Source organism: Acinonyx jubatus, chromosome B2, assembly GCF_027475565.1.
Source record: "Acinonyx jubatus isolate Ajub_Pintada_27869175 chromosome B2, VMU_Ajub_asm_v1.0, whole genome shotgun sequence".
In the NCBI taxonomy this organism is placed as follows: domain Eukaryota; kingdom Metazoa; phylum Chordata; class Mammalia; order Carnivora; family Felidae; genus Acinonyx; species Acinonyx jubatus.
This window is the reverse complement of record NC_069385.1, coordinates 128,234,612-128,306,700: the sequence shown is the minus strand read 5'-3', so window position 1 is coordinate 128,306,700 and position 72,089 is coordinate 128,234,612. Positions and strand designations below refer to the sequence as shown.

Genomic DNA, 72,089 nt, shown 5'->3' with positions numbered 1-72,089 from the left:
GCCCATCAAACACTAATTCCTTGTTTCTCTTCCTTCCCCAGCCCCTGGTAACCACCAGGCCATTTTCTGCCTCTACAACTTTGACTATCGTAGAGACCTCATGTGAGTGGAATCACACAATGTCTGTCCTATTGTGGCCGGCTTATTTCACTGAACATAATGCATGCCCTCAAGGTTCATCCATGTTGTAGCCTGTGTCAGAAGTTCATTCCTTTTTTAGGCTGAATTGTATTCCTTCGTATGTAGGCATTGCATTTTGTTGTTCTGTTCATCAGCTGACAGACCCTCAGGTTGTTCCCACATTTGGCTGCCGTGGATATGGGTGCACACACATCTGCTCAAGCCCCCGCTTTCAACCTCTGTCTGCTTATTTTCATATCCTGTGGCATCATCAGCACTGAGAATTAATACTCTTTCCAGTTCTCTCAGAATAGCATTTCGGGGTCCTCTTTCAATACCTAATTGTAAAGCCCAGCAAAAAATGATTAGAAAAACGTTTCTGACAATAAACTTGCAGGAAAAGCTACTTCACTTCCTGGTTTGCATCTTGCTGTTAAATTGTCCACTTTTAATTCCGGGGCACATCAAGCCATCGATCATTCTGTTTACTTGCCAACATGTGGTTTGTAAGGCAGGCGGTGGAGGGTGGAGTGACTCCCTCCCATATGATGTGTGGGGCGCCTGGCTCTTCTGCTACTTTATGACATTCTGCACATGTTCCCGGAGACTGGCAGCTGTCCTGCTTCATCACTCTGTCACTTCCTTCCCTGTATTGCAGACTGAGCTTCTGAAGCCCTGAGCTTGGTTGAGAAGTCATTAAAAGAAAAAAAAAATAATACTTAAAGAATAAGCTCAGTTCTACCGAACTCACTCTAAAAAGCTCGGCCTCAATCAGGCCTTCACCATAATGCCTCACGAACCCTTCCAGCTGGGTATCTTGCTGCGTTTCAGTTCTCGCTGCCCCGCGGGCTCAGTTTGTAGGCATGGAGGAGGAGGGGTAGCCCTGCCTTGTGCTTCATCATAGTAGAGTTATTCTGGGTCTCAAAAGGCCTCGTAAATCTGCTCCCCAGATGGAAGTCTCCATAAAAGGCTCCTCTCTTTGTGTGAGTCTCAGATTTCCCTTCAATTAACATTCAACAAATGGATAATCAAATGGATGAGATAAATTGTAATACCAAGATACACATATCTTTAAATAAAAAAATGCATATATATATATACATATATATATATATTTTTTTTTTTTAATTGAGTGCTACTGTGAATTCCGACCTCCCTCCTCAGTTTCCGAGTAGCCATGTCTGTGGTAGGTTAACTGGGAGTCCTCCAACAAGTCAAAGATAAGCCGAAGGTCACTAACCAACACAGCTTTGACTAAACAAAATGTCACCAAGTCTCAACATATTAATGATTTCTTTTTCCAAAGGAATTACATAGCATGAATTTGAGTTTTTTAGGGTAGTTTGTAAGAGCCCAAGGTTTAATTTTTCCTTAAAATTTTTTTTATGTTTATTTATTTATTGTTTTTGAGAAAGAGAGAGAGAGAGACACAGAGAGAAATCCCAAGTGCTGAAAGCACAGAACCCCATGTGGGGCTTGAACTCACAAACTGTGAGATCATGACCTGAGCCGAAACCGAGAGTCAAAAGCTCAACTGACTGAGCCACCCTCGCTCCCCTAAGTTTTCTTTAAAGAAGTTAAGGGAAGTTAGAACAGGAGGTCAAAGGCATGGGCCTCACAGTGTGACCCTGGGAGTGAGGAAGTGACCTTATAGTGAAGAACAGGATCTCAAGTGCTGGTCCGAGGTCTCCCTCCCTGCCCTGCAGACCCAGGAGCTATTAGTGCGTTTGGGACTGGTGGCCTAGTGACCTGGTGGCTGGGTGCTGTGTAACACCACAGGGCACTGACTCATGACACCGTGCAGGATGGCAAGCTCCCGATCTGTAAGTCGGAAGCCTCACACCAGCCCAGTGGCTTTTAGTCTCTCTGTCTTTCCCCACACAAGACCTGGATCCACTACCCTCTGCTTGGTGCTGTTGCTCCACACCATCGGTATAAAAACCGTGCTGTCCTTCCTCTATCTGCCACATAATTCTCTCGACCTTTTATCATTTGCTTTTATTATTATAAGAGGACCACAAATTTTAAACTATACAGAGCAGCATAAAAAACTGAATCCTCTCCCTTCCTTTGGTTTTTCCCCCATCATCACTGAACTGGATGTGAATCCTTTTGATTTCTGATTCCATAGAAATGCAAATCATATGTCACATTGTTTTACATTAAAGGAGTGGAGTCATATTTTACCTATTATTTTTGCAATTTGTCTTTCACTTAGCAATATATCGTGGGTATCTTCCCAGGTCTACATTTTGAGACTTGAATAATATGAGTTGCATAATATGATATGCAGAAATTTGCTATGATTTATTTATTCCTATGGAGAGAGTTTCCAATTGTTTCTCATTTTTTACTAATATAGACAATAGTGCAGCCCAAATCCTATGTGTATAAATACTGAAGCTTTTATTTCTGCAGAATAAATGTCTTGTAGTGGGGTTGCTGTGTATGCCCAGTTTTAACCTTAACACAGCTGTGTATGCTGTGTAAGCCCAAAATTAAATTTAATTTTCCAAAAATGGAGAAATTCACACCGCTACCAGCAGCGATGTATAAGAGTGCTCATTTCTTCACATTCTCACAAGACTGATGCTGTTCCAACTTGTCAGAGATATCTCATTATTGTTTCCATTTCTAAGTCTCTGATTATTAGTGAGACTGAGCATTTTCCCCCCATAAACTATTGGTTATTTGCATTTCCTCTCGTGAATTGCATGCCTATATATTATTTTTCATATTTTTGGGTTGCTTCTATATTGTTAATTTATATGATTAAAAAGTATTAGTGAAATTAAACCTAAGGCTGTCATAATGATACAATTCTTTTATTTCTTTTTAATTAACTAATTAATTAATTTTGAGAAAGAGAGAGAGCGAGAGAGAGAGCGAGGGGGGAAGGGGCAGAGAGAGAGGGAGAGGGAATATCCCAAGCAGGATTCGAGCTGTCAGCACAGAACTTGATGTGGGGCTCAATCCCACAAACTGTGAGATCATGACCTGAGCCAAAATCAAGAGTCGGACGCTTAACCAACTGAACCACCCAGGTGTCCCACAAATATTTTCTTCTAGTCTCTGTTCATCTTTTGATTTTGTGATGTCTTCTGTCATTCAGACACCATGGCAAAATTTTTTTGTTGTTGGATCCCTCAATCTTTCTTTTTTGACTTTTGAGATTTTTGTTTTGCTTAAAACCTTCTCTGTTTCAAGCAAACTTTCTCCTAGTATTTGATTCTAAAATTTTATTACTTATTTTTGATGTTAAAATTCTTATTCCCTCTTGGAATCCATTTTTTGATATGGTATGGAGAAAGGGATGCCTAATGAAATTGTGTTCTAGATGCTTTCTGGTTATGCCAACATTATTTATGAAATAATCCATTTCCCCCCTTTGAACCAATAGACTTTCTTTATCATGTATTAAGTTCCCATATACTCTTGCCTCTGCTTCTGGGCTCTCAGTTCTCTTTCACTGATCTATTTGTCTGTTCCTGTGCCAATCCTACAGTGTTAGTAATGGCTTTAATCATTAGGGTTACTCTATGGAAGGGTATGCTCACTTACCATTTGTTTGAGACCATTTTTGGCAATTTTTGTACGTGGCAATTTTTCTTCCATGGAAATGTTAAGATTATCTTTGCTAGCATGTAAACATTTTCTTGGTGTTCTGATTGGTATTCTTAATAAATCATTTTACTAATTTTGTGAGATATATACTATCTAATTGTTTTCCTTTCCAGGATCATTTTGTTTCATGTCTTTTGATAAAATTCCATAGTTGACTTAGTTTAAGCTGTATATGTTTCTTGTTACATTTATTCAAAAATACCGTGTGTTTTTGCCTCTTTTATGAATAAGATGGTTTTTCCATTTCCTGAAGACTTTATTTATTTATTTATTTATTTATATTTATTTAAGAGCAGTTTTAGGTTTATGGCAAGATTGAGAGGAAGGTGCGGGGATGACCCATAGACCCCCACTGCCCCCCCACATGCACGGCTTCCTCCATTATCAACATCCCACACCAGAGTGGGACATTTGTTACAATGGATGAACCCGTAGACACATCATAATCACCCAAAGTCCATAGTTTTCATTAAGATTCACTCCTGGTGTTGTACATTCTATGGGTTTGGGCAAATGTAAAGTGACATGTATTCATCATTGTAGTATCATATAGAGTATTTTCACTGCCCTAAAAATCTTCTGTGCTCTGCCTATTCATCCCTGTCCTACCTGGCAACATTGCTCTTTTTTATTATCTCCACTACTACTCTTTCCAGTAATATCTTTCCAGAATATTATATAGTTGGAATCACATAGGATGTAGCCTTTTCAGATTGGCTTCTTTCATTTAGTAATATGCACCCAAGGCTTTTCTATGTCTTTTCACAGCTTGATAGCTCATTTCTTTTTACTGCTGAATAATATTCCATTGTCTGGATGTACCAGAGTTTATTTACCCATTCACCTACTGAAGGACATCTTGTTCGCTTCCAAGTTTTGACCATTATGAATAAAGGTGCTATAAACATCCATGGGAAGGTTTTTGTGTAGACAGAAATTCTCAACTCATTTGGGTAAGTAGCAAGGAGTGCAATTGCTGGATCATATGGTAAGAGTGTGTTTACTTCTGTAGGAAACTGCCAAAGTGTCTTCCAAAGTAGCCATATTATTTTGCATCCCTACCAGCTACATCTTCACCAGTATTTGGTGTTCTTAGTGTCCTGAATTTGACCAGTTTAGTAGGTCATTGTTCTGATTTTCTTTTCCCTAATAACCTGTGATGTAGAGAATGTTTTCATATGCTTATTTGCCATCTGGAGATCTTTTTCTGATGAAGTGTCTGTTAAGGTCCTTGACCCATATTGAAACCAAGTTATTTGTTTTCTTATTGTTGAATTTTAAGAGGTCTTTGGATATATATATATTTTAAATTTTTTTTTATTTTGAGAGAGAGAGAGAGAGAGAGAGAGAGAGCATGAGTAGGGGAGGGGGAGAGAGAGAAGGAAAGAGAGAATCCCAAGCAGGCTCTGTGCTATCAGTGCAGAGCCCTACGCAGGGCTCGATCTTATGAACCATGAGATCATGGCCTGAGCCAAAATCAGGAGTCTGATGCTTAACTGACTGAGTCACCCTGGTGCCCCTGTATATTTTGGATATGTCTTTTGCAAATATTTGCTCCCAACCTGTGGCTTGTTTTCTCATTCTTTTGACCCTGTCTTTAGCAGAGCAGAAAAATTTGAATTTTATAAAGTCTAGTATATCAATTCTTTCTTTCACGGATCATGCCTTTGGTGTTGTATCGAAAAAGTCATCTAACCATGTTCAAGGTCATCTAGTTTTCTCTTATGTAATCTTTAGTTTTTCAGTTTTGCATTTTATATTTATGTCTGCGATCCATTTTGAGTTTGTTTTGTGACAGATATAAGGTCTATGTCTAGATTTTTTTTTTTTTTTTTTTTTTTTTTTTTGCCTATAGATGTCCAGTTGGTCCAGAACCATTAATTGAAAAGACTATCATTGCTCCATTGTATTACCTTTGTTCCTTTATCACAAGTCAGGTGACTACTGGGTCAACTATTGGGTATTTGGGTCCATTTCTGGGCTGTGTAGTTTGTTGCATTGATCTGTCTATTCTTTTGTCAATGTCACATGATCTTGGTTACTGTAGATTTGTAGTAAGTCTTTAAAAAAATTTTTTTTTGTAATGTTTTATTTATTTTTGAGACAGAGAGAGACAGAACATGAACAGGGGAGGGTCAGAGAGAGAGGGAGACACAGAATCCGAAGCAGGCTCCAGGCTCTGGGCTGTCAGCACAGAGCCCGACATGGGGCTCGAACTCACTAACCATAAGATAATGACCTAAGCCGAAGTCAGACGCTTAACCGACTGAGACACCCAGGCGCCCCTGGAGTAAGTCTTAAAGTTGGAGGGTGTCAGTCATCCAATTTTCCTCTTTTTTTAATATTGTGTTTCCTATTCTGGGTGTTTTGCTTCTTCCTATAAAGTTTAGAATCTATTTTGTTATGCACAAAGTAATTTACTGGAATTTTGATTGGGATTGTATTGAATCTATAGATCAAATTGGGAAGAACTAATATCCTGACAATATTGAGTCTTCCCATTCATGAGCATGGAATATCTTTCCATTTATTTAGTTCTTCTTTGATTTTGCTCATCAGAATTTTGTAGGTTTCCTCATATAGATCTTGTATAGATTTTGTTAGACTTATACTTAAACCTTTCGTTTTTGGGGGGTGCTAATGTAAATGGTGTGTTTTTAATTTCAAATTGCACTTATTCATTGCTGGCTTATAGGAAAGGGATTCACTTTTGCATATTAATCTTATATCCTGAAACTCCACTTTCTTTTTAAACTGGTTATGGCTAGCATACTTAAGAGGTTTTGAATTTTGTACATTTATTATATGTAGCTACTTCATCAAATTCTAGTACTTACAATAGGTTTTAAAATTTAGCGCTTGGTTTTCTAGGTGTACAATCATTATATATATTCTTATTTCTTCTAATATTTATACTCTGTAGTTGACTTTCTTGTTTTATTGTGTTAGTGAGAATTTGGAAAAGTAAATTGAATAATTTTGGTGAGGGAAGCATGTATGTCTTAGTACAGATTTGAATGGATTAGCCTTGGTATTTCATTGTTTAGTATAATGTTTGTTGTTGGCTTTTGGCAAATAGGTTTTTATTACACTCAAAAAATTAGAATTAGCTCCTGAATTTTATCAACTACCTGTTTTTCTTTGATATTAGTATATTTTTGCCGTTCTCCAAAGAAATCTCTTTAAGAGCCCCATTTTATTTTACTTATTAATTTTTTTAATTTTTAATTTTAATTCCAGTTAGTGAACATAGTATTATATTAATTTCAGGTGTACAATATAATGATTCAACACTTACATTCATCACCCTGTCCTCATTATGACAAGTACACTCCTTAATCCCTATCACCTATTTAACCCTCACCCCCCCCCCCTCTGTTAACCATCAGATTGTTCTTTTAAGAGCTCCACTTTAAAAATTGTTGCTATCAGCTGGTAATGAAAACTCCAGAGTTCACAATGGGTGTCAAACTTGGATTTGGAGGCCTCTGGAGGCCCTGGAGGGTGTCAGCTTGGAGAAGTCATTTATACACCATGGGGCAGGGCACAGCAAGATGGAAACCAGGGCCTTACAATGAGGGGTGGAGGTGAGTGTGTCATTCCTGAAGAAGATGGGGGAGCATTCAGGTAGAGTCCAGGAAGTAAAAGCAGGGTAAGGCGAACTGATTACCAGCTGTCATCAATCAAAATACCAACTTGAGCCTGAGAGACAAGGGTGGGGTTGGGAGTGGAAGCCAGTAAAATCCCTCACCCAGCATTCGGTAGAAAACTCAAGAAACCTGTGGAGCAGATACCAGCATCTGGATATAAACTGCAGCTGAGGTCATGGGCCAGCCAGGTGAATGAGGTAGTAGGAAATCAAGCTTGAGAAGCAGAGGTGGGTGGCCCAGTGTAATCCCTTTGGCTTAGGGCACCTTGTTAAAAGCCCAAGAACCTGCTTCCTTGTCTTCTTTCAGTTTGTCTTGAAGACAGAGTTTGATAGGTATCTGTGATTAACACTCTGGGTGAAAATGATTGAACAAGACACACAACATTACTAGATGCTTTCATCCTTTATAAAGGAAGAATTATCTTAAGCCAAAAAAGTTAAAAACAGTCCTTTTCTTAAAAATAAAAACAAAATGTTGACAAAAAGTCTGATCTGGAAAATAAAGAAAAATGTAAAGGAAAAAAAAAAAGAACAACTAATGATTCCATCCCTTAAAGGTAACTCCAATCAACTTTTTAGTGTACTTCCTTCTAGTTTTTTCCCTATGATGCGAGATCATATGGAGATCTTGTGTCATTAGGGGATGTGATCAGGAACTCTGTGTTCACACCATCCCCAGCACAATGCCTGGCAGACACACACGAGGCATATTTGTTGGAAGACTGTTAATTAGGGCATTAAAAAGTCTTCGTGAACACAGCTTTAAAAAAATGTTAATTAATTAATTATTTGGGGGGGTAGGGGCAGAGAGAGGGGGGCAGAGAGAAAATCCCAAGCAGGCTTCACTTTGTCAGTGCAGAGCCCAACACCGGGCTCCAACTCACGAACCGTGAGATCATGACCTGAGCTAAAATCAAGAGTAGGATGCTCAACTGACTGAGTCCCCCCAGGCTCCCTGAACATAGCTTTTAATAGCTACATGAAGTTCTTCTTACAGACATGACCTAACCTACAGAAGCATTTGAGACTACCTTTCTCTTCCACTGCCTGTCTTCACACCCCTCCGCCACCCTTATTCTCTAGGAGGATCTGGAGTGCACCTGTCCTCCTTATTCTGTTTCGTACTCCGTGTCTCCTCTGCCCCCTACCCGTCTGCCTTGATAACTTGTCCTTGCCTCTTAGGGCCCAGCTTAACAGATACTTCTGGCCAGTCTGCCATGCTCCCCCCCTCTCCTAACTTCCCCAGTGGTTAGAACCCCTTTGTCAATGGTCCCACAGCACCCTGGCATATCCCTAGGCTCCTGTCAACAAATAGAAGGCACAGTCTAAACAGGTCATTGAGGGGAACTTACTGACAGACTGTTTACAAAGATGTAGGCAGGGTGACAAAAAACCAGCAGGAGACGGTGGGACACTCTGGGCTAGCACGAGGGAAACTACGACCAACTCTCAGTCTGAAGGAAATAGGAAAAGAAGGGGTTCCTGGGGTGCAGAGAAGACTCCTGACAGAAGCTCTGGTAGGGGAGCACATAAGTGGACACGCTGTGGCCTGGCTGGGAAGGTGTACTTCTTCTCATGCTCCCATCTCTCATTGGAGCCTCCTGTTCAGCAACACCATGGAAGCCAGGAGGCAAGCGTAGGATTCAGAAAGGCCAGCAGCCTGGGGCTCAGAGCATGGCAGAGAGGGGGAAGGGGATATCTGGGGGGCAGACAGAGTGTCCAGCACATGGCCCACCCCCGTCCGGCCCCTGTGCGACTGTATGACCCCGTACGTTTGCCTTCCACACTCTCAAGAAAGATCCTTGAAGTCACGAACCATGCCTGGTGTCTTTGGAAATATGGCCTCCCCATCCCTCCGGGAAATAACACGAGAAGGGGAAAGTCAGTATGTGCACAGTAATTCACAGCACCATTTACAATAGTGGGAGATTAGAAATGCCTCCAAATAGGGAAGCAGTAGCAAATAGCAAGCTGGCCAGGACATGTCATTATGCAGCCATGAAAGGATTCTTGGGTGGGCTCTGTTAACACATGTAAACGGGGTCACAGGATAACAAGTGACAAAAGCCAATCCTGCTGATTGTAAGTTTGTCACAATGTGTAGATGTGTCCTACATAGGGAGAGATCAAAGGCGTGTATGTTCACAATAGCTGAGAAGCACTGGTCAAGTGTCATATCGCCCAATTTAAGAGAAAATAGCAAAGTTCTCATTGAATTTGTCACAAATGTTAGTGCCAAGTAGCTAGAATAGTTAGGACTGGCACAATATAAAACAGAGGGATGGCAGCTTATTTTAGGAGGCTCTGTTGGGAAAAGCCACTTGGCTTTGGTCAGCTGTTCAACCCCCCTCCCCCCCAACACACACACACACACACACACACACACACACACACAAGCGTCCAATGTTGTAGTTGGTGATTGAAACTCCTTTTCCAATACCCCATGGTGGGCTTTGGAGGGAGTTTGTCAGCTAATACACAACAAAGTATTTTCAAAGTTTCTCAGACTTTCATGTGTATATGAATCACCTAGGGGATCCTACCTGGGAGATCTTGAGAAAATGCAGATTCTGCTAATCTAGGTCTGGGAGGGACCTGAGATTTCCCACTCTCAACAATGTCCCAGAAGATGGGGACACTGTTGGCCTTGACCACCCTCTGAATAGCCTGGCTTTAAATCAGTGGAATTTTGTTTGCTTTTTTTTTTTTAACCTTTTGAAACATACCTTCTGCCGACAAATGTGCAAATTACACGTTCTTTGTCATCACCCGCCTCCAGATTCTGATGTGCTTCTGACCGAGTGCTTGCCCTCTGTTTGAGAATCCTAGTGTCTTTGGGGCCTCCACCAGCCAAAAAGAACTTGCCGGAGTTTCCTTTTTGGAATAAGCATTCCAGAAACGATACCTTTAGTGTTTCTGATATAAATATTATCGTGTGGAAGAGAATTTCAAACCGCACATGATGCCCGGCCCTTTTCTTTCCAGTCATGGTTATTTTTTCTGATTATCATCTTGTAATTCTCACACTCTTTTCATGTGAGAAACTTAAAATTCTCCTTGAATACATCTGACTTCATGAATCCTCCACAAGGACCTGTGGAGGTGATGCAGGGCCTGGATGATGTAGAATTCCAAAGGATGTCTGGTGACCTGGTGTGATTCCACTACACCAGAGAGGGGACAGGTCCTCACCAAAGGACCTGTTTGCTTTTCGTTTCCGTGATTCTCGAAGCTTGAGTCAAGCACCACATCAGCCGAGTCTTGCTGTAGAAGGAATCTCCTGTAGCATCCATTCTTGTTCATGCCATCATACATCTTCCTTTTTCAGACATCATTTCGTTTCCACTGAAATGCCCATATTTTGCATATGTCAGCAAGAAAACATTTCTATATGGTTATAAGTCAAAGTGTTTTTGGTTTTCTTCTCTCTCCCTCACTTCCCATTAAAAAATCATCAGTAATGTAAATTAAATTCCTATTTGCACAAGTAGCCTTTGTTACTGATTATATTTTCTAATTTAAAAATGAACTTCCAGGGGCACATGGCTCAGTTGGTTAAGTGTCTGACTTGGACTCAGGTAATGGTCTCGTGTTTCATGAGTTCAAGCCCTGCATCAGGCTCTGTGCTGTCAGTGCAGAGCCTGTGTTGGATCTTCTGTCCCCCTCTGTCTCTGCCTCTCTCCCACTCTCTCTCTCTCAAAAATAAATAAACACTGAAAAATAAATAAATAAATAAATAAATAAGTAAATAACAATGAACTTCTAGGTCCAACAATCTGAGAGTCACCTGTTTCCTCTGCCTTATTTTGTTCTTCTCCTGGCCTTCTCTCTCTTTGTCCTGATTTGTTTTCTGAGTCCGATGTTGCTGTGGAGCTGTTCTAATGGACAGTTGGAAAGTTGGGTCCCCACCACGATCCCAGGCCCATGCCTGTGGGTGATCACCACCTCCTGTGAATGTGTGAACACATCCAAATACATGAGCTGGGGTGAGGGGTCAGAGGGAGGCGATTCTCTCCATGGTCCTTGACTCATTGTGTGACCTTGGGTACACCATTTAAGTCTGTTTGCTCTGAGTGATACCCATCCCTTGTAAATCTAGAAAGCCATTCTCAAAGAATTATTGCATCTTTGTCCTGATAGATGTTTAGTGAGGATGTGGGAAGAACTCTGTTAACAGATCTGTTCTCTGGCCCCCGTCCCTTATGTATGTCGTTTATTCAAACACATACCCCTCGCCTGAGAGAGGATCTCCTCTCTCAGCTCCTAAATCTGTGTATGTGTGCATGCAAAAGTATACACACAAACAGAGAGGAACACAGAAAAGCAATACTTTTGCCTGGAACTGCTTCTTTGTCATCATTCCCATCGCTGCAAAAATATTGCCTCTGGCCTCTGCCAGAAATTTAAGTCACTCATTAATAAATACCCCACATCTGTTCAATTTTCTTATTCCTCAGGCACTTACTTACTCTTTTGCATTCCCAAGCAATTAAATATGACTATATCAACATTTTGCCTTTCTTGCACTCCTTTTAAAATATAATACCCGCCCACCCCCCCCCCACCCCCCTTTAAGCCCTCTCAACCTCAGTCTTGCAACACAGACCAGGAAATAGCCTGGTTTGTAGACTGTGGAGGGCTGGGAACAAAGCTGTCTGCTGAGCCATCTGCTGTTTCTTAGCTATAGAAAAAGAGGATTTACAGGTTTGGGGGCAGATTATTTTTAAGGGTTTCCAGGCTACTAATATTCTCCTTGTTTGTGTAATTCCTCTCCCAGGTTGAGACTCCCACGAGTCACTGTGACCTCCACAGAGAATAAATAAATGTCCCTGACATACACTCTCATTTGGAAATCTAAAAATATGGAGTCTGGAGCTGCAGAACCTGTCCCAACCATATCCAGTTCTGTCTCATCACTTCTCTTCCAATTGATAGGACTCCCCATTTCTAGCAGAGGGAAGCACCTTATCTGTCTGCACGGAAGGCGGTCTAATCCAAGAGGGATGTGGAGGAAATGGAATAAAACAAAAGTGAAGTCACTTTGCATTCAGATGTTTGCATTAAATATTAATAGGGCTTGGGGGTGAGGGCAGTGTGTCTTTTATTCACATTCAGGTTGCCATGGCTGTCTGGGATTTGCAGGGCTGGCTCTGGGAGGAGGGGGAAAGGTAAAATGGAGGAAAAGGGCAGCCACCCCCTGTGAACAGCTCAGGGTTCAGGCCCTCATCCTGTGCCTTCACACTGTGGCCCAGACTGCCAAGAGCAAGACATGGAAGTTTCCAGCAATAACCAGAGAACATCTGGAGGCCTGTCTCTAGCCAGTGAAACACCCTCATACTTTCAAAGCAATGAGCCCGAGTGTGGGGTCAGAAGAGAGTATCAGGGGAGGGGCAGGAAAGTGAAGAGTGGTAGGGGTAGGGGAGCCCCGGGCACGGAGTGTGTCCCCTGGGAGGCAGGGGCCGGAGACTGTGTCCAGGCCTTTCCCCGGCGTGTGGGGCCTGCAGCCCCAGGGCTTTCTTGAACAAATCCACAAAGTCAGTACAGGAGGGTAGGGGGCAGGAAGGACAGGCAGCCCCTCTCTATCCTCCGGCTTTTGAAGGGAGGTCAGGGGGTTGTGTTATTGGCAAGCGTGGAGGAAAGTGTCGCTTTGAGGAAATGGTGGCTCTGAGCCCAAGGTAGGCTTCATGATGGGTCCAAGTCCTTCCGAAAGGAAGCCCCTGAAACCAAGCGTCCAGTTAGGAGACGTTTTTGTGTCTTCTTACGTTTGTCTTTTTTCTTTTTTCCCCCTGAGAATGCGGGCCTCCGAGTGCCTCCAAACTCACACCAGTTGAGTGACTGTTTACTTAGCCTTCCTGCAAGGCTGGCTCTCGTCACCCACGTCTGGGCCTGTCCCTGAGTTATCCTTCATGAGGGAAACTTGGAAATTTCCATCATTCCCCTCGAATCTGAATCTACCCTGCAGTGGCCTGACGGCTCGGGTGCTATAGTCTCGCAGCAGAGAATTGTCGTCAGTCCTGGCCGCATGTTAGCATCACCTGCAGGTCTTTGGAAAGTTTGGTTGCCCAGATGACACATGGCCCAGTACCAGCAGAATCTTCAGGGGTGGACCCCAGGCCCAGGAGTTTTTAAAACTTCCCAGGGTGACTCCAATGACTGCCAAGTTTGAGAGGTACTGGCATGGCGTTATGAGCACATCCAATGGCCTGGACTTGACTGTTGGCTCTGTTGCTGCTGGAAGTGGCCTTGGGAAAGTTATTTACAGCTCTCTGCCTCAGTCTCCTCCTCTGTACAGTGGGAATAACAATAGTATGATCAGTAGCACAGCACATAGCATTGGTGTGAGGATTACATGAGGTAATTCACACCAAGCGCTGGGACATTGGCTGGTGCATAGTTAGTGCTTTATAAGAGTTTGGCTTTTATTTTATTTTTAACGTTTATGTATTATTGAGAGGCAGAGAGAGACAGAGCATGAGCATGGGAGGGGCAAAGAGAGGGAGACACAGAATCTGAAGCAAGATCCAGGCTCTGAGCTGTCAGCACAGAGCCTGACGCAGGGCTTGAACCCACAAACTGCGAGATCATGACCTGAGCTGAAGTGGGAAGCTTAACCGACTGAGCCACCCAGGCGCCCCAGGGTTCACCTTTTATTATGCTGTGAAGCATAACTCACATGGATGGGCAGGATTGGCCGGAACCTGAGAAGAGGCATAAAGAATTGGAGCTATTTCTCCCCGAAAAGGAGGAGGCTTTGCTAGAGTGTGATGATTGTCTTCAGATTCCTATCAGATGGAAAAGGAATGTTTTGCATGACTGTGAAGGAGAGAACACACAGGAGCGGAAAGTTTCCAACAGAGCCACTTAGCAGCAAGATGAACCGTGTCATGGGGAGTGACTTCCCAGACTCTAGGGTATTCAAGCGGCAGTGGGACAGCCTTTGGTGGAAATGTTGTAAAAAGGAATCATAAAGGCACGAAATGACTCGCAGGGTTGGTGTGGCCATCATAGGTGGTGAGTCTTGAGTCTAAAGCCGTGTTGAAGAGACAGGACCGAGGTCAAACCAGGTGGAGTCAAACTTGTTTTCAAGTCAAAGAGGTGAAGCTGGGCCAGGCAGTGGAGGTTGGCCCAGGCAGGCCTGGAGCGAGAGTTGTTGAAGAAGCCAGCCACGGGACGGGTGGGTCTGGGATGCCTGCTGTGATTAGGGCTGGGCTGCCTCCAGGCTTTTTGGTTGAGCTCCGGACACCTGGCCAATGGGTGGTAGGTTGGCTTTGTTTGAGGCAGAGTGTCAGAGACCATGTAAGCAGGGGAAGGGCAGAGAGAGAGAGAGAGAGAGAGAGAGAGAAAAGGAGGGACAGAATCCCAAGCAGGCTGTCAGCTCTGACAGAGCCCGATGTGGGGCTTGAACTCATGAAACCATGAAATCATGACCTGAGCCCAAAACCAAGAGTGGGGCACTTAATCGACTGAGCCACCCAGGAGCCCCAGTAGATACCTTCTAAATCTGCAGCTCAGCTCTGCAGTTTCTCACCTTCAATGACCCCCATGGCGACTTTTCCCGGTGGATGAACCCCTTCCCTGCCTTCTCCCTTTGCGCTGTGTGGTTTCCTCTGGGATCTCTCTGCTTTGTGAGAAGTCCATGAAGCCTATTTTACCTGCCCTACCTTTTTTGGGGGCAGTCTGTGGAACAGCACTAGCTGTGACATTACCTCACTAGACATCAAACTGAACTTCCCTTTTGATAAGGCAACTCTTCTCTCACCCTTTTGAATAATATGCCTAGCACATATTTGGCCACCTCCCTTGCTGGGCATTAGGGAGATGGTGTCAGCACATGGCTCCTGGTTCTCCTCTTGTTTCATCCCCACCTCCTTGTCACCCGTGTCTCTCTGGTCAGTGCCCAGCCACACCCTGGACCTCATCACCTCTCAGGAGGCTCCCCCCTTAGAATTTCCATCTCCGAAAATGCCCTCTGTAGCCATGCCCCCATGTCCTTCCTGGGTCCCACTCACTCCTACTAACCCTCTTCTTGGCCTGCACTGGGGCCTGTGGAGCCCTCCCTCCTTGGGGACATCTCGGACCCATCCTGGAAGCATCTATTTCCTCCCTCCCTGTTGCTTTTAGATACTCTGGTGAGCAGTCTATGGGAAGCTCTTCAAAGGTACCCCATTCCCTTCCCCTCTTGACTTTCCAGTGTGCCTTCTGGTCTACTCCTCTTCCCGAACTCCTGCTTTCCGTTGAGGAGGTTCCCTGCACCCAAAGTAATCGGACCCCCGCGCCCCGTTGCTGCCTTCAGACTCTGTGCCCCCGGCCATCTTCCTTTCGCTCCATTTTTAGCTCCCTATCAGATTGCCACGACAGCTGCTCCAAATCTTTTCCACTCTGCTCAAGCCCGGACTGACCCTGCTCGCCTCCCCTCCCTGGGACAGACCTCTTCCTGGCTAAGAAATCCAGCCCTCTGTGCTGCTGGGACTTCTTTCTTCCCTTCGTCCTTTTCACAGAGATGATTTCTAACATTCTCCTTCCCTTTCCTCCCACTCTGGGGAAGAAGCAGTTTTTATTCCTCCCAAAGCTAAGCCTTCCACCTGCACCCCCAACTCTGTCATCTCTTTTTTCTCTGCCTTCTTTCTCCAGTATCATCTCTTCCAATCCCCCAACCTCCATTTCCTCTCAGTCCTGAGTCTTGCGACTCACTCTAATTTCTTTCACCCTAAGAAACAAGCAGTAACAAAGCCCTTACTTTGTCCTCCACCATGCCTCTTCCTTTCCCTTATTATTTTGCTTTTCATGCTGTCAAGTGGGGTTTTATTTTGCTCCCCTTGTCCCCATAAACCAACCACACTGAGCTAATGTCCCTGGAATATGCCTTGCTGTCACCTTCCTCCCTGGGAGGCAGCCTTCTGAGTTGGAAAAAGCATTGACATGGGAGTCAGCCACTCAGGAGTTTAAATCCTGGCTTTGCCCCATATTGTTATATAATCTTGACCCTCACTTGGCACACTATTAATCTTCCCAAGGAAAAGAAAATGGAAGCACCTAATTCCCTGGCTTGCTGTTGATACTAAATGCTTATGCTTGTGAAGTGCCCAACACATGGTGCAAAATAAAAAAATACCCCCTTCCATCCCTTGCTGATTCCTTCATGTGCAACACCTTTGCTGTCTTCCATCAGCCTTTTCAATTTCCATCCACCCATCAAGCCTGGTCTTACTCTTTCCTCTCTACCTGTGGGGCCCAAGTTCTTCCACTTTGTTTGCTCTTTGACCTTGTTCCTCTGTTATAGTGGGTACAGGGTCTACTCGGATATATCAGGCTCATTTGTACATATTTGTCTGACCTCTAATAAAATCAAGATCTTCTAGGTACAGGGATATTGAATTCACCTTTGGATCCCTTTAGACTACCTTTCAGAGCACCTTACATATAACAGCGACTCAGTAAATGTTAAGTTTAAAAAAAATTTTGGGAAGCCTGGGCAGCTCAGGTTAAGCGTCTGACTTCGGCTGAGGTCATGATCTCAGGTTTCCTGAGTTTGAACCCCACATCAGGCTCTGTGCAGACAGCTCAGAGCCTGGAGCCTGCTTCAGGTTCTGTGTCTCCCCCTCTTTCTGCCTGTCCCCCGCTCACACTCTGTCTCTCTCTCTTTTCCTCAAAAACAAATAAACATTAAAATTTTTTAATTTTAAAATATTTGCTTAATGCTAAATATATCTAGATCTGTCTATATGCTAGATATCTTTATAACATAAAAATATAAAAAAACTAAGCCAATCTTTTTCTCATCTATGAATATACTCTCTAACCTTGTAGAATTTATAAGACAGGGATTTACAGTGTAAAGAGACTTGGAAAAACCAAAAAACCAAAACAATAACAACAAAAACCCAAACCTGTACCAAAGACCATCAACAGGTCTAACCGGATTTTTTGTGGTCCTTATGCTAGCTCATGGACATCATTTGCCTTCAGGTTACTCATGTCCTACTTTGGCAAGTCATGAAGATGTTCCCTGCTTGGTGGAATCCATCAGATTTCTCAGGTGGAAGAGGAAATGGTCAGACTGGCCAATATCTAAGATTCTTCCCAGCTTGCCCAACTACAGATCAGTGATCACGCATTGTGAGCACCCCATAATTAAGACACTCATTTTTAAAGGTGACCGAGGATGCATCTCATGTTGGTCCTGTAATGAAACTTCTTTGAAGAGGGCTGTTTTCTGTAGGTGCATTAATTGATTAATTTATTTCTTCATGCAACGCATGTTTATTGAGTGCCGACTGTATGAGCTCAGTGTGGTGCTGGGTGCTGGGTGCTGGGAACACAGTGATGACTCAAGCCTGGTCTCAGCAGAGCTCTGGTTGACATTTGGCATGCTCTTCTTGGAAAGGGAGGACACACGGAGGTGGGCTTTGGGCTGGGCTGGGCCAGGTGGTGGCCTAGGCTTAGTGGCTCTCAGAGAGGACAGTCCAAGGGGACATCCCTCATCAGTAACAGCAGCACCTGCCCTTCCTGGCAGGACCCTCCACGCAGTTACTCTGAGCATGAGTCTCTGGGCTTGTCACATTATCCACAGGCAGCCTGAAATGCCTCCTGCTATACACACCAGCTTCCCTCAATTCATCTTTCAATCTGGAGGATTTACAAAGATTTATACCATTAAGAGCAAGATCTCAACAACAGGCTGTATGGGAAAAACATGTTTTTCTCCTGCCCGTATATGTATTAGTGTGTAAGCTCTTCTGGGCACGGACCCATTTTATGTGTCATGTTGTCTCTGTTAAGCTTCATTCTCTCCTAGGGTTGATGTTTCAGAAATTTGGGTCTATAACTTCATCCAGGATCAACATTTAGGAATTAACACCAATTCTTGGTGAATGGTGAGTCACCTACATTTTACAGTGGGCCACATGGGTCTGATTCCTATCTCATACGCCCTGAGAAAACAAAAGGAGGAGAGAATGCCAATATTACTTAGAGTCGAGCCTTCTTTTTGGATAAGGAGTGGTAGGGTAAGACTGAAACATGCTCATCTTCCCCATGGCCCAGAGACCACGGCTTGAGATTCTTCAGGGGTGCTGGGGGTTAACACAGGACAGATGAAAGAGCAGGTTGTCCATGCTGTGCACTCCCTATACCTGCCCATGTATCAGATGTGCATGCTGTGTTGGTAGACAGTTGCAAAGAATCCACACTGCCTGGAAAGACAGAGCCATCACAGTAAGGCCTGGTGAGGACTGTGGATGGGAGGGGATATGGAGAATCTCTCCCAATTCTGTTTTGATGACTATGAACCTCTTTTTTCTCTCCTACTGGCTCAATGGCTGACCACCTGTCAGACGTGTCTGTGGGAGGATACCCAGATTCACTACTCAGGTCTCGATGTAGAAAGGGATTACAAATCAGAGAGGAGGGGAAGTGGAGAACAGGGAAGGTCTGTGGTCTGGATGGTTCCTCTGTGTTGCTGGGAGAGGGCAGGGCAGAGTGCAGGGGGCAGAGAAGAGGGGACAGTGTCCTCAGTTATCTGGCACTGTACGCTTTCAAAGGCAGTTTTCTGGCTCTTGGGTATAGGCAGATCCCAAAGGAAGGGATCTCTAGGCCCCATCCTGTAATTGTTACTTTGCCTCTTCTAAAAAGGATCACATCCCCCAAGTAGATCTTTTCTATGTTTATAGCAAATTTGGCTTGAAAAGTCATCTGAAGCTTTACTGCATGTTTCAAGCCTAAATAATCCTATCATTTGGATGGGGTTGACAGTTTCTCAAGCCTGTTCTCATTTGCTCTCATTCTCATTAGATTTGATCCTTACCACACTTGCATGTAGGAGGCAGGGTAGGTATTACTCATCCTGGTTTATGGGTGATGAATTCAGGCTCAGGTCTATTTTCATGGTAGAATTCTACTAGAGTGCCACTAGTGTCAAAAATATCTTACTTTTGGGGCACCTGGGTGGCTCAGTCAGTTAAGCGTCCGACTCCTGATTTTGGCTCAGGTCATGCTCTCATGGTTAGTGAGTTCGAGCCCAGAGTTCGTTTCCATGCTCACAGCATAGAGCCTACTTGTGATTCTCTATCTCCTTCCCTCTCTCTGCCCCTTCTCGATTTGCACTTTCTCTCTCAAAGTAAATAGACTAAAAAAAAATATTTTACTTTTTTCGTTAAATGATGTATATGTGGTAGGGGGATACTTAGTGGGCATTATATATGTCACCATGGAGATTCCAACATCCAGTTTGACAGAACAGTGATGAGTTCAGGATTACATGGACACAGCCTGGGGGTGGGGTAGAGAAGCTGAGGGGCTGTTGAAGAGGTGGTGAACCTCACCCTGGCCAGAGGGTCTCACCCCACACTGTGGTCAGCCTAAGGTACTTCTTTCCTTCTCTCAGAGAGCAGCTGACTCAAGAGCCCTTCTCTCATCTCTGACAAGCCCACAGATTATTTCTTCTGGTGTATGGACACAGGGGATGCTGCTCAGCTAAATGAGTGCAAGTGCCCTTTATCTTTGGAATCTTTCTTAGCCCCACCCAGAAGACCAACAAGAACGCAAAGTGAACAGGACCCTGTATCATACCTGATATATTTCTTTTTTTACAAAAAATGTTTATTTATTTATTCTTAGAGAGAAAGAGCACAAGTGAAGGAAAGGCAGAGACAGAGAGGGAGAGAGAGAATCCCAAGCAGGTTTCACACTATCAGTGCAGAACCCAATGTGGGGCTCAAACCCACGAATCATGAGATTGTGACCTGAGCCGAAACCAAGAGTGAGACGTTTAACCAACTGAGCCACCCAGGCACCCCTCTTTTTTCTCTTTTTTAAGTAGGCTCTAAGCCTAGCATGGAGCCCAACTTAGGGCTTAAATTCATGACACTGAGAGATCAAGACTTGGATGCTTAACCAATTGAGCCATGCAGGCACCCCTCACCTGCTAAATTTCTGACCAGCCAAAGAAAACCAACTAGCAACTTACAGCCTATATGCGCAGCCATTATAAAAAATTCAGGGTGAACAGAATGGCCTGATTTGACCAATTGGGAACAGTTAGGGATTGAAATAAAATTGCATATTAGGTAGGAAACGTAAATCATCTTAGGTTACCGTTCTCTCTTTGGCCATCTTATCAGTGTAATTTGGTGTCGCCAATGTACACTCACTAAATATTTCCATGTGCTCACTCGAAATTTGAAGTCATATATGTTACAGTCATAGACATTTTCAATTTGTTTCAATTATTATGTTACATTTCCTATTTAATGTAATAGGAATTTGGGGATAGAAATGAAAATAATCATAGTCATAAACGTATTACTTGAGGACAGAAAAGAGATATTTCCTGTCATCTCTCTCATAAACTAGAAATGCAGCTAACACTTGTTCTGCCTGTCAGCAAAAACATCATGGACCATGGACTACATCATGGACCACTTAGCAAGAAAATCTGGGATGGCCCACAGCTGGCAAGTGGATTATATCGGTCTATTATCCATGGCCCCAGGTTGATAGCCATGGATCTTGATTGGAATAGATAGATGCTCATTCTAGATTTAGATCTGCATTTCCAGGAACTGAAGCAAACACCTCTAACACTGTAAGGGACTTAGAGCAGGAAGTTTTAAAATTTGGACCTACTTCTTATGTATCATTGTGAGAATCAAGGAATCTATATTACTATAAGTGCCTTATAATGTTGTGCTGTCAAGAGTCATGTGCAATGGACTTACACACTTACCACTCACAAAGCAGTGGACTGATTGATATTTAAATGGGCAATTGAAACACATTGCTTGCCAAATTGTAGGGGAGAGGGGGATGAGGGACTGGAGGGGGGGGTCACGAGAGAATGAATGAGTGTTAACACTTAAAAAAAGTACTAATTCAAGTTGAAGGAAAATATTAGTTGCTAGTACAACAGGATGCAGGATCTTTTAATGTCTTAGACAATTTAGAGATGAAAATTGGCACATTGCTGACTGATAAGATCTGCCTCAACATCCAGTTTCCCAAGTGAGATGCTTTCATGTGGTATAGAAATAGCTCCTGAAGTTGAAATTTGTTCACGATTCCAAAGCCTAGTTGGTGAGAGTAGAAGTGCTACCCTCAACATCTCAACAGAATCAGTCACTCAGGGAGAATGTAGCCAGAGTTGTCCCAGCAGAAGTAAATCAGAGAAAGTAGTCTTGGATGCTAGCATGCATAAAACTTGAAACAAAATATTTACTACTCAGTGTCTACTTCATCAGAAATGTGGGTTACTTGGAATGTGTACATATGCCACGTTTTATTTTTTATTTATTTTTAAAGTTTATTTGAGAGAGACAGAGACAGCATGAGTGGGGGAAGGGCAGAGAGAGAGAGAGAGAGAGAGAGGAAAAGAGAGAGAGAATCTCAACCAGGCTCCTCGCTGCCAGCACAGAGCCCAATGCGGGGCTCGAACTCACGAAACCATAAGATCATGACCTGAGCCAAAACAAAGAGTTGGACACCAAACCGACAGAGCTACCCAGGCATCCCAACATATGCTATGTTTTAGAAGATGAAGCAAATAATCACAAAACATTTGTTTTTAAAACAAAGAAAATGAACTAAGCAGCAGCTACCATCTGCTGACTGCCTGTTATGCTTCTGTGTTCTTTATTTTACAATAGCCACATGGTAGATATTGTGTCCATTTTATGTATGAGGGTGCTATGGCTGAGAGATTGAGTAACTTTTTGGGGGGAGTCATAGAGCTAGTAACAGCCAAGACTGACTTTAAAGCCCAAGTTTTGTTTTTTGTTTTTCTTGATTCTGCTCTATGAAGTGTTTATTCAGAAAACTCTCTTAAAGAGTCCATCCAGAGTCCATAAACATTTTAAGTGAATCCTGTATGGCTTTTACAGGTGTACCTATGTGTGTATATGCATACACACACATATCTATGTACATGCATGGCACAGAGTGTCAAGGAATGGATCTACTGTTTACTGTAGGCAGAACCTTGCTAGGGGCGTTCCCTTAATGGAGTCATCAAATTCTCAGGTTCTGAAAATGGACTATGTCAGTTAAATGTTATCTAAGGGACTGACTCATGCTGACCCAACTGACTGATAAAACAGGTATTGCTTTGGTAATTAAATGTGAGCAAAAGTGATAAAATTCACTAAGTTTCCTTCCCAGCATGGTGGTGACCGTGGAGGCATGGGTTAAGAAGGAGCCTCGGTCAGTCAGCTGGGTTCCTGGGTGATTGCCGAGATGACCTGAGCTAGGCAGCACTGGGAGAGGGAAATTAAGCTTGCCATTGAATCAACAGAGGTGATGGCGTTGGGTGTTAGGTATATAACCTCGCCCATCCTGACTGATAGAATAAATTGGTCACTCCTTCTTATATATAACAATGGATGAAATCTAGTCCAAGCATGTGAATAAGAGGGGTGCTTGAGGCCAAAGACGGTTTTTAATAAAACCTACATTAAAATCTCAATGACCTGTAACCCAACTAATCAAAATTCAGTTAATTTGTGCACTTACCATTCTCTTCAGTGTGCTGGTCCAAGGCACCTTCATCTCTGGATTATCGGAACTGTTTCTGCCTGCATCTACCTTCGTCACCCAGACTCTTTCCTTAATCCAGTCCTGGGGTGGACCTTTTCCAAAATTGTGTTTTTACTATCTTCCAAACTGATGTTTTAGTTAACAATGTATCAGGACTGTCTCTCTATGAAGTTAATGAAATTATTTTTCACTGAAGGAATGTGGCTTGAAAATCAGGGCCAGTCATTTGCCCAAGGCCCTTCCTCCCATGGGGGGCTGACCCTGGTGTGCTCTACCAAAGAGAAGGGCCGGTGGTGAGTTGATGTACGGAGAATTAGAACAAAAGGAATGAAGTCTCTGCAAGGACTACTTCTATCAGCAGTGGTGCCCCAACTGTCAGGCGTCCTGACCCCCAGCCCAGTCCTCTGTACATATAGTACATCTAAGGCTTGCTTAACCAGAAAGTGGAATCTGGTTAACTGAGAGCTCATGGTACACTCTATTTTGTAATAAGGTGATATCTGCATTCCTAAGAAGCCTCAGGTTATCAAAAACTGAATTAAAAAAGAATTGTTTTGACGGTTAAAAAAAGGTAGAAGCCTTCTTACCATATTTAAATGATTTTTCTTGCAGGATTTTCAATAATAAAGGTATTTTGAAGATATATTTTGTAATTGAAAACTTAAAACTCTGAACTATTTCATCAAAACTGACAAAAGCAATCCTATGTGGTATGTGGATTGAAGACACAGGAAAGCCTATATGATATATAAGATTGAAAATAAGATCTATGGATTTATAAACCAGGAAAAGGAACCCTAGCACAGCTCATGGCTACCAGGGCCTGGGCAGTGGGCCACTCAAACCAAATGTGCTTGTGACCCCCACTCAGATTCTTCTCCTCATATTCTGCCCGGTGGTGATCATGTGAAAACCAAGCACAATAGGTATAATACAAACTATGTTCTCATAGTTATTGCTTTTTTTTTTTTTTTAATTTTTTGATGTTCATTTTTTGAGACAGAGACAGACAGCATGCAAGCTGGGGAGGGGCAGAGAGAGAGGGAGACACAGAATCTGAAGCAGGCTCCAGGCTCTGAGCTGTCAGCAAAGAGCCCGACATGGGGCTCAAAACCATGGACTGTGAGATTATGGCCTGAGCCGAAGTCGGATGCTCAACTGAGCCACTTAGGCGTCCTTTTGCTTTCTTTCTTTCTTTTTTTTAAAGAAATTTTCTTTAATGTTTTTAATTATTTTTGAGAGAGAAAGGGAGAGAGAAAGAGAGAGAGAGAGAGAGAGAGAGAGAGAGAGAACGCGTGCAAGCGGGGGAGGGGCAGAGAGAATGGGAGACACAGAATCTGAAGCAGGCTCCAGGCTCTGAGCTGCCAGCACAGAGCTGGACACAGGGCTCAAACCCATGGACTGTGAGATCATGACCTGAGCCAAAGTCAGACGCTCAACCGACTGAGCCACCCCTGGCACCCCCAACTATTGCTTTATTTCTTATTCACATTAACAAAAACATGTATTAGAGTGGCTATACCTGTGCATATAGTCATTACCACTTATGTGAATCAACGGAGAAAACAAAACAAGGAAACAGACAAAAAGGACATGTTTTTCCTCTTTCTAATGTGGGCTGCCAGTCTTTGTTTCAAATAGTGGTCCCTCAAAGCACAGGCCACAGGGAAGGAGATGCTGTGGGTGTCACCATGTAATAGGACCCGTGGTTCTCACAGCTGAGTATATTGTCCAAATGGGAAAACTACCTGCCATTTGTTAGAATTGAATGCTTGCCAGAGTATGTCTTTTTCATTAGGAAGATACCTAAAAGGATACACACACTGTGTGATATCTGATGTTTTATCTGAAAGTAGATGAGGTCTGGGGGAAGGGGAGGGGCAGGGAAGGCAGAGAGAGAGACAGAGTGAGCAGAAACAAATGAAATAGTTGGAAACAATCTTCTTCCGTATCACCAATCTCCAACACTTGACGGAAACATTTCCAGAAAAGCTTTAGAAACGTCTTACCTTTAGGAATAACAGAATAGTGTAGAATCAAAAAACCACCAAGAGAAAAAAAGTGTATCTTCCTCAGGAGAGAGTGTTCTACAAAAAGTCATGGAATGCACAAGAAGAAGTTTATTTTTGACCAAAGTTGAAGGGATAAATTTGGTCTGTGGCAGGTCTTGGTATTTTAGAGGGTCCACTTGTCCTGAGGAGTTTTGAGAAAACTCTAGTCTTCTGTAGGCTCTGGGGCTTATCAGTTGCCACGGCAACCATTAATCTCACTGCTGAAGTTCTAAGTGATTGGAGATGAAGAATGTTCCCTTGAACACATTTTACCCCAGACCCTCTGCCTGCATACAACTGCCCTAGCAGCTGGGTGCCCCCCGCTGCTGTCACTGGGGCACGGTGCTGTGAACTTCTAGATAGTCCACAAATTAATGCAGGCAGTCTGGACTGTTGTTAGGGAACTCTAGCTGGCAAATAACCCAAACAGGTCTGGGACAAGTTGGTGTAAATGCTGGCACAGACGGGCTCACCTGTTGTGTGATTAAGTCATGAGGTTGCCGCTTGCGCTCTTTGGGACCAGGCCAGGCAGCATTTGTTCAAGGGAAAAATAAGGCTCTGTATGTGCGGTGTGACTGTAGCAACAGAAACAAATGGGCAAACAGATTCCGGTGGAGGAAAAGAATGAAAAAGTGGGCGGCGGGGACAATCCGGCAGCTGTGTTGAAAGGTGTCTTAGTCAGGATGGCTTGGTGGCAAGAAACAAAACCTACTCAGCTCGAGCAAAGGAGGGATTTGTTTGATGGTACAGGAACCCAACTGAAGGAAGTAGGGTTGACATCATGGCAGCTGGGGAATTGTCCCTGGCTCCTCATATTCCCTGCCCTCCCATCACATGGGTCTGATGTAGAGTTGGATTGCCATGGTGCCTAGGAGGGCTCCAGCTCAACTTAGTCTTACAGCTCAGGTGCCCATAGCTCTGTAACAGATATGATTCTATTGGGAATTCCTAAGGCAGGTATCTGATTGGTCCAGTTGCCTGTGGCCAGAGGGTGGGGTCAGAAGGCAGGCTTCCCTTGAGCAGGTGGGGGTAAGTCCTCTGAGAAAGAGGTAGACATGGGGGTAGAAGTGGTAGGTGGAGGAAATTATACACATTTGCAGAAGGCAGCTTGACATGGGCACTGACATATCAATGGCTCGGAATGGACTCTGGCCATGAACAACAGAATAGCTGGATCAGCCTTTCCAGCTGAATACTGTACTGGTCTGAGCAGTACAGGAAAAGTGCAGCATGGAGGACTGGCTATGGATTCCAGAGAGGATGAGGAGGCAGTGCAGCTAAAGGGGTTAAAAAGATTTCAAAAGTATAAAGGAACTGAGTAACTGAAAGTCCAGGTGAGAATAAAGACTGGGAGTTTGGAGACTCATGAGAACAAAGATGGCCTCCAGGGAGAGATGGCCTTAGAGGAGGAATGACTGGGGAAGGAGTGTGTGCTGAAGCAGCACTGGGTGAGGTCTGGGCTGTGGTCATGCTGGGAATGATGTACAAACCCTTTGAGAAATGTCATAGCCATGGATGATGTTATGGGCTGACTTGTGTCCCCCCAAATTCATAGGTTGAAGCCCTACCCCCTCAGAACCTCAAAATGTGACTGCATTTGGAGACAGGGTCTTTATAGAGTTAATTAATGTTAGATGAGGTCATAGGATTGAGCCCTAATCCAGCAGGACTACTGTCCTTATACGAAGAGGGGATCAGGACACAGACACACACAGAGGAAAGACCACGTGAGGACCCAGGGAGAAGATGGCATCTGCAGGCCAAGGAGTGAAGCAAGCCCTGCTGACATCTCCATCTTGGACTTCCAGCCCCCAGAACTGTGAGACACAAATGATGGTTAGCCCCCCAGCCTGTGGTAGTTTGTGATGGGCACCCTAGCAGACTAACACAGAGGCAGTGGGGAGAGGGTTATTATCGGCCTAGAGGCAGCGCTGGGATTCAAAGAGAAGGCCAACACCCACTTGTGCCAATGAAACTTAGGGCATGAGATAAGGCAGGAGAAGGGGGATGTATATCCCAGGGAGAGCAAGGAGTTCAAGGAAAGAGGTAGGAGAGGAGAGGTCTGTGTTATGGGGAGACAGCCCACAGCGCAGGGGATTAGGTGATGGGAGGCAGCTGGGAAGAGGCAACACAGAAACTGGGTGAAGTGGGCAAAGATGGGATGGTTGTTCAGGTTGGGCACAGGCAGCAGGGGTGGGAGAATAAGTGCCCCATCCCGTATCCAGGATGCAGAAATGTGATGTCACAGAAGCACTGGGTGGAGGTAGAACAGAGTCATGTTAGAGGCAGAAGGAATTGACATGGGAGTTTGGCAAGATCTTATAATTGATGGAGGAAGTGGAGTTCAGAGAATACACACACACACACAACACACACCTTGTTTTGTCTGAGGAGAACTCAGGGATTCTGGAACAAGAGGAATCTCAGGTCTTGTGTCACAGTGACCCCCTACCAGGGAGTCCAGAGCATGTCTATACTGAATATGAAGGGGTGGAATTCTTTGGGGTGCTTGGATGGGACTGGACAACTGGACACTTAAGGCTTATTATGGTAAAGTCTGTACCCCCAGCTGCCTTGTTTCTGACTTGTTTTTCTGTTTCTGCCAAATTATAAAGCATAGACTCTCTCCTGCTCTAATTCTGAAGCTTAGCTTTTTGAGGGCTGATCTTGCCCAGTGGTTTGCTTCGGCAGAGGAAGGATTGTGGGAGCTTTGTGTAAAATCTCCCAGAAGTGTAGTTGAAGGTCAGTAACTGATTTGTGCAGGGTTTGGAAATGGTTGTGGGCAGTCTTGACTCGTGGATGGTTAAAAAAGCATGAGAGTGAGTGTATATGTATCTTGGGGAATGTGTCCAGCATGAGCCAGGATGGTGCCCTGCAGTACAGCTAGGCCCTATGCTAGGGGTACAATGCATGGTGTCATCATGTAAGTAATGCCCTTACAAAACAGATGGCAATGTATTGATGGCTTAACATAAATAGACATGGCCAGTAACACTAGAATGCAAGCTGTATAGGAGGTAGGACCATTTCTGTTGTATTTCCCAGTGCCTAGATAACAGTGCCTAACACATACTGGTGTTGAGTAAGTACCTGCAGAATGAATGAGTCAATCATGGGGTTCAAATGCATGGAGTTCAAAAACTTAGGTACTTCACTCCCATCCTCTAGTTTCTTTTGTCCAAAAAACAAACAAAACTGAACAAAGGACACCTAGAGAAAAATCACATAAGGGGGGCAGAATGGCGAGAGTATGCTCAGCATCACTCAGAATCGAAGGAATATGATTAACATGATAATCATATGCTGTTTTAAAATGAGCTTACATGTTATTTTGAAATTAGCAAAGATTTTTAAATGCTACTATTGAATGCTGGCATGAATGCAGTGAGATATTCACTTATATTTCAGGTGGGAATGAAGGTGGGTATAACTTTTATAAAAAAGTCCATGTCTATTCAAAGTTGTAAAGGGTAAAAATATTGTAAAAATTATAAAAACATTCATATGAGTTGATGCAGTTCTGATTATAATTATATGGCTAAATCTTGGACCAAGTTTAATTCATTATACTGAGTTCCCCACTCCAGGAGGACATTTGCAAGGAAATGGCATTGTATTTTTTAAGGAAAAAATATTGGTAGTAGAAATAGTGAGATAGGAAGACAGAAATAGAAATGAGCAATTGAGAAAATGTTCCTGACCACATAACAAGATTGTGTGTGTGTGTGTGTGTGTGTGTGTGTGTGTGTATGTTTTGATGTAGAATAAAAGAGCCAAAGGTCCCCATGAGACCAATTATCAATTAAGCACTAATGTGCCCAGAGCTGAGACCAAATTATTCCCTACTATATTTTATAGTATTTTACCAACTTGCTTTTGTATGACTGAAGTTTATGACATTAGATTGTTTAACTTTAAAAACACTCTAGTAAGCATTTAGCTAACACTTAAAAAATTAACACATTAATAATTTATATTCAGTATAATATATTACAGGGCTTCAGTTACATTGTAATCTTTTGACTAAGGTACTTTAATAATCCTGTGGCTTTGGATGAATGCCTAGTGACACGGTATTTGCATTATTGCGTTTGTTATTTTAACACTCACAACCTATGTTTTATTGTATAGCAGTTTCAAAAAATAGTATATAGTGCATATAACAGTGATATGGGAATCTTTCTCAATTCAGAAACAGGGCTAAATGTAAAATGCAAATCCAGATGATCTTAATAACTATGATTATTATGTGTGTATATCTAAGACTTGTGGAATTCATTTGTTTTCAGATTTTATTTGATGGGCAAGTAGGAATGCTTTGGAGCTAAGCCGTCGTTAATAAACCCCTGAGTTGCAAATGTCACACACCTGTCAGCCATGAATGGCCCTTTCTTTTTTGAGCTGCTGTGATGTTAACTCTGCCTTATTTCCCTCCTAGCGAGGCTTCTCTTTCCAGGGTAGTCTCTGGCGATTAGTCATTTCAGCAGGACTTCCTCATCAACATCTGTTCCAAAAGCCAGTTATGTGTGAGAGAATGTGGCACTTTGAAATTTGCACAGGGTTATTATGCAGATGGCGGCAGGGAGGTCTTGGCTCCCCCACATAGGTGAAAAATGCCACCTCCACCCACCACACATGTACCTCCTCAAGCCTACGTTTGTTCGGTTTTTGGAAGCTTCCAGTATGAGCCTTCCAAGGGAGCTCACCTTCCTCATCTGCAATACCTTGTGACACATGGGTCAATATGAGACATATTCCTTGTCCTCAAGGAGGTCACCATCTGGGACACATGTCCCAGAACCACCTTGCCTCTGCTCTGTTCTTTTACCCAATGCAAACTGGCTTCTCTTCCCTTGGGAGGTTCCCCCTGACCCAGCAGTTGAAGCTTGGTGGCCTCCTTTTGGGCTGGTCCTGTTGGGTTCGTGTGAACAGGGGTCAAAACATTCCTCTCATCTTTATTCTCCTTTCAGTGACCAGGAGTCCTTCTTAAACCCAAGTGTGGCTTTAATATTCCTTGGCTCCAGAGCCTTCCCATGATTCTCTGTTGCTTATGGTATATTATCAATTTTATTTTTCGCATGGCACCCCCTTCCCTTCCTTCTGCTGGCTTCACTAACTCCATGTGTGCTTGCTGTCCTTGAAATGATAGACTTTTAGGCCCAGGACCTTACCCAATTGGTACATTTGGTCCATAAGGTCCTATCTCCCAATCACCCTCCCTTTTCATCCCTCTCCCCGAATGCTGCCACGAACATCTATTCATTCTTCAAAGTCCAATTGAAAACTCATACTCTGGCAGCTTCCCTGACCCCCATACAAAGTGAAGTTTTTGTGCCTAATATCCAATTATTCTAACTGTGCTGTACTGCTGATAATGCATTATGGTTATTTGCATATTGCCTTATCTTTTTCACTGAATTATGGGACTAATTAATTCATTCAACCTACTCCTTTTTTTGCCCAGCATTTAATAGATGCTTAATAAAAGTTTGTTAAATATAAATGAATCACTTAACTCCTCCACTTCCTCCAATTGAGTACAAGCTTTGGGGGCAGCCATTCTGTTTTTCCTCTTTGTTTATTCCATTGAACTTAGTTTGGTATCTGCCACATAGCAAATGCTCAATGAATGTTGAAAGTGGTAATATGTATCTATGTATCTGTATATGAAAGCCTGAATAAAGCCACATACAAAATTTGCCTGGTAGCATTCCAAGTTAGGGGGGAAGATGGGAGAAAGATGGTAACATTGCCTATTTTTTGGATGAGAAGCCTGAACAACAGGGAAGGTATATGGTGGGTACAACTCTGATTTCCTAGTGTACTACTTGCTTTGCTTCTCTGGATGCTTCTGAAAGTCTCATCTAAGGCAATGTCAAAGAATCGGGTAGACATCACAACCTTGAAGAAGTCTTAGGGTCTTGGGAAAGAGCTGAGGTCTTGTCTGCTGAGCACATCCACTATGTGAATGAACCCCCACACATCCAATGTCCCCTCCCACGGGAGATCAGGGGCTCTTTCTAGTTGCACAATTCTGTTTTTCTTCCACTGGAGATCCAAGGGGACTCAGGGTTCAGCCCAGCTTTCCCTTCAGGACTGTGGGCACTTATATGACAAACATTAAATCTCTATTAAAAAGCATTGGTTCAGAGTGTCTGGGTGGTTCAGTTGGTTAAGCGTCCAACTCTTGATTTGGGCTCAGGTCATGATCTCACGGCTTGTGGGTTCGAGGCTCACGTTGGGCTCTGAGCTGGCAGTGTGGACAGAGCCTGCTTTGGAGTCTCTCTTCTTCTCTGTCTGCCCCTCCTCTGCGTGTACTCTCTCTCAAAATAAATAAACATGAAAAAAAAAGCATTGGTTCATAATTTTGAATTTGTTTTTCTTTTTCTTTTTTTGGAACCAGATTCATTCACCCAGCCACATTTAACAGCTTCTGGGGCTGTGTGTCAGACAATCTGCTAGTTGCTGGCATAGAGTGATGGAGAAAGTAAACACAGTGCCTGGTCTCAGGGGCTCCCAGACCAGCAGAGCAGGCTGACAGATACACATTTGCTCACACCTGACTACTACGCAGGGGCAACATGCAGAGGCCCATGAAGGAGGCGTTGGGCTGGAGCTAGGGCTCCGGGCGTGACTTGGCCCCTGCCTTTTGTCCGGACTGGATGACTCAGGGCAGCCAGGCCGGAGAGGCAGAAGGAAGCAAGGAGACTGATGGAGGAAATGCTTCAGAGAAGAGGAAATATGCAGAATGTCCCTTTTTCATCCCACGTGGCTCAGGTAGCTTTCTCTCCTATTATTCTAAGCTCTGCCTTGCTCATTCTGTTCCCCTTCCCTGCAGAGTTTAACCCTGTCTCTATTTTCTGTACTCTCACACAGGCACAGAAACGTGCATGTGAACACACACACACATACACACACACACACACACACCCCACTATGGCCTCTGCTCCAGCTTTCGGAACGTCTGTTTCAGGGAGGGAGTGGGCTCACTTGCCTTCCTGATCTCAACTGTTGCTTTCACGGCAGCTGGCCTGCCTAGTGACGTTTTGTTCCTATTGAGACAGTAGAAACCAAATAAATAGAGGCAAGCAAAACATGGAGTTCAAGGAAACAGAAGGAAGGGAGAGAGCTAAGCTGTTTTGCCCTTGTAGATAGGAAACCAAGTGCTTTGCTAACGATTACCTGGGGTAGGGCGGGTCGGGGGGGTGGGGTGGGGTGGGGATCTGCCCTGCCTGATGGTTACGTTCTATTTTCAAACCGAACAAGTTGGTATAAAAAATGAAACTCTCATAAAAGTTAAAATGGCAAATGTCGATTTCCTTGTTTTCCGGATTTCACAACTCAGGCAGAAGAGGAGTTAAATTGTAGTAGTGCAAGGAAATAGCAGAGCAAAAGTCACTGTGCTGTTTCTTGGAACAATTTCTGCCCAACCAGTTATCATTTCTCAAGCCCTCTGAAAGCGTGCCAAAAGCTGTCTGCATAAGTAGCGACAGGCTGAGCAGCCAGCACTGGGTGTTCTAGTCTTTGGGCGTAATGCTCAGCAGCTTTTACAGTTATCTCTTTAATTGGCCTCTGATTTGCTTTTATTTTAAGCAGTGCCTTTTGGTGGAAAGTGCACTGAACTAGGAGTCAGAATATCTGGGGTCTAGTCTTACCAGGCCATAGCAAACGACTGCCTTTGGGAAGCATCGTAGTTTTTACCCATGAGAGGAGAAGCAATTAAAGCAGAGGTCTTTAAGGCTTCTTCCTACCTCCAAGAGCCTTTGTTCTAGGTCAGGGGTTGGCAAACGATAGCCCCACTGCCTGTTTGTGTTCTGTCCATAGGCTAAGAGTGGTTCTTCCATTTTTAATGGTTGAATGAAATCAAAAGAAGAATAATATTTTGTGATCTATCAAGATGATCTGACTTCTAATTCAATGTCCATAAATAAAGTCTTATTGGCAATGGGCCTCTTCACTTGTCTATTGTCTACGGCGGCTTTTTTATTGCGGTGGTAGAGCTGAGTGGTTGCAGAGACTGCATGGCCTAAGATGTTTGCTATCTGGTCCTTTACAGAAAAAGTTTGCTGATACCTGTTGACCACAGTGAAACATATATTCTTACTTTCTGCATTCGTGAAAACGATATACCTCAGTGAGTTACTGTAAGAAGTAAATGAGCTAGGGGCACCTGGGTGGCTCAGTTGGTTAAGCATCCGATTTCGACTCAGGTCATTATCTCACAGCTCATGAGTTCAAGCCCCACATCGGGCTCTGTGCTGACAGCTCAGAGCCTGGAGCCTGCTTCAGATTCTCTGTCTCTGTATCTCGCTGCCCCTCCCCGGCTCGTGCTCTGTCTCTCTCTCTCTCAAAAATAAATAAACATTAAAAAAAATAAAAGGAAGTAAATGAGCTAATGATGTGTATTGAAAAAGGATGTCATGTACATAAATACCTCAGCACCTGCGGGTTTCTGGATGGAGAAGGAAGAAACCCTCATTAGTAGTTTGTACAAAAACAAGCTATTTTCTCATTCAGCAGGGTTGAAAATGTATAGGATTGCAGTTGTGTGAAATTATGTGTACATCTGTAAGGGAAAATAACAAGAACTTACTTGCTAGGTTGGTATGATTCTAGACGAAGGGGTGTGTGTGTGTGTGTGTGTGCGCCTCAATTATTTAAACTACTGCTAAAACTGTTTTCAAATAAATACGAAAAGGGGGAAAGTATCCAGTCACCTTTACTTTGATATTAATGTTGAAAAAAAAGGGTTTTTTAAAAACATTTCCAGGTGAATGTTGAGCTTTAATGGAAGAGATTTAGTTATCTGTGTGTTCCATACTAAGTTGTCTGTAGGCGGCTCTCTCCTAAACAATTGAAAGATATGAAGAGTTAAATATTGGAAACAATATATTTTTTATTTTTATATGATTTTTTAAAGTTGATTTATTTTGAGAGAGAGAGAGAGAGAGAGAGCAGCATGAGCAAGGGAGGGGCAGAGAGAGGACAGAGAGAATCCAAAGCAGGCTCTGCACTGTCAGCACACAGAACCTAACATGGGGGCTTGATCTAACGATCCGTGAGACCATGACCTGAGCCAAAATCAGGAATCTGACACTTAACCAACTGACCCACCGAGGCTACCCAATACTATATGATTTTAGAAAAATTACAACAGCCATGATTTATGGGTTTTGTTATAATACTATTAGAATAACCCCTCACCTGTTAAATAGGTCATCTTTTACTTAAGTGTTTAGCAAGAAAAACAAAGTTCTACTTGTTTAAAATTTAACTAACTCAGAAAGCTGAGAGGAAAACTGAACATTTTCAATGGAGATTGGGTCAGTTTCAGGTTTGGCAAACTACACAAAGATCAAAGTCTTTCATGAGAGGTTCAGAGCTTGAGTGTGCCAAAGAATAACCTAGAGATAGTAGAACTTGGATTTCACATCCTATTTTCTAATAGTTACTGTCTAGGGAGCTTACAGATCCACTCAGTTAATTCATTTGTCATTGGTATATAAATAGCGATGTCCTTTTTCCACGAAAGTGACCAGCAGTTTGGTTGAACTGGTGGAGTTCTCTGTGGACACAGCCTTACAGTGAGCTGTGTGCAAGCTTCACACAGAAAGTGGGATTGCCCCTCTCTCTTTCCTGAGGTGCAGAATGAAATTTCAGGAGGCTGGGGCACCCAATTCCCTGGGCTGGCAATGCAGCTTCTCTTGGTAGTAGCAGTGGGACCTTGGGTAAGCCACCTAATCCCGCTGAACGATGACTTCTTCATCTTATTTTTTAAATTTTCATTTTAAGTGTATTTGTTTATTTTGAGAGAGAGAGTGAGCAAGCAAGCAGGGGAGGGCAGAGAGTGAGAATCCCAAGCATGAGCCTGCCATGGGGCTTGAACTCATGAACCATGAGATCATGACCCCAGCTGAAACCAGGAATCCAAGGCTTAACCGACTGAACCACCCAGGTGCCCCCACTTCTTCATCTTAAAAAAGGATGATAATAGAACTCACTTCATAGATTGGTGAATACTAAGAAAATTTGTGGAAAAGGGCTAACGTTCAATGAATGTTAGCCATCCTTATTATCATGGGTGGTCAGGGTAGCTAAAAAGCAAAAATGAATCAAATAGTTGCGGGGGGGAGGTTCAAGCAAATGCCTTTTCATTTTCTGCTAGCCCTGAGTCACGTGATAAATGTAGACTGTCCAGCTCACTGGTTTCTAAAGGATGGAAATGTCTGGCAGAATTTGTTATCAACTTTAAGTCTGTAGAATGCCTTAGGCAGAAGTTCTTTAGCTCTTGATGAGTGATTTTTTTTTTTTTTACATTAATATCCATCCAACAGAATGATGAAGTACATGCCGGCCATTGGATGTGTCAGGAATGGTCAATAAACAATGACAAAGGATCTTTCACATTCTCTCAATAAACACTGCTGCTCCTTCTCACCATCTTCCTTGATAAACACCAGCTGGAGTGAAGCTTTCACCCAAGAGGCAGCTCATTGCCATGATGGAGGATAAAGTCAGTGGCTTCCTGAATTTATCATTGCCCCCTTTTTTTTTTTAAAGGCATGGTAACTGGTGGGGGCTGCCTGGTTTTGGGCCCTGGATTCTAGTGGCTTCCTTCCTTACGTGGCAGACATCAAGTGTGATGACTTATTTATCTTTTTCTTTAATTCTGTCATCCCAGCTTCTTGCTGGGGTGGAGTAAGGAGGAAAGAGACTTCAGGGCAGTTGAGTGTGAGAGTGGCCAATAGGGGAGGGGAGAAAGAGGATTTGAAGAGTGTGTTGTACATAAGGAATGGGCATTCCCCTCTTTGCTGTTTTCACGAGAAACAACAGAAAGGAACTAAATGTATTTTTGGATGTTGAACTAGTGTTTAATTGAATGCTATACTGGACCAAGATGGGGCCACCACTCTCAGCTCCTAGCTTACTCCCTGTGCCTAGGACAGTGCCTGATGATGGTAAGCACTTAATACATATTCGTTGAATGAGATACCAGCATTCTGGTTCCAGGTATATATCTCATGAATCCAATGCCATAGATCTCCAAATGTATACATTAAAGATAAACATCCTCTAAATCTCCTTTTTATGGAAGGAGCCAGTTATTATAACTCTTCTTTTGACATTTCCCTGTCCTCCTCTAGAGGAAGATAGATGTGTGGTAATACCCCATGAACAAGCTATCATATAGAAGGGAAAGTGATCTAATATAGGGGAGAAATGGCCCCAGGTCACAATCATGAGTGGGTGAGGAAAAGAAGAGGCAGAGACACACAGAGGTTGGTCATGTGATTCTTGATATGAGCTTGGGCCTAGGGTTGAGGGACATCCTCTTATATTTTGTGCATGTAGGGCAGATGGAAGGGGGCTACTCTCTTACCCTGGACTTTTACTCCTGATTCTGACTCATTCAGTAGAGGAGAGGGGCAGGTGTATGTTTGTGTGTATAGTGTGTGTGTGTGTGTGTGTGTGTGTGTGTGTGTGTGTAGCCTTGAGCCCTGTTTATAAGTTGAGCTTGAGGTCTGTACATGGGTCACAACTGTGCCCTAGTGGGCCCCTTCTCATGAGAGTGGGGGTTGGGAGGGCTTTAAAGGAACCAGTGGCTTTGGGAATAGTCATTCATGTAAGAACATAAATCCCACCAGATGATCATCATAAATTCAAATGTATTTAATTGAGTAAACATGTATTGTGCTCCTATCATGTGTCAAGTGCTAGGGCTAAAAAGATGAACAAGAAACAAAATCTATTCCCAGGTGTCCCACAGCTCAGTGAGAGAATATAAAAGTGTAATCAATATCATAATGAAGTACGCAGAAGGTGCTGTGGGAGGGGGAAGCAATCAATCTTCGGCTGTAAGCTAGAGACAGCAGGCCATTTGAGTTGAGCCATAAAGGATGGTTAGAAGGTTGTCACATGGATGATGTGGGGGAGGGGAAGGAAAGGACATTTTATGCAGAGAGAATAGCAAAGAACCAAAGAGGGGCCATGCAGAAATGCATGATCTTTTGTTGGCACAACAAAAGGTCAGAGATTCTAAAGTGTGTGGTTCTAAGGAGAAAGAAGGTAGAGGAGAAAATGGAAGGATACATCCTATCCCAAGGCTAGTCTGTTGCAGGTTGGGTTTTCCAGATGCTTAGATAGAGTTTGAAAGCATGATGTTTCTTAACCACCAAGGCTAATGAAAGAAGAGGAAACAGGATTGGGCAGAGAGAGAAATTGAGTCCCAACATATACTCCACAAAACTTCAGCCACCCCAGTGGGAAGTCTTGTTCACCTCCTAGCTTTGGGCAGCACTAGAAGAGTGGACCATTTAATGGCATACTTAGGAAGTCAGTCCCTGCCAGCCCATGTATCTGCTCAAAGTTCTTAAAGGACCCTAGTTGGGGTAGTGGCATCCAATGAAGGGTTGGCTCTTACTAACTCCTCAGTGATAGTGAACACAGGTCCTACACCTAGACCAAGACCCAATTGTGGCCAAGAGAACCACCTTGAGAAATCTAAAAGCCAATTCATGGCTAAATGTGCTGTAATTATTGACCAGTCGTTGTGGGTTGCTATTAATACCTTGAGGGCAAGCTTTTCTATGAAGATAGAAGTCAACAGCCACAGACCTCTCAGTTTGGTGGTGAACATATCCTTGAACTCCATGCTTCTTTCCCTCTGTTGAATGATGAGACAGGCTGTCATACTTGACATTGCCAATAACCCTTCAGGAGGTCTGTGAGCATCAAATAAAGGGAACACCAGGTTGTGTTCCAGCTCCAGTATGAGCTGTAATAATGAAAAAATATGGCTGAGGGCTCTTTGTTTTGTAAGCTGGGTAAGGCTAGAGAATGGCAGGGAGAGTGGAACAGAGTTGTGGCCCATTTGTCTTATTACTTGGTCCTCCAAAGACTCATCCTTGTCTTTTTTAAAAAAAATATTTGAGAGACAGAGAGAGAGAGAGAGAGAGAGCACATGAGCAGGGGAGGGGCAGAGAGAGAGAAACATAGAATCTGAAGCAGGCTTCAGGCTCTAAGCTGTCAGCACAGAGCCCAACGCAAGCTTGAACTCTTGCACCACGAGATCGTGACCTGAGACGATGTCCGACGCTTAACCAACTGAGCCACCCAGCAGGCACCCTGACTCATCCTTGTTTTTAACACCACACTGCCTTCATTTAAATCCTGGTGTAGGCACTTCTAGCTGTGTGACTCTGATCAAGTTACTTAACTTCTCTGTGCTGCAATTTCTTCATACATAAAATGGCAACAATAAAGACAATAACTACATAGGGTCATGGAAATTGTTATGAAGATTAAATGCCTTGATGAGGCTGAAGAGCTTAGAACAATGTCTAATGTATAGTAAGTGTTCTGTAAGAGTTAGCTCTTACTATTATTATTGAAAGCCACTTAAAATCTATAACCCCAAACATTTGAGACCCTGGAGACCTTTGGAAAAGAAGAAGAAAAGAGGAAAACAATGTGGAGATGGGCATGACACTTCCTTCCTTCACTTACTTAACTAATATTTTGGCAATAGATATCCAGTGCCAGGTAACTATATGAAGACATGGGGTAGCCTGAAGAAAGAAGATACAGTTTCTGCTCCTGAGGACTCACAGTTTAGCTGGGGTGGGGGTGGGGGGCTTATACACTTAAGTAAAATATCAGAATATGATGTCCTATGTGCTTGATTAGAGGTATAGAGAGATGGCTACGGGAAGCGGCCAAGGCTTTGGAGAAGGAATGTCATGGGGTGAGGAGGAACTCAGTGGGTGCAGGTGCCACGGGAGGAGGATTTTGCTGGTGGAGGTCGGGGCAGAATAAAAGCGAGAAGGTGTGGAGGGGCTCGATGCTCCATGCAGGGAGAGCTGAGCGCAGCCATTGCAGGGAGAGGTGCAGGCTGATGACAGAGCAGGTGAGCCAATGCCAGGCTGCCGACGGTCTTGAACCACCCAGCTGGGGGTTTGAACTTCACTCTGACAGCAGAGTGCAGGGGCGACATGTGATCAGAATCTGTGTCTCAGAAGTCTTGTCTGGCTTCACAGACATCCAGAGTCCTTTATACTTCCTCCTGAGATCCTTGGTGCTTAGAGTGAGCTTTGGGGACCAAAAGGGCCCGTCAGCCATGCAGAATCTCAAGTCTTCCTCAGACCGACCCCCCTCAAAACTCACCAGACCATTACAGTCTGGGCTACACTGCGTATTTGGGTTCAGAGAGTTTGCCTTACAAATGTTGCCTTCTCCCTCATTCTGTTGCTGGAAGGCTGAGCTCCATGAGCAGCAAGAAGCTGGGGTTTGGGGGCTGAGGATTGCTCAGGTGAGGTGTCCTCTGGAAGGCTGTGGTTCCTGTATTGCTGCCGGGGCTCCTCATCCGTGTCTGTCTCGCATGGCTTTTCTCAGTCAGAGTGTTTGCACTCAGCAGCAGGGACACAGACATGTTTCAAGATGTTTCTGCTCATCAAAGGCTTAAAAATTGTCATTATCAGATTTTCATGTCCAGCCCTTGAAAGTAATAATCTGTTCCCATAGTTGTCTGCCCTGTCAGGCTTTCTCCTCCATTACATTAACAGCCCCATTTGTGATATTTATTTTCCAAGTTTCTCTACCCTTCTAGAAGTTTCCAAATTTGCCTCTGGGTCTCTCTCTGTCTCTCTCTCTTTTTTTTTTTTTTTTGCAGAGTAGGGTGTCTTTTCAAACATTATTTAATCTACCAGCATCCCTTCAGTGGTAAGCACCATGAGAAGGAAGCCTTCCTCCTTTTCCAGGATGTATTAACCTCAAAGAAATAAGAATGTGGATCTGGGGAGAAGGAACAGCCACATCCCAATATCTAGGTGCTGCCTGTCACCGGCTCATACCCAAAGGCAAATGCATATGAGTTGGATGCTGCATTGCCCCAAGTAGATGAGCCTCTATTCATCAAAGACTTTCTTTGAAAGCTTAAAGTATATCTTTTCAGTGCTGCTCCGTATTTTTCTCAAGCTACTGTAGGGTTGGTATGCTAGTTCAAAGTACAGGAAAAGCCAGGGAAATTGTGAGAGAATTCTTTTTTGCCTTTCAACCTCATGTGGTTACTGAAAAAAAAAAAAAAATCCGCAGACCTGCCTGGATGTATCTTACCGAATCAACTCTGGAAGCAGATAGCCCATAGCAGAACAGCCGAATTGGACATTCTGTTCTCACAGAATGAATGGTCTGCTGAGCAGTTAATCAGCTCTTCATTCCAACTCAGGCAAGAGAAAGAGACGAAGGAAGCTGGTGGGGAAGAACAGAACTTCACCTTGTGTATCAAGAGTAACTCTGAAAGGGATACTATTAGAATCTATTCCAACAAAGACATCCTACCAGATCCGAAGACGTGAAAACAAACAGAAAAGGATTCGAGTCCTGTCATATAGCACAGTGGTCAGACCAAGTTCGCTCAGCCTTGGCCCTATTAACATGCTGGGTTGGATAGTCTTCTGTGCAGGGCTGTCCTGTGCTTCATAGGGTGTTCAGCAGCATCCCTGGACACATTCCCTTGGTCGTAACAAGCAAAAAGTATCTCCAGACATTGCCACATGTCCCCTGGGGGTAACACCACTCCTGGCCAAGAAAAACTAGGCTAAAGAAAGGGCTAACTGGATTCATGACCCAACTCTGCCACCTACTAGTTCCATGATCTTGGATAAGTCTCTTAGTCTCTTGAGCTCAATTTTCTCATCTGTAAAAATGGGGCTACCTCACAGGATTACTATAGGATTAGGCACTTAAATATGCATGATCTAGCACATAGTACATGTTCAGTAAACATCAACTATTTTTGTGATGATAATCACGTCCTCTCACCTGAGGTAAAATACTGTAACCTGTAAACTGGAACGACTCATGGATAAGAAGATTAAGGACAAAGACCACATCTTAGATTATCACATGGGGACGAGGTCTGCTGTAGTGGACAAAAGCACTGGTTCGCCCTACATTTGTGTTCAGCTAAAAGAAAAGCACTACACACATCGGATTAGCAGGGAAGCTCTGGAAATTCTGAAGGACTCAAACAGTGTTAATAGGGGTGCCGGATTTAACCTTGGAAATCTGGAAAACAACAGGGCACAGTGTAAACAGAGTAAAAAAAGAACAGAGGGCCTTTTAGAAGAGCTGTAAGGCTTAACCAAAATCCTTCCCCCTCCCTGTGCAACACCCACTGTCTCATTTAAGCGCCTCCCTTAGAAAAGTCCTTTGAGGTCTGAAGTAACCAGGAGTCCTTGCTGAGGAACATGGCAACTTCGCCTTCCACTGTAAGTTGCTCATGGTTCCTGAAGCCCGAAGCTGAAGCATCTGGTGTTCTCTGAGATGCTGAACCAGGGACTCTAGGCAGAGCCTGGGGCTGGGGGTGCAGGACGGGGAGTCCCAAAGAATGGAGTTAAAATTGACTGAAAGGCCATTGCTTTTGATGGATTTTATGATGGATGCATAAAATCAAGCAAGATGTGAACTTTAAATTGATTGCAACATGTTACCTTATCACTGTGTTCCCTGATTAATTTCTGGTCTGATCTTATCTTGTATTTCCCAAGATGCTTCTGAAGGCTTTCATGTCCAGCTTAAATCACACTTTTCTTTTCTCCTGCCAGTATTCCATGTTCCCAGGGTGCGAGTAGATGGGGAAGCATTTTCTATAGGACAAGTTAGTGCTTTTGGGGGCCTCTCCCTTGCCTATAGCAAATTTCTCAGGGTGTGAAAGAAAAATCAGACTCCATGGAGTTCTTTTTGCTTTTTTTGGTATATCTTTAATCTGCAATCATTTCAAGGCCTTGGTTTATTTTTATATGTTACTCATCCACTTTTTTGCTTTATATTTCATTTTATCCTGTATTTAAATCTTCAAATTTCAATATCACCTTGAGTGTTATCAGGGTTATTCCTCATGCCAAAAGCTCAGAAATACTGGTGTATTTATGTAGGTTTATCTGGCTTTTTTTTCCTTGAGGTACTGTTATTAGTCAGAATCCTGGTAGGAAGAAGGTGGCTGAGTTGAAAAGAACATTAATGAAGCTCTTCGGGCAGAGTTAAAGGAAACAACTCCGGATGGCAAGGCACCTGGGAACCAGGAACAGCAAGGACCTGTGACCTCCCTGAAGCCTGAGGGGCCATGAGGGGTGGGGATAGGGTTGTCCGAGCCTGATAAGAAATGTACTGGAAGGGGCTCTCACAGGACGATAGCCACATGGGAATACAACCACCAACAGCCCTTTGGAGAGACACGAAGGAAGCAGAGAGAATAAACACTCCAACTGTCTTTTCTCCCACTTGTTGGTTTCCTAGTGGTGCCTCTGATTGGCCAATCTGGATGACCCAGTCCACAGAGATTAGGGTCCCTGACACAGAGAAGGGCAGTGAATAGATCTGGATTGAGGTGGGAATAAAGCACAAACAATAACCAACATCAACTTCTTCTTCACTTTTGGCTGTTGAAATTCTCATTAGGGTATCAATAGATGAGCAACTCTCAGTAGATTATCAATGGTGATGAGTACACATGAATGCATGCCAATTCTATTTTTGTTATGATGAAATCAATTTTTGCTCTTCCTAGAGATACGTATATAGTTTTGTTTGTTTTAGGAAGCTTCTCTTTCTCCTGCTTGATCAGTCTGGTGTCCCTGTACAGAGTGGACAACTGTCTTTAAAAACCTGAATGCCCACACAAAGAATATATTGGAAATGTTAATTCTCAGCCCCCACATGACATCTACTGAACCAGAAACCTGGTGGGGAGGGTGCCCACTGATTTGTGTTAACAAGCCCTCCAGGGAGTCTGACGCATGCTCGCGTTTGAGAAGCGTGGGGCAAGATGTTGTGCAGAACATTTCTGATACTTCTCTCACACCACACCTTTTTGTTCTGGGTGTTGCTGTGGCAACCAGCAGTGCATAGGTATAGCCTGACCACACCTCGCTTCAGCTGCACCACATATATCTTCTCTGCCTCTGGGCGTCTCTTCCACTGCGGTGTGGTGTAACTGGGGGGAGCATGCTCAACTCTTCCTAGGCATGTGCAAACCTGGAAATGCTAAAGTGTTCATTAATAGTCCTGGGGAAGCCTTGTGGACCAATGGAGGTTGGGAGCCAGTAGATATATATCTCTCCCATGGTCCTGGGGTGAAGGCACATTCAACATGGCTCCTCAGTAGTTTCCAGTGGAACTGAGCTCCATTTGCCCAAAGTACTAACAAGCTCAGTAATACTCCTTTGGATTGGCTTTCTGTCTTCCCAATCACTTTCTAAAATTAACCACTACATGCAAACCCTTGTCTCACGCTCTGTCTGCTTCTTGGAGGAATCCAAGCTAAGACAAATGTTCTTTCCTCATCCTTTAGCAATATTTTACTCAATAGTGCTTATTTTTACCATCCTAGCAGTGGCTATAATCTCTCTGGCAATATGGTTCCATAGTTCTCTGTCTCCCCAGTAGGTTAGTATTCTTGAGGTCAGGGACCTTATTCAAGGAATGAATACTCTTCATTCAAGGAATACTCCCCACCCACTCTTGTCCTGGCGGGTTTTTGTATAGTGCTGAGCACAATAAGTGTTGAATTTAACAGACTGTCAGCCATGTCTGATGACTTGTAAAGTCACATTGTAATATTCTCAGTGTGTCTGACTTTGGATAGTGTTCTCCTTTATTGTTACAATCTTGAAGTTATGGCCTTTCTCTTTGAGCTATTTTCAATCAAGTTGTTGCTCAAAAATGAGGTTGGATTGCTTGTGACCATTCAGTACAGCCAGGCCCCACTTCACGGACATTGAGCTGTGAAGTTGTAGAAGGTCCTATGTTCAGAAGGTCCCACCCTTGGATAATGCTTGGCTCTTGCCAGTTGGAACAACTTCTTCTCCTCCTCCTCCTCCTCCTCCTCCTCCTCCTCCTCCTTCTTCAATGTTTACTTATTTTTGAAAGAGAGAGAACACATAAGGAGGGGAGGGGCAGAGAGAGAGGGAGACACAGAATCTGAAGCAGGCTTCAGGCTCTGAGCTGTCAACACAGAGCCTGATGTGGGGCTGGAACTTACAAACCATGAGATCATGATCTGAGCTGAAGTTGGTCACTGAACCGACTGAGCCACCCAGGCGCCCTGCCATCTTGAACTTCTTAATAATTTTATCTTTGTGGTTGTGTTTTGTGAGTGAAGTTCAAAGGACATTGGAATATACATGTGAGCAGAGGAGATAGACATAACATATGCATCTATCCTTCCCTACTTCCCAGTGTAGTTATTCATGATGTTCCATGAGCACAGAGTCCCAAGCCGAACCACACACAGGAAGCCAGCAACACTTAAAATGAGTACCAGGCAAGTGTAATGTTCATGACTGAGCAATCTGAGAAGGGGAAGGTAAGTAAGGAGAGGAAGTGGGGAGAGAGGGTAAGAGGCCATGCTTTACAGGTGGAACCAGAACATGCTTCCAAAGAAAGAAGGCAACGGTGTTCCAAGAAACACTGGAGACCAGGGAACCCTATCATATCATTTCTCGCTCATTTTACTTCCCTGTATTAGCTCACCACTTTTTCTGAAAATGATGATATAGAAGAATAGGAAAAGGTAAGGTAACTCCATCCTTTTCTTTTGGTCTTCCTTACCTATCAATAAGCTGAAGAAAGAAAGTGTTGGTAGAATGGGCACATAACAAGAGGTGCAATAAACACAGTTTGGTTAATTTTGTTCAGTGTCTCCATTGTTCTGATAAGAATAAAATGGATATATGAGCTATAAATTCCAGTTGTTTAATTTCAGTGATTCTGCATGCCAGCTGAATGTTGTTATGTTCGCACGTAAAATGATCATTTTATGAGATAAAGATGAATGGGAAGATTTAAATATATTCACATGTGAAAAGAAATGTTCATAAAAAAGAAAAATAAAAAATACATTAAAATTTGTGTATAATGAGCCACACTGTATGTGTGTGTCTCAAGTATGTAAAATAAAATGCTTTAATAAATAAGAAATAATAAGACTAAGGTGAGCTGCTTCTATTCCCAGTTAGAATGTGCCAGGCTTTGGGAATAAAAAGATAAAAGCCATCGTCCTTGCCCAAGGACTTCACAGATTAGCAGGGGATTCAGACAATCAACTCAACAATCAGAGAAGAGGGTGGTGAGAGCTCTGAACACCTAGCTGCTTGGGGATCAGGAGCAAAGACAGCAGGCATGTCAGTGGGGGTCTGGATGCTGGCTCACGTAGCCCTGGTCACCGGTCACACACACACTCTAGCATGGCACTTGGCACACAGTAGGCACGCAATCATCAGAGGAATGAATCTGATTCAGGGTAGCTTTCTGGAGGAGGTGATTTTTTTTATGTTTTTATTTTATTTTTGAGAGGGGGAGAGAGAGAGAGAGAGAGGGAGAGACATTGCACGAGTGGGGGAGGGGCAGAGAGAGAGGGAGACACATGATCTGAAGCAGGTTCCAGGCTCTGAGCTATTAGCACAGAGCCCGACGTGGGGCTTGAACTCATGGACTGCAAGATCAGGACCTGAGCTGAAGTTGGCGCTCAACCAACTGAGCCACCCAGGCGCCTCTGGAGGAGGTGACTTCTTAACTGGAAGTTCAGTACCCTGAGCTTGTGGACACCCCAGTTGCTCCATTAACCTCCAAACATCATGTGAGTGATGAATATTTCTTTTCACGTGCAAATATATTATAAGTTGTGAAGAGAAGAGAAGCCTAGGTGAAACGGTATTTCCAAGACTCCCTTCTAGGATGATGACCTTTGTGTCCAACGTCAGGAGGGAAAGGAAACATTGGGGCTCTCATTCCTGCCTTAGGTGTTATTCTTAATTACAAGGACAGGGTTTAATTTTGCATTATACATTTTATGGTTAAGAATTAGAGAAGTCTTTGTGTATTCCTTATCCAGATGCAATGCTTTCATTTCATAAATCCATTCATATAACCTATTCTTTTTGCCTATGTACTTCATATTTCTTTGCAAGACACTCAACAGCCTTCATCCCTGAGAGAAAGAGTTGTTCCACAAGGCCCTCCTCAGGCAGCCCCAGAACCTCCGGAAGGTGACATGTGGCAATAACCATCATCCACAGAGCTTCCAAAGCATCTCACCTGCCCAACCTTATGGCTCTTCTGCTTGGTGTCACCGTTGTTCATGTATTAATTAGGCCGGGAGTTTCTTGAGAGTGGCTTTGTGTCTAAGTCACTCCTGGAATCCAGTACAATGTCTGGTACATAGAAGGAGCACAAAAAAATGGGGTTGGTTGAATGAATGACCTAATATCATCTGACTGCTCCCAAGCTTCTTTAACTATGGTCTTAGGTGTCTCACCTCTTTATCTTATTTATCACTCTTTTCCTGACACTTTTTAAATATAGAACATACACACATTTGCACAGGCTCACCTCCCTCCCTCCATATACACACACTAGCTTTGGAAATGCACAGTGAACTTGACTGAAAGATTTTGTCAGGGCACTTACACTTGTTAGGACAGTTCACAGAAACATAAAAAAATGATGGATTGCTTCGTCCTGGCCCTTACACATCTTAGCTTGATGGAATGTCTTGGTGGTATCTGATTTCAGAGCACACCTGTAGACCTAGTGACAGCCTGTGCTCCTGAGTGGGCTTAGGAAAGCACTTATTTATTATAAAGTTAAAATTAAACTACACGTTTTTACATGTTGTTTAGTGGCAGGAGCTGATGCAAAACTTTGTCAACACAGAACTTTTCACACCTCGGGTTCCAACTTCAGTAAGTGGATTGCCGTGTAAGACTGGTGTTGGTTTTCGGCACTGAAAATGAATGAACTAACTTGGGAAAACCCAAAGGCATGGCCCTTTACCTTTCTTTGAGTTAAAATCCTTTGATTTTAAAAGAATCTGGGTCACTTCTCTCTTTTGATACACTTCAGAGCTTCTTGGTTCTACTTCCGGATCAAAGTAGGAACTCCCAAGTGCCGTGGCAGCGAGGTGACCCGTCTTTCCAGGAAGTGCCCTCATCTGGGATGTGAGGGCAAGCTCCCATCTGTGGTGCTAGATGTAACCGTCTTCACTTCCTAGCCGAGAGCTCTGCTGCCCACGGAGCTGTGCGGCCTGTGTGTCCCTTTGTCTGCTAACCATGTCTCATTGCTTTCTTCACAACAAAACGTCCTACTCACAGTGAAGGGCCCCGGATGTGCCCGTGTGAAACTGCTCACCGCACCAGGTTCTTCCCACCGCCACACTCCCATTGATGACAGTTCTCTGCATGCAATTTCTCCTAAAACTATCCACTTTTGCAGGGCCAAAGAAATCTCTCAGCATTTAGCATTACAGAGGCAGCTATGGTCTCAAAAATAAGATGGAAACTAGGATGTAGAGCAAGAGAAAGAAAATGCTGATTGAAATCGAAAGCTAAAAGCTAATGAGACACTCACACCATGGATGGGATGAGTTCCCTGCAGGAAAGCCACCAATGGTAACATGGCCTGTATGATGTTATGATTTATGGTTATTATGATTATTACTTTATCATCCTTTAGGCTTTTAGATATTATAAGGTTTTTTTTATACATGATTGTTGATATTTTTATTATTATTACTTTAAATGTTTATTTATTTTTTGAGAGGCAGAGCATGAGTAGGGGAGGGGCAGACAGAGGGGAGACACAGAATCCAAAGCAAGCTCCGAGCTGTCAGCATGGAGCCCATTGCAGGGCTCAAACCCATAAACTGTGAGATCATGACCGGAGCCGAAGTCGGAAGCTTAACTGGACTGAGCCACCCAGGGGCCCCTGATTGTTGATCTTTAACCATAAGTAGGTATTGTAATTTTTTTACAAATGAGGAAATTGAGGCTTATAGAAGGTAAGTAAGTGATCCTGTACCAGGACACCTGCCTAGCACCCAGAAATTAACACTTTCAAGGTGGCTGGGGGTCATGGAAACTGATACCACCTTTTGGGAGGCCACGTCTCAGTTTATTCTCAGGACAATGCTACCTTACTATAGAATGGCTAAATATGATATATCTATATTATGGAATATGGGCTTGCAGTTTTAAAATGAAGTGGAGTCTACTTATTGTTTTGAAAGGATCCCTAAGAAGTACTTTCAATTAATAAAATAAAGTTGCAGAATAACACTTAAGGTATGATCATGTTAATATATACGGATAAATATCTGCATGTCTATCTATCTATCTATCCATCTACCTATCATCTATTTTTATGTATATATGAACATATAAAAGCACAGAAAAATACACACATAACTACCAATATTCCTCTGCATGGAAAGGTGGGGACATAAATGTCGACTTTTGCTTTTAATTCATTATTCCTCAGGGTTGATTGTTTTAATTAAATGTGTCACTGTATTGCTTGTGTGATTAAAATCTAGTAATACAAATGGTACTGTAGTAAATAAACTTGGTTATCCTGTGCTAGTCATGTCATAATCAGCTCCTTAACTAGCAGTACAACTGTAGTTGAAAAAACAAGTGGAGGAAAAAACTGGCTCAGTCGGTTAAGTGTCCGACTGTTGGTTTTGGCTCAGGTCAAGATCTCATGGTTTTTGAGTTCGAGCCCCATGTTGGGCTCTGCACTGAGTGTGGAGCCTGCTTGGGATTTTCTTCCTTTCTCTCTCTCTGCCCTTCACTCCCTCGTGCTCCGTCTCTCTCAAAAAAAAAAAAAAAATTTTAGAACCGCCATGGAGGAGGAAGAAGGAAGATTTTCATGAACTCCTCCCATTTTGGCACAGCACACACTCTCTGGTTTTCCGTGTCTAGTGCTGAGCTTCCTAGTAAAAGGGAGAGAGAGAAACAGGGACTGAATTCAAGAGTTCAAAGATGATTAAAGAGAGAGCTAGAAATTAAGACACGGTAAGAGCAGAATACAGTCATTCCAGTAGACAAAGAAGAGATCTTAGGATATTACAGACCCTCAGGGGTTCCTGGGTGGCTCAGTCGGTTAAGTGTCTGACTTCAGCTTAGGTCATGATCTCATAATTCGTGGGTTAAAGCCCCATGTTGGGCTCTGTGCTGACAGCTCAGAGCCTGGAGCTTGCTTCGGAGTCTGTGTCTCCCTCTCTCTCCACTCCTTCCTGACTCACACTCTGTCTCTCAAAAATGAATAAATGTTAAAAAAAAATAATATTACAGACCCTCAGTGACGACATCCAAGGAATACCTACCACTGGTTCTCAAAGTGTGGCTCTCAGGCGAGCAGCATTATCATCGCGAGGGAACCTGGTAGGCATGCAAATTATCCAAGCTCGTTCCAGACCTACCAAATGTGAAACTGCAGGTGGGGCCAGCCGTGTTTTGACAAGCTTTCCAGGGAATTCGAATGTGTGCTAAAGTTTGACAACCACTGCTTTCCACCAGTGCTTCTCAAAATTGAAAATACATCTGCATGGCCTGGGGATCTGGTTATGCAGCACATTCTGACTTAGCAGGGATGGAATGGAGCCCCGAGACCCTGCACTTCTCACAAGATCCCTGGTGAGCCCCTGGTGCTGTGGCTCAGACCACATGGAGTCACTTCAGAAGGCAGACTGAGTGTGCATTCAATGACGAGAGTGTTCCCTAAGGAAATAATGCAAATCTTGTCAGCGTTTTATTTCATTTTTATTTCAAGGCCATGGGCGAGACTAATGCCGCTCTCTTTGAAGAGCTTGCTCTCTGGGGTTCTGGGGACGCGTTGAGGAACAGTGCCGTATTTGTGTATCTGTAGCTTTGCCTCCTGAAAGCTCCAAAACATTCGCTGCCACTCCTGACTTTTTGTGAACAGTTCCTCTTTCCAGATGGAGAAGCTGAGGCTGGCCCCCAGAGCTATTTGTGTTCCAAGGTCAGAGAGACCTGGGACAGCCTGGGCTGGCGAAGCCCTCCTGACCTGGCTGGAAGCTCTTCCCACCCGCCCCTTGCGCCTCTCTCAGCAGCCTGCGGGAAGTGGTGATGGAGCTCAGAAGATTAGCACGGCCGCAGCTCAGTAGTAAAACCCAGAGCAGCTCACTCTCCAGGCTCGCTGGTGAATAAACAGGGATCTTTATCATCCTTTCCGTCAGAAAGCATTTATTTAAAACCCCTTGGCTAACTCACAGGGTGAGCTGGCCTGTCACACACCATCACATGGGATGGAAACTGGTAATTAAATTTAGCAACCCACCTCGGCAAATCCAGACGGAGATGTTTACAGGCCAGCACGAAAGGAGCCAGGAGTTTTCACTCCTAAATCAAGAGGTTTCCAGAGAAAGTGAAGTAAGGCTCGGTGGGTTATGCTGAATTATGGGCACCTGTTCCCATCAATAACTTGATGGCAAGACTCAGAGGCCAAGAATGTCCGCTCTGCACACAGCCTGATGGAGGGCTGTCGGCCTCATTGTTGAGCTGTGTGGCTCAGCAGTGGGGAGATGCCGAGAGGGAGGCGTTTGCTCCAAGGACAGCTTGTTTGTTTACCGACTCTGGGGGCTGAGGCAGACAGCAGTAACCAAAGAATAAATGTCATTTTCCCTACACACCCGGCAAAAAGCACTGCGGTTGCAACATGGAGCAGCTTAAGTAGATTTTCGTGATGGCAAAGAGCAAGGTGGGCATATCGAGTCCGGAGTTTTGCTAGTTTGCAGGGTGCTGTCGGAATTCTAGCCTGGATGCCTGATGCAGCCCCTGCCTGCAGTCCAGGAAGCTTTTCTGTTATAAGGCTCTACTTTCTGGAAAAGCCCTTGGGTTGAAAAGTGAGCAAAAGTGGAATTTTGTGTATTTCTGGATTTGGTGGCCTGTGTCGGGCTGTCTAAAGTAGAAAGGACCTCTCTCATTTCAGCCAAAGACTCGGCCAGAATCCCCTGCTTTTGTGTGCCTGGGAGCGTGACTGTCAGAGGGAGGGGAGTATCAGGCCTGTGCACAAGCTAGGCTCCAGTTACACCTTCTCCAGTGCTTGACGTGCCTGGTCAATTACACCTGCCCAGCTTCTGTAAGAGCTTGTCTTTGACAGGAGCCCAGATATGTGGGTGGGACGAAGAGGACCCTGGCAATCCTCAAGGAAGGTGGCGGGTGCCACTCCATCTGTGTGAAAGCATTCCACCGTCCAGGTGCAGATAAACATGTTTGAGCTTCAGCAACACCCACATGAGTATCTGTTCTCCCACCTTACACAATAGCACCTTACAGAAAAGGGAACAGGACTTCGAATGTCGTCAACTGGGCCCTGCAGGGAGGAAAAGGCCAGCTGATAATGGAAGCCACCCCAGATTAGTGCGAGGGGGACTGGCTTCTTATTCAAGCAACCCTGGTGAATTTCCAGTCCCAGCGAGTGATGCTGGAAGGCATCGAAGTCTTCAGGGCTGGTAAGACCCTCACAAGCTGTAGTAAAGAGTCAGGGCAGAGTGATTTCCTAAGCTGCGTGTTCTTATCTACCTTTTCTATCATAGCATAGCTCCTTTCCTTATCTCTGCTTTCTCTCTGTTCCTTTTTCCTTGCCTCCCTTGTTTTCCTTTCATTTGTTTCTCCTCTCCTTTCTAGGCCTAATGACAAAAGCACGTCACCTACAGATGTTCCTGAATGGCACCGGGGCCCTTGGGCTTAGGAGGTAAGTGGTCCTCTGTGGCTCAGTTGAAGCAGGTCAAGGCTGACACTCCTGAGGCCTTGAATCCGATGCCAGCTTGACCCACTGTGCTGGTCGCTGTATACTTTCAGTGCCTGGGTTTCTCTCTCTGTAAAGTGCAGATGAAAGTCCCTCCCCTTCCTTCACAAGAGGATGGTCTGTATGACTAGGTTGGATATAAGATCATGACTCAGGAAGACCGTGGTGTGAATGCTGGGCATTGCCCTCATTGTACATTGATGTGCACAATGGTTACCTTTCAGCATGCTTCTCCTGGCGTTCCTCATCATGTCTTCCTGGTCTTGTAGGGCAGGTTGTAGTGGAAGAATTGTGTTTGGCACAAGGTCACACAAGGTTGGGTGCCTCAGCTGAATCTAAACAAAGAGCAATTGAGTTCCTAACCTATGCTCAGCTCATTGGACCACAGTGACCTCTGCTCTCTGTACCTGGAAACCCAGCCCTGGTGGAGGAAATAATGCTCCTGCTTCCCCAGGTGGAATGGAAACCTGTTACACTGCCTTCTCCACCCCATGGCTGGGTGAAATCCAGCTCTGTTTGCATCTGGTCCACATCTTACACCTACCCAGCACAGCTTGCTCCTTGCCAAGAGAAAGCTTGGGGCAGGGCTGTTCGTCAGGGGATGCTCAGTCTGGCAAGGGGATAACCAGCGGACACAGATCCACTTTTGGGGTTCAGAAGTGATGGGGTGGCCTGGAAAGTGTGAGCTTTACAGCTTAAATTAAAGTGTTTCCATTGTGTCCAACTTTAACTCAATTCCTTTACATATAAGGCACCTAAAGCAGAAATGGCAGGGGGGTGCCTGGGTGGCGCAGTCGGTTAAGCGTCCGACTTCAACCAGGTCACGATCTCGCGGTCCGCGAGTTCGAGCCCCACATCAGGCTCTGGGCTGATGGCTGATGGCTCAGACCCTGGAGCCTGTTTCTGATTCTGTGTCTCCCTCTCTCTCTCTGCCCCTCCCCCGTTCATGCTCTGTCTCTGTCCCAAAAATAAATAAACGTTGAAAAAAAATTAAAAAAAAAAAAAAAATAAAGCAGAAATGGCAGGACAGGACAAAAAAAAAAAGTGAAAAAATCCACTCTAAGTCTGGGATGGTTGCAACATCCATGGCTGGATTGCCGATCTTTTGCCTGGATCCCTTGCCCTACTTTGGATTGCAACAGTCCGTCTTGCAAACTACATCTCCCAGGCTCCCTTGCTGCCTGGTTTCCAGCTGGGTTCAGCCCAAGGGGGTTCAGTGAACAAGGATAAATCAGAGGGCCGGAGGAAGGGAAAGGCTGAGATGTTTCCCTCTGTCTCACTCTGAGCTGCCCAGGGTTCCAGCTCCACCAAATGGCCCAGAGTTCAGGTGCTAACAACAGTCCCTCTCCAAACCTAGGGTGCTGGGATCCTGTTACTTCTGCCTGGGATTGGCTTTTTGGCTCTTCCAGCATCTGTAACCAGTTCCCCGACATTACATTTCCTCTGTTTCCTGGCTAGGCACTGTTTCCCTAACTGATAAATGGATGGAACTTCTAGAGGTGCCTGGTCCCCTTTACAGATGAGGACCCTAGGGCCCAGGGGAGCCGTGGGCCTGCCTGTGGAACCTGGGGCAGAGGTGAAGCTGGATCCCAGCCCTGCCCCTCACCCTCCAGTGTTGTGTACAGACAGGGTGGGTGAGCCTCCTCACGCAGGGGGCCCTTGGGGTCTGAGCCCAAAGTCGGCCACATTTTACTGGTCAGGAGAAACCTAGAAATAAAGCTGTAATTGCTAGCTGATGCACAGAAATGGACCAGATATTCTAATCAGCCAGAAAGTCCCTTCCTTTGTAAGAAACTTGGTGTCAAGGTATTAAAGAGGGATCTTCTTATTTCTCCTTTCTATTTGCCTCTTTAGATTTTGAGGAGGAGCCATGGTCTGGGGAATCTTTCTTTCTTTTTAAAAAAGTTTATTTATTTACTTTGAGAGGTGGGTAGGGGCAGAGAGAGGAGAGACAGAATCCCAAGCAGGCTCCGAACTGACAGCGTGGAGCCTGACGTGGGTCTCAGTCTCACGAACTGTGAGATCATTACCTGAGCGGAAATCAAGAGACAGATGCTTAACTGACTGAACCACCCAGGCACCCTGGGGATTTCTCTTTTGAAGAGAAACAGAGGCCCTTCAGCTCTTCTCTGGGAGGTCTGGGTGCTGCTGGGGGGCACCATGGCTCTGTCTAGAGCACCTTTTTCTTTGAGTATAGCTGACACACACCTTCCATTAGTTTCAGGTACAACATAGTGATTTGATAAATTTATATGCTATGCTGTGCTCTCCACAAGGGTAGCTCCCATCTGTCACCATACAACGCGATAACCGTACCATTGACTATATTCCCTATGCTGTGCTCTTTATCCCCATGACTTATTCATTCCATAACGGGATGCCTGTATCTCTCAGTCCACTGCGCCCACTTTGCCCACCCCCAATCCCCTCCATGTCCAGAGCATCTTGTAATGACTCCTCGGGGCATGTCTAGAAGCCTGACCCTTGTCACCAACCAGGCCCCAGCTCCAGGCAGCGGGCGTTGACATTAGATTGGAGCCCAGCACCTGTTCCAGCCACTCCCCCTCCCCCAACCAGCCCTCCCTGCAGGGCACTCCGCGGTCAGCAGGGCCAGCAGAGCCCTAGAGGGGGCCCTCCTTGACAACCGCTCTTTGACTCATGCATTATTCAGAGGTCCCTGCCTGCCGCCTGCATAGCTCCTGGAAAGGTTCAGCTCCAGCAGCCCAGGCAGATCCAAAGGGATTTGTGACTGGAGAAGTTTCTCTTTTAACTTTCTTTTTAATTGGAATAAAATATACATCACATAAAAGTTACCATCTTCGCGGGTTTTGAGTGTAAAGTTCACTGGTGTTGAGCACAGTCACATTGTTGTAGAGCTGCCTCTGCCATCCATCCCCAGAACTTCTTCATCTTTCCAAGCTGAAGCCGGCACCCATTAAACACTAACCCTCCTCCTCCTCCCCTCCCCACCCCCCAGTCCCGGGCAACCCCCACTCTACTCTCTGTCTCCGTGAATTTCACCACGCCAGGAACCTCATTTAAGTGGACTCATCCAGTTTGTGTCCTTTGTGTCTGGCTTAGTTTCACTGAGCATAATGTCCTCAAGGTTCACCCACGTTGTGACCTGTGTGACAAGTTCTTTCCTTTTTGAAGCTAAAGAATATTCCACTGCACATAGGGGCCACTTTTGTTTATCCATTCATCCATCGATGGTCACTTCTACCTTCTACCTTCCAGCTACTGTGAATAATGCTGCTATGAACATGGGGTACAAATATCTGTTTGAGACCCTGCTTTCAATTCTTCTGTGTGTATACCCAGAAGTGAAATCGCTGGATCATATGGTACCTCTGGTTTTAATTTCTTGAGGAACTGGTATTTGGTTTCCCATAGCTGTGTGATTTTACATTCCACCAACAGAGCACAAGGGTTCCCTTTTCTCCACATCCTTGCCAACACTTGTTGTTTTCTGTTTTTTTTTTTTTGACAACAGCCATCCTAATGGGTATGAAGCATCTTTTACCTTTATAATTTAATATTTACAAAATGTGTTCTGTGTGTGAAATAAAAATTTCAACATCAACTTTTTTTCCTTTTCCCAACCTCTGTGTCTCTGTTTCTAGAGACAACCACTGTTTCCACCCAAAAGAATGCTTCTGGAAATGGTCTATGCATAGCTTATGTGTATATACTTCTTTTTTTAAATTTTTTAAACGTTTATTCATTTTTGAGGGACAGAGCATGAGCAGGGGAGGGGCAGAGAGAAAGGGAGACACAGAATCTGAAGCAGGCTCCAAACTCTGAGCTGTCAGCACAGAGCCCGACATGGGGCTCGAACTCACAAACCATGAGATCATGACCTGAGTCAAAGGTCAACTGGCTGAGCCACCCAGGTGACCTTATACTTCTTTTTAAAGCAAATAAGACTATAGAATACACATTATTTTGTGTTACCTTTTTTTTTTTGCCTTTTAAAAAGTTTATTTATTTTGAGAGAGAGAGAGAGAGAGAGCAGGGGAGGGGCAGAGAGAGAGCAAGAGAGAGAGAATCCCAAGCAGGCTCTGCACTGTCAGTGTGGAGCCCTATGCGGGGCTCGAACTCATGAGCGGTGAGATCATGACCTGAGCCAAAACCAAGAGTTGGACGCTTAACCAACTGAGCCACCCAGGTGCCCCAGGTTACTTTTTTGTTTAGCTAAACATGGCATTTTTCATGTAATAGATTATTCATATATATATATATATATATATATATGTATATATATATATTCCTATATCTATAGGTGACAAGAGATTTAAATCTGTATAGGACATTGAAACTATAATTAGAATCCTAGAGTCCTCATCCTTCCAACTTAATACAGGAAGTTTGGACTTTGGGAAAATAACACACTCCCAGCCTGTCATCAAACACGTTAATATTTCTGTAGCAAAACATAAAGATAAATTACACAAAGTGGGATAAAGATTCTAAATAGCTATGCACTGGTCATAGTCAGGTTTTGCCACCAAATGAGTTTAAAAAGCTTTCAGTTTTCAGAGCTCGTTGGATTTCACACTTGCAGATAAGAGATTACAGGCTTGTAGTATTTAGAGAGTGCCAGATCCTGGATTGGGAGCTTTTTTTTCATCTTATGTTTGCTTCTCGAAATAATCTCATGAGATAGAAACTTTACTGGTGGGGAAACTGAGGCCCAGAGACAGAAAGTAATTTGCCCAAGCAAGTGCGTAAGCTGGTACTGGAACCTAGGTTTGCCTGATTCCCAAGCCCAGGCTCTTCCCGTTATGTCCCAGGAGATGACATAACCTTGTCTGCCACTGATCAATAGTGCCGCTTCACTCTCAAAAGAACTGAGTCTTGGGATATAAATTACAGGGTCATAGGGCGCCTGGGTGGCTCCGGAGGTTAAGCATCCGACCTTGGCTCAGATCATGATCTTGTGGTTCATGAGTTCAAGCCTTGCGTCGGATTCTCTGCTGTCAGCTCAGAGCCCACTTCGGATCGTCTGTCCTCCCCACCCCTTTCTGCCCCTCCCCTACTGGTTCTCTGTCTCTCTCTCCCAAAATAAATAAAAGCTTTAAAAAAAATTACAGGGTCACACCCACCATACCCTTGGTGACTGAACTTTTCGGCAGGTGAGAGCTGGCTCTTGATTCCTGTAGACATTGTTGGAGTTTAAGACAGCCTTTCTACTTCCCTGGCCTGGACTGTCCATTTTTCCAGCACTTTATAGCTTATAAGAAAGGGGTGGACAGCCAGACAAGCTCTTCCTCTTCCATGAAGACTTCCCTGAATTCTGAAACCTCAGAGGAGCTCATGGTCCATACCACACTGTTTACTTCTTATTTTGTGGGATTATTTGTTCTAATTTATTTTTAAAAATTGCGGTAAAATACACATTAGTAAAATTTATCATTTTAACCGGTTTTAAGTGTGCAGGTCAGTGGCATTAAGTACATTCACACTGTTATGCAACCATCACCGCCATCTGTCTCCAGAACTTTTTCATCCTGCAAAACTGAAACTACACCCATTAAAACACTGACTCTCCCTCCCCTGCCCCTGGTCCCCCCTGCCCCCCCCCCGCAGTCCCTAGCAACCACCCTTCTACTTCCTGTCTCTATGAATTTGTACAAATGGAATCATCCAGTATCTGTCTTGTCGTGACTGGTTAAATTCACTTAGCAGCATGTGCTCAAGGTTCCTCCACGTTGTAGGAGGAATGTCCTTCCTTGTTAAGCTGTTCCCTCTGCTTAAGTTTTATGTAAATGCTCTGAGGACAAGGGCATCCTCGAAGGCTGCCCTTGTGTGTGGGTCTCACACAATATGGCCATGATTTGACGGCCAGTCAGTATCAATAGGTGCACGATGGGCAGATTGGAAACTTTTAGGGTTGTGACTGCCCTGAGAGTGAGGCCAGAGGGGGCCCCAGGCGGGCTGTGGCTTGCTCTCTGGTGGCATTTGAGCTTTCGACCACACCTGTGCTTTATTTTTGCCATAGATTAATGATTGACTTATTATGTGGAATCAAGGGGTAGATGTTACTACTGTGTCTCATCAGTTCAGCAGCATCGCCCTTCAATCAGGGTGTGTGAGTGTGAGGGTGTGAGTACATGCCAGTGAGTGCTTGTGTGAGTGTGAACATGTGCAAGCACGAATGTGTGTGAACTTAGGTGAGTGTGAATATGCGTAAGCGTGTGAGGAATGTGTGCAATTGTGAATAACTAGGAGAAAGTGTGTGGGTGTGGGCATGCGTGTGTGAGTGTGAATGTGCATGTGTGTGTGAGAACATGTGTGAGTGTGTGAGTGCGTGAGAAAGTGTAGGGGGTGGGCCGCCTGGGTGGCTCAGTCGGTTAAGCGTTGGACTTTGGCTCAGGTCATGATCTCATGGTTCGTTGGCTCTGTGCTGACAGCTCAGAGCTTGGAACCTGCTTTGGATTCTGTGTCTCCCTCCCTCTGCCCCTCCCCTGCTCACACTTTGTCTTTATCTCTCTCTCAAAAATAAATAAACATTAAAAAAATTAAAAGAAAAAAAGAAAGTGTAGGGGGGGTCACTCTGCAGTTACAGGGTGGAATGGGGACAGTGGATGATCTCTCTTCCCATTCACTCGGCCTTAAGATGAGCACTGGGCTTAGAGAAATTATGGATAAGCTAAATTCTAGATTGAGATTCTAATGGGGCTTCAGTGGTTCTAAATGGAAAGAGGAAACAGTTTTTAGTTTCTTTCTCTCACTCTTTATATGAAGGTGTATTCTCTTCAAAGGACAGGAAGGAAGGTGCTAGATCTGGGTCTGTGAGGTCTTTTATCTTGTATGGCCAAGAGAGTCCCCATACCCTGGATGATGGAGGGGTGGGTGGGGGGACGAGCTAGGTGGGTGATGGGGATTAAGGAGGGCACTTGTTGGGACGAGCACTGGGTGTTGTATGTAAAGAGATGAATCACTGAATTCTACTCCTGAAACCAATACTACACAATATGCTAATTAACTTGAGTCTGAATAAAAAAAAAAACAGAGAGTCTTCGTACCCTGATCCTTCCTTTCTGTGGGACAGCCACTGTCCCATGTGCTTACGTCAAAACATTCAGGTGAGGGCTTTCATCATCCTGCTTTACTGTTCTGGAAAAGGAGGCACAGACAGGTTAAATGATGTGCACGTGGTCACAAAGCTAATTCAAAGAAAAGCAGTCTTGCTTTGTGGGTGAGGTTTGATTAGGACCCAGTGTGGGGTCGAGTTTGGGCTTTTCAGCCTGGGAGGTATCCTGGTACGTCTGGTTCAAACTGCATCTGACTATAAGGAAGTGGCTGTAAAATGTCTGCTCTGGCAGAAGCCCAGGTCTGGCACAAGCCCACGTCTGGCACCTTGACCCTGCCACTTTCAGACAGAGGCCTGGTTCTGGCCATTCAGCTTGCTTTTCTCTCACTTAGCGAGAGGACACCTACAGAAGGAGCCCTGCAAGATGGTCTTGCCAGCCCTGCATATGCAGGGTCTCAGCGTCACCTGGCCGCATGTCAGGGGAGCTGGTTTGCTCTGAGTTTGACCTGGAGTTCTAGCTGGGCCTGGTGACCCTGACACTGTCCCGGCCCTCGTGTGGCATCAGTTCAAGTCCTGATATCCACCTGGTGTTGCTACAGCTTCTCAGAGGCCCACAGCTATGCTCAGCACTAGGAACACTGCCCATTCCAGAAGCTTCCCCTCATGCATGGGAAACACATTTTCCCGGGTGGAGGAGGGGAAGGTGGCGCCCATGGTCTGGGTTGTTCATCCTTTGGTGGTATTCTCTTCTTGTTACTGAGCTCTTGTGAGTTACTGAAAACCAACAGGAAGCGGGCAGAGTTTGAGCAAGGAAAACGGAGCCCTGCGCTAGGGCACTGCCGCCTCTAAGATGCCATGTTCTAAAAGGTGCATGATGCCCCTGGAGCTTTGTGACACAGGGGTCTGCAGAGGCTTCTCTGTGGAAATGCATGCAGGGCCTTGATCGATCACTCCAAACCAGTCAGAGATGGGCACAAGATCAGAGCTAGAAGAGTTCATGTGTGTATGTATTTATGTATGTGTGCATGTGCATGTGTGTGTGTATGAATGCGTGTCTGTGTGTCTACGTGTATATATGTATATGTGTATGTGTATATGTGTGTATGCATGCATGCATGTATTGTGTAAGTCTGTGCATGCATGTGTGTATGTATGTGTATATGTATGTGTGTGTATATGTGTATATGCATGTATGTGTGTATGTATTGTGTGTCTGTGCATGCATGTGTGTGTGTATGTATTGTATGTGTCTGTATGTGTATGTGTATATGTGTATGTATACATGTATGTGTGCATGTATTGTGTGCGTGTCTGTATGTATGCATGTGTGTGTGTGTGTGTGTATGTGTGTGTGTGTGTGTAGCAGTAAGGTGTAGGTTCCAACCTTTCCTCAGATGTTGGGAAGAAGCCATGCCTGCCTGTATCTGCTCCCAGCCTTTCAGGGCCCCCACAGATCCGGCCTGTAGCACAGGCTGGATGATACAGGAGGCCTCTGGCTGTTAGGCCTGGAGCTTGTGTGCAGGTAGAGGAGCCCTGGGCCTGCTGCTGTGCATCCTGAGTGTGCAGGAGGAGGAGGAGGACGAGCGGTGGAGGGGGAGGAGAAGGGGAGGAGGAGGAAGAGGAGGAGGGCGGGGGTGTGAGCAGAGGCTAGGGGGGTGGGCCTGGCAGTAGCTTTCAACCTGCTGCCCTGAGGGCGGGGCTTGGGCAGATAGGCCCTTGGGTCCCAATCCAAGTTCCTTTTTGAACAGCACAAAATGGTTCCGAGACAGGCAGAGAGTCTGGTTTTACTCCTTCTGTCGCTAGGTTGTAGAATCTGTAGTGCACATTTACATTCTAACCTCAGGCAGACATACTGTTTGTTGCAGAGGCTCTAAGTGCTTTTCCCGCACTCTGCCAGCCATGAAAGGTCATCTGAGGCTGGGCTCACTCACACAGTCCCCAAGGCTGATTGTGGGACATGGGTCATGGGCCCGCTGCGTAGCTGTCATGGTACCTGCTCAGAGACGTCTCCCAGCTGGTGGTGGTTGGTGCTGGGCCCAGGTCCCCACCTCTGCTGCCTGTTCAGTGCCCCTTGAAATGCACCCAGAGGTGTCTGTCTTCTGGCAGGGCTCTGACCTCAGGGCGGTGGGGCTGGGGAGGTCTTGGGGAAGTGGGGGTGGTGGCCGTGCATGGCATGGTGGGGAGAAGGCCCCCATGAAAGGCTGTCCTCTGTCTATGGAGCCTGTGGGTCTCCAGAGCTCGCTTGCACAATGCTTCCTGCGAGCGTTTTCATCATAGGCTTTAGCAACTGTCATGTCAGCATATGACCTTTAAAACTGTTGAAAAGGAGCCACTTCTGGAGAATGTGCTCACGAGGAGCAACCCTTCTCCCTGCCCCCTGTTTGCCGCTCAAGGACGTGCCTGCCTGCCTCATGGGCTAAGGCAGCCTGCCACTGGTGGCCTAAGTCGGACCTGGAGCCCATTGCTTGGTCACCTGGCATCTGGTTTTATTGTAGTATTATTATTATTAATTGTTATTGTTATTTTGCCTCAGCTGTCTTCTGTGCGTGTGGTAGTGAACTTAGCATCTCTTTATCTCCATGAAGACCCAAGATCCACACTCTGTTTCTCCCTCTGACCCTGCTGTCACCTCCAGGGATCCCCTGTCTCCAGCAGCTGTCCCCTGCCACACACATGCATGCAGACATTTTCTGAGCCTCAGTGGGGCTCCCTGAGTGGCCTTCTCCCAGGCACATAAGGCCGGGATTCAGGTGGAAGGGAGAACACAGGGCATCACTGATGGGATCTAGCACTGGAGGGTACGGGGTGGAGGGGAAGGGGAGGAGAGGGGAAGGGAACCCCTTCTGAGGAAGGAGAGGTCAGAGTCATTGCCATTGCTGTAAGACACCAGTGGGAGGGATCCCTAAATTCAAGGCAGACCCCAGAGCCAATTAGGGAGACGGGTGGTGGGGAGACCTTTTCTCTTTGTCATTCTGATTTTGGTGGTTCTTCCCTGGGCCATTGTGCAGCTCTTTGCTGAGTTCTTGGGGTCCTTCAGATTGGAAATAGGGGATTCAGAGCTTCTCCTAGGTGGACCCAGGGTCAGCCTGCTCCTATGCTTGTGCTGGAGTGGGACAGCTCCGGGTAGGGCAATCGCCTTCCCTCCCCCACGCCCCTTTCCCCCCAGCCTCTGGAGCTTCCCCTCCCCCCATTCCCCACCCACAGCCAATTAACTCCCACTTCTACTGGCTCTACCTCTCCATCATTCTTGCTGCACATCCACTTCTTTCCATTACCCCCAGTTCAAGAGTCAGCAACCTGCAGCCTGCAGCCTAGGTCTGCCCATCCACTGTTTTGTAAATAAAGTCTTATGGGAAAATAGCCACCCTCCTTCATTTGCATACCTCCCCTGCTTGCTTTTTTGTTGCAATTGCAGAGATGAACATGTGCCCCATATTTACTATCTGGCCCTTTTACAGAAAACTTTTGCCAACCCCTGCCCTAATTCATCCTTATCCTCTTTTAATGGGATTATTGAACCATCTTTCCAACTGCTGTCCCTCTCCCCTGTCTGGCTCCCTTCCAATCCATTTTGCACTCTGGTGTTCCTAAAATAACAATCTGCTGACGGTACTTTGCCATTTGCTTCACTGGCTCCTCAAGCTTTCTGGATGGATTCTTAATACCTTCTCCTGGTTTGCTGGGTTCTTCCACCTGGCTCCATGTTCAACCACAGGTGGCTTCCAAGTGCACTACGTTCCCAAGGCACCTGGGCCTCTTTCCCAAGGTTGAGTTGTTTCCTCTTCCTGGACTGACCTTTCTCTCTGCTCTAGCCTGACATGCTCTCATTCCACCTTTCTCAGGAAAGCCTCTTGACTTCTACAGACTGGGTTAGGAACCTCTTCTATGCACATTCATGGTGCTCCAGAACTCTTCCTTTATAAGATATATCTTGTTAGAGTGACATTGTTTATTCATTCACGCACACATGCATGCATGCATTCTCCATATAGATCAGTCATTCAACTAAAGATCTGGATTAAAAAAAAAATCCCAAGCTCCCTGATGTTCTCAGAGCTTATAGGCTGGTGGAGGAAATAGAAATGAACCAATATTAAGAAGTAAGATGGAGAATATTAAAGAGGAGAATACCCTAAGGTAGAAAAAAATAAATCAGGCAGGAGGAAATGAAATACCCTGAAAGTGTTGACATTCTAGATGGGGTGACCAGAGATGACCTCATTGTGAAGGTGGTTTGGGGTAAAGGCTTGAAGGAAGGGAGGGAGGGAGCCATATAGGTATTTAGGGAAGAGCATTAGAGACAAAGGAAACTTAAATACAAAGATGGAAGGCAAGAGAACATCCATCTTCCGGTGTGTTTCAAGACCAGACTGGTGTGGCTGGAGGGGAGACAATGGGAAGGAGGGTTGGAAGGCCTTGTAGGGCTGTGCAGACCTTGACCTTTATTCTGAGAGGCATGAGACCCCATGTAGCTCTCACTGTGTGGAAGAGTGGCATAGGCTGAGTTGAGTTATAATAGAGTCATCCTAGCTGTGTTCTTACTTTCCAGTAGGCAGATAAGGTCCTTGAGGTCAGGTATCATGCTTGCGGACCTTTATTCTCAGACAGCACTCTGGATCATAGAAGACCACAACAGGTGTTTTACAAGTGGTCAATGAACGAACGAATACATGAATAAATGCTATCTCTCCACAGCTGGGTCCTGACTCCTAAGGGCTTGTGAAGTCTTCTCACTGTTAAAGGGAAGCTCTGATTGCAGATGCTGCCAACAGCCAATGTTAGCTGTCTGCTTGGACGTCACTATGGCAGCAACACACATCCAAACCAGTTTTCCTTGTTGCCACAGAAAGGACTGTTTAATGGATCCATGTCACCCTGAGGGAAGATTTCAGGGGTGTATCATATAGCATTGACCTTGGCCCTGCCCTGTGCAATGTTCTGCTCAGTGACAGAGATGAAGCTACAGAGAGTTATTACCAAAGTTAGAGATGGAGGTGGGAGGGATAGATGATTTGTTGATGGGACAGACTCAGGATTTAAAACTATCTTTGTAGGGGGCACCTGGGTGGCTCAGTCGGTTAAGCGCCCAACTTCGGCTCAGGTCATGATCTTGCAGTTTGTGAGTTCGAGCCCCTCATCAGGCTCTGTGCTGACAGCTCGGAGCCTGGAGCCTGCTTCAGATTCTGTGTTTCCCTCTCTGCCCCTCGCCTGCTCATGCTTTTTCTTTCTCTTTCAAATAAATAAACACTAAAAAGATGTTAAAAAAAACCCTAAACTATCTTTGTAGGTTCAAGATTCCAGCCAAGAGGCCCTATCTGTAGGAGAAGGTAAGTAGAGAGCCATATTAGGTTCTATGTCAAAGCCAAAAAAATCAACTGCAAAAATTGAATTGGGGATATGTAGCTTTAGTAAGTGATAAACACTACCTGAGTTAAAAGTGTAAAGCCATCTTCAAAAATCCTAAAGCAATGTTAGAAGCCATTTTAGAAGTGTATTCACAGATGCCAATTATCTGAGAGTTGTAATCCTCTGACTGGGTAAGGCCACGCCCAGGACTTCACGTCCAGGCCTGGATTAGACACCTAAAGAGTGCTGTGAACACGCTGGAGGGTGACAGAAGTATACTGAGAACAGTCGGTGTCTGGTGAAGAGGAGTCTGGGGGTGAGGTCCTGATAGCTCTCTTCAAAATGTCTGAAATATCGGGGCAAAAGGGCTTAGTTTTGAGAGTTTTTCTGAATGGCCTTAAGGGGTTGAAATAGGGCCAGTTATGTGAGTTCAACTGATGGAAACACTGTCTAAACATCAGATGGGTTGCCTCAAGGCCTCTTTCTGTGGGGGTGAGGTGGGGGGTGGGGAGGAACAACCGTGGGCAGAAATACTTAAGCATCAGAGAAGCACTTTTACTAGATAATTTAAAAACCCCTTTTCACACTGGATTCCATGCTTTTTTTGCTTCTCTATTACTATGTGTGGCAGAATCTGATAGTTATTCCTTATATCCACTTTGTACTTTTTCTTTAGTACTAAAACCCAGTATTTTTAACATGCTTTCTGCATGGAACAAGGTCTACTTTCCACAACCTTCCTTGGAACTAGGTGGGGCCAGGGGCTAAAACTGTGGCCAGTGAACTAAAAGTGGAAATATCAAGTTCAACTTCTGGGAAGTAGTAGTCAAGAGAGGGGGTATACTCTTCTTTCCCCTTCTTTTTTGCTGCAGGCTGGAATGTGGATGTGGTGGCTGGAGTGCAGTAGTCATTTTGGGCCATAAGGTAGAAAGTCTATGTTGATAAGGAGCCTGGGTTCCTGATGATTGGGGCTGTTATTACAACTCTAGTCTGTTCACCTTTCTTCTTCACTATGTGAGAACATAATAAAGAACATAGTAAAGTGCAAACAATGTGTTTGTAACAAACCACAGTTATTTTGGGTTTTCTGAAACTTAGGAACCCACTTATAACTAATCTACCATGGAAAGTACACACACACACACACACACACACACACACACACACACACACCCGAAGGAACACTATTGAAATGAAGGACATGGGCTTCCCAGTTGGATTGCTTTGCTCCAAATTCTAGCTCCACTACTTTCTAGCTGTGTGCCATTGGACAAGTTTCTTCACCTCTCTGTGCCTCAGTTTCCAAACTTATAAAATGGGAATGATATAACAATTATGCAGTTTTCGTTTGTTTTTAGAGAAGATTAAATTAGAGAATACATTTAAAAACATAGAACAGTGATTGACCCATAGCAAATATTTGATACATATTAGCTATTATTATTTTTAAAAATTTATTTGTTTTGAGAGAGAGCAAGGTGGGGGGAGAAGAGAGAGGAAACAGAGAATCCTGAGCAGGCTCAGCACAGAGGCTGATGCAGGGCTGGATCCCATAAACCATGAGATCATAACCTGAACTGAAACCAAGAGTCAGATGCTTAACCAACTGAGCCACCCAGGCACCCCTTAGCTATTATACAGACATAGTCCACATGTTTGTTTGTTTATACTTTGCCTCTCCATACTGACAACTGTAGAGTTGTACTGTTTTCTCTTATTCATTGGTTCATTTGATAACTTTCATTAATGTCACAAGAAGAAACAGTAGAAGAACATTCAAAATATGCATACACAATCAAGATTTAATCTTAAGACAGTCTGCTTTAAGACATGAGGTTAAGGAATGAATTGTATCTAGAAGCGTGGGTCATTAGGATTTGCTGTGTGTTCTGAATTTCTTCCCTGTTTGTGTTACTCATTTCTAAATTGTATACGAAATACAGATTTCATAGTGGTAAGCAATAATTTGTACCTAGAGAAAGAGTTTATTTCTCTCTTAAGGTTGTCTTCCAGAGTTTCTTAAGAAACCCAAGTTGGAACTTTATTTATTTATTTATTTATTCATTCATTCATTCATTCATTCATTCATTCATGGGATGTATAGATGAACAAAGAGGGGTACACACCCTTAAGATGATCCCAGCTAACAGAGAAAGCAGACATACTTTCTGTAGCTCTCTGGACGTGCCTCTTCTTATGTCTGGTTTTCTGGACCGTGGGTGTCAGAAGGTGAGTAAGAATTTGCCAGGAAGAAAAGGTGGGGTGGCACTTCTGGGAATTTATCCCCCAGAGGCACCTGCGCATGTGTGGAAGGATGTACATACATGGTTATTCATGGAAGAGTTGCTTATATATAGTAGGGGAATTCTGGAACCCGCATGTCCATCTACAGAGTCCTGGATAATCTATGGACATCCTCAGAGTGGAATACTATGCAGCTGGAAAAAGAAAGGGGTTGCTGTCTGTGCACTGCTGGAACACACTTTCCAGAATATACTATTAAGTGAAAAAAGAGGCAAGAAGCAGTGAGCATAGATAGTTGGCTACATTCTGTTTAAGAAAAGTGTGGTGGAGTTAGAGTATATATCTCTCTCTTTCTTGTATTTGCAGAAAGATTGGAAAGATAAACAAGGAACTAATAAAAGGGATCATGCCCTAGTAGGGAGGGGGGCGGGTAGCGGGAAAGGAGAGGAGCAGGTCAGGGTGTGAGCAAGACTTCTTACTTGTTCTTTATCATTTTGATTTTTGAACTATATAAATACATTATCTACTCCAATATATAAAATGCAGTGTAATAAGAAAAGGGAGGGGTGCCTGGGTGGCTCAGTCAGTTAAGCATCCTACTTTGGTTCAGGTCATGATCTCTCGATTCATGGGTTCAAGCCCCGCGTTGGGCTCTGTACTGACAACTCAGAGCCTGGAGCTTGCTCAGATTCTGTCTCCCCCTCTCTCTCTGTTCCTCCCCCGCTTGTGCTCTCTCTTTCTCTCTAAAAAATACATTAATTAATTAAAAAAAATAAATGGGAAGAACATTCTCCACAGAGAGATTAGCATGTGTAGAGGTTCAGAGGCATGGGACAGCACTACAAGGGAACAAAGTTCTCCCTAACTTTATTATTTTTTAATGTTTATTTATTTGAGAGAGAGAGAGAGAGAGAGAGAGAGAGAGAGAGAGAGAGAGAGAACACAAGCAGGGGAAGGACAGAGAGAGGGAGACAGAGGATCTGAAACAGGTTCTGTGCTGACAGCAGAGAACCTGATGCAGCTCGAACTCATGAACCACGATACCATGAACTGAGCCAAAGTCTGATGCTTAAACAACTGAGCCACCCAGACACCCCTCTCCCTAACTTTAATCTAGAGTCTCTCTGGCGGGGCCTCCAGAACTGTTTGTTGTCTCTGTTTTTGATTTCTGGACACCTACTGGGATAGAAGTTCATTAAAAATATGGGACTTTGTCAATCTTACAACCATATGCAAATTACCTTTGGTTGCCTGATATTGTGGACTGACTCTCTGAGATCTCTTGCTCATGTGTATCCCAGCATCCTCTGAAGGAATAACCCCCTCCTGTTTCCCTGACATTGTTCTGCTTACCACCTGGGGTGCTATGCTTTCCCTTTCCTTCAGTTTCCTGCACCAGGAGTCATTCCATCTCTCTTCAAGAAAACAAAAAGGTATGGTTGGCCAACAACAGAGAAATTATGCATTTAAATAGAAATATATAGCTCTGAATAAAATTACACATCAACATAAATCTATACGCATACATGCATAAGAATATAATGCATATGATTATACTTACACATCCACACAGAAAGCTACATGAGATGTACAGTAGATATATTTCACCTGTTAAACAGGAACTGTATAGTGGGTTTTCTAGAATAGCAGTTTTCAAGAATTTTAGCTTGCATACCTCCTAAAGGAATTTTGAAAAAACCCTCCTTAACTTGTATAAGTCAACATCTTATGATAATTTTTTAATCATAAATTCAAATAATTGCCAAGGATGTAATTTTTGGCATAATGTAAAATGTTGACATTTTAAAATAAAAATATTGCATGTCTTTAAAATATGAGCCAAATGGAATTTATTTTTTTATTATTTTTTTCAACATTTATTTATTTTTGGGACAGAGAGAGACAGAGCATGAACGGGGGAGGGGCAGAGAGAGAGGGAGACACAGATTCGGAAGCGGGCTCCAGGCTCTAAGCCATCAGCCCAGAGCCCAACGCGGGGCTCGAACTCACGGAACGCGAAATCGTGACCTGAGCTGAAGTCGGACGCTTTACCGACTGAGCCACCCAGGCGCCCCAAGCCAAATGGAATTTAAATGTTGTGATGATTTGATACTTGCCATATTTTAAATTACACCAAGAGTTGTTATTGTTAACATTCAGACATTTTTTTGTCTTCCCCTTTTTCTCTGTGGATTCCTATCTCTATTCCATTTCTCTGTAGATATTTATCCTAATGTAGTAGGTTTTTATGTTTGAAAGTCTTTTATTGGTTTCATAATTATCAAATCTATGTGTGTAAATTGCAATGTGATATTTGTTTTGTTTCCTGTGACAAGTTGCTAAATGGTGAGTCTTTTTTTTTTCTTCAGAATTAAATGAACACCAGAATAAATAGTAGAATAAGATATATTTGCTTTCTCTCACCTCAAGAATGGTGTGTAGCAATAATCACAGCCCTAAAACAGGAAGCTCAGGAGTCTGTGAGCTGGCTGAGTGGCTCTTTAGTCTAGAAGGGCTCAGCTGATGGGGCTGGGCTGGCTCAAATGTCCATAGCCAGCCATTTTGGATGGCTGGAATGCCTTATTTCTGCTGCACATGATTTCTCACTCTCCAATAGGCTATCCTGGGCTTCTTCCTGGGGTTGTTGGGCAGGATCCCGAGAGTGAGTGTGGCCAAACAAAACCTCTCATGCACAGCTTCCAGGCTGACTCATTGCACTTCTGCGACTTTCCATTGGCCAAAGTAAGTCACAAGACCAGCCCATACTTTGGGGCGGGGGAAATACACTCAACTTTGATGTGAAGAGCTTCAAAGTCACATTGCAGGGACAATATTTTGTTAGATTTATGCTAAGTATTTCATTGTGGGGGGTGCCAAAGTAAATGGAATTGTGTTTTTTATTTCAAATTTCACTTGTTCAGGGCTGGTGTATAGGAAAGTGATGGCTTTTATACATTAACCTTAAATCCTGCAACCTTGCTGTAATTGCCTATTGGTTCTAGGAAATTTTTGTTTATTTTCAATTCTTTCAGATTTTCTGCATAGATAATCATGTCATCTGTGAACAAAGACAGTTTTAGTTTTTCCTTCCCAATCTGGATACCTTTTATTTCCTTTTCCTGCCTTGTTGCATCATCTAAGACTTCTAGTGTGGTTTTGAAAAGGAGTGGTGAGAAGGGACATCCTTTTCTTGTTCCTGATATTCGTGGGAAAGCTTTGAATTTCTCACCATTAAGTATGATGTTAAGTTGTAGGAATTTTGTAGAATTCTTTATCAAGTTGAGGAGGTTCCTCTCTATTCCCAGTTTACTGAGGGTTTTTTTTTTTTTTAATCATGGATGAGTGTTGGATTTTGTCAAATGGTTTTTCTGTACCTATTGATAAGATTGTGTGATTTTTCTTTTTTTAGTCTGTTGATGACATTAATTATTTTTTGAATATTAACCAGCCTTTCATGCCTTAGAGGAATCCCACTTGGTTGAGTGTATAATTCTTTTTATACATTGTTGGATTCGATTTGCTAATATTTTGTTGAAGAGTTTTGCATCCATGTTTATGAGAAATATTGGTCTGTAGTTTTCTTGTAGTGTCTTTTTCTGGTTTGGGTAATAGGGTAATGCTGGCCTCATAGAATAAATCAGAAAGTATTCTAGTTCCTTTTTTGGAATAAGATCTTAATTATAAAGTTGGTAAGAAGATGTTTTAGACTATCTTATTAAACAACACATGAAATCTGAAAGAAATCCCATGAAACTTTCATCCTAGGGCTTTAGCTAATGTACCTTGAACATTTTAGAAATTGTTTTAAACATTCCAATTGCAGTTAAAATGACCAGCATATGACGGAAATTATAACTCTCCAATAGTTACATGGCTTTAGCTATTTGAATGCGCCTTTCTTCTCAGCTAATGACACCTCCTAGGGATGAGTCTTAAGACTGGCTGCAAAGGATTTCTTGCATTTGAAATTGTGGAGAGAAAAAAGTATTTTTTTAGCATTAAATAATTCTTACAGATGTTCTTCTTGATTTTTGATCATAGGACCAACCTCAACAACAGTGATTTTTCTTTCTCTCTTTCTCCCCCTTCTCTTTCTCTCTTTCCTTCTTTGACAGAGGTGAGAAAGTAGAAGAGGTGACTGCTGATAAAAAGCTGTTTTTATTCCCATTTCCCCACTGTACCATCTAACTGAATTCAGACATCCAAACATGGGCCAAACACCCAGTTTGAATAATGGGCTTTCCCTTAACAAGCAAATGAACAAGTGTCAAAACCAGGGAAATCCCGAAAGCCCTGTGAGCAGACAGAACCTTCATTATTCATCATGGGAGGCTTCCCTTTTGTTGGCTGCCTTGGAGTTTTCCCATCACAGGATGATGAATCATGGTAAGATGTGTCAGAGCTCAAGGGCATGTCTTTCTTTCACAAAGTGAAGAAAGGCTATGGGGAACTCTAGCACCTTCTTAGCCCAAGCACTTGAGGAAAGAACACATGTGGAAAATGAGAATCTGGAAGGTGATTCTCAAGACTATGCAAGTGGTACCCCTGGAAAGTCTTCATGTGCCTCAAAGTTAGGGGGTGCCTGGTAAATTAGGGGATCTTCCAGGTTATCAGAGTAAAGAGGGACTGTGCCGAGGGCAGACAGTTCTTATCAAAGAAGAGAACTTCATTATCCTTATGACTTGGGGATATGCAGGAGAACTGAGGACATCTCAGGCAACTCTGGGCACTTTCCTTGGACTTATGTGCTGAAAAGCCACAGAAATTGCTTTTCTAAGTAGATCATATGCATTCTGAGTGCAGACGCATATCCTCTTTTTATTTCCCCCCAGAAGTCCCAGGATTGTGCTGGGCATATGGTAGACCTGCATAAACATGCAGCAAATGGACTTCTCTATATCACAGGAGTGAAGGGCTCGAAGCGACCTCTAGAATTTTTCAATTCACTCTCTTGTGCATCTGGTGAAATGGCATTCAAAGTCTCAAAGGCAGCTTAGAATTTACCCACATCTTAAAAAGCAAGAGAAATATTGCAATAATATCACATGTTGACCCATTCCGGGATCTAAGAACCAGAGTACAAGAAATGTTTCCCTATGTGCAGCATAAATGGCAGCTTGCTTTCCATCAAAGCAAGAATGGTTGATCCCATCATCAGTGACTTTATTTATTACTTAAAATATTTATTTATTTTTAAGAGAGAGAGAGAGACAGACAGACAGACAGACAGACAAAGAGAGCAGGGGAGGGTCAGAGAGGGAGAAAGAATTTTTATTTATTATTTAAAATATTTGTTTTTGAGAGAGAGAGACAGACAGACAGACAAAGAGAGCAGGGGAGGGTCAGAGAGAGAGGAAAAAAGAGGAGCTGAAGCAGGTTCCACACTGACAGCAGAGAACCCAATGTGGGACTTGAACTCACAAACTGTGAAATCCTGACCTGAGCGGAAGTCGAATGCTTAACCCACTGAGCCACCCAGGAGCGCTGTAAGTGGCTTTAATCTTTATCACTAAACTGTGCCTTCCTCCCACCCTCCCTTCCTTGGAGTGGAGAACCTTGTGCTCCTTTTATGTCTCAGAGACGTAGCATATGTTTGGAAGGTGTTCTCATTTACCTTCTCTTATTCTGAGCTGAGGAGAATTCTGGTTTAAAAGGAAAAAGAATATTAAAGTTACCTTTCTAACTTTAAAAAATCTGTGATATTCATGGCAAATGCCATGCATTTGCCATTTTCCAATCTTCCCTCCCTGAGTGCTGGTTCTTCACCCTGATATCAGATCTTCCATGGTCATTGCTGCTGCTGTTGTGAGCTGGGCACCAGGCTGCCCGGATAGAGACCACATTCCTTAACGCTCCTTGTAGCTTGCATTGTGGTCCCAAATACAAAAAC

At 44.1% G+C, this 72,089-nt stretch overlaps 1 long non-coding RNA gene across 2 annotated transcripts; it reads left to right on the top strand.

The window, feature by feature from the left end:
- Positions 1-31,253: 31,253 nt before the first annotated feature.
- On the top strand, positions 31,254-68,025 carry LOC106988556 (uncharacterized). Of its 2 annotated transcripts, none has more exons than XR_003414291.2 (4): positions 31,254-31,746; positions 51,453-51,519; positions 63,897-63,936; positions 64,828-68,025. It is a non-coding gene; the product is annotated as an uncharacterized LOC106988556 (long non-coding RNA). The 2 variants fall into 2 exon arrangements; XR_008298710.1 differs by lacking the exon at positions 31,254-31,746 and adding an exon at positions 48,232-50,195.
- Positions 68,026-72,089: the final 4,064 nt, after the last annotated feature.